At 47.6% G+C, this 60,948-nt stretch overlaps 8 protein-coding genes across 15 annotated transcripts in view; 7 read left to right on the forward strand and 1 right to left on the reverse strand.

Moving 5' to 3' along the window:
- The window catches only part of LOC119195470 (E3 ubiquitin-protein ligase TRIM21-like), a 4,102-nt gene extending 1,504 nt beyond the window's left edge, over positions 1-2,598 (reverse strand). The window contains exons 1-3 of one of the 2 annotated variants that reach the window (XM_062562795.1): positions 2,497-2,598; positions 1,084-1,142; positions 1-375 (exon numbers count right to left, since the gene is read on the reverse strand). The exon at positions 1-375 is cut by the window's left edge and continues 1,504 nt beyond it. In XM_062562795.1, coding sequence (XP_062418779.1) covers positions 1-366 — 366 coding nt within the window. In that variant the 5' untranslated portion in view covers positions 367-375; positions 1,084-1,142; positions 2,497-2,598. Of the gene's footprint in view, positions 376-1,083; positions 1,245-2,496 lie in introns of both variants that reach the window. The other variant, XM_062562794.1, reaches the window with a different exon arrangement.
- Positions 2,599-2,625: 27 nt separating this feature from the next.
- On the forward strand, positions 2,626-14,589 carry ankrd27 (ankyrin repeat domain 27 (VPS9 domain)). 5 transcript variants are annotated; one of them, XM_062562791.1, is made up of 27 exons: positions 2,626-2,755; positions 4,333-4,472; positions 4,797-4,907; positions 5,251-5,559; positions 5,642-5,701; positions 5,893-5,946; positions 6,197-6,262; positions 6,436-6,512; positions 7,627-7,748; positions 8,136-8,214; positions 8,502-8,634; positions 8,711-8,803; positions 8,999-9,120; positions 9,334-9,416; positions 9,503-9,618; positions 9,776-9,868; positions 10,326-10,523; positions 10,960-11,013; positions 11,233-11,349; positions 11,424-11,468; positions 11,547-11,690; positions 11,769-11,963; positions 12,348-12,641; positions 13,026-13,119; positions 13,228-13,303; positions 13,377-13,440; positions 13,824-14,589. In XM_062562791.1, the coding sequence occupies exons 2-27, from the start codon at positions 4,371-4,373 to the stop codon at positions 14,214-14,216; spliced, it is 3,294 nt and encodes a 1,097-aa protein (XP_062418775.1). In that variant the 5' UTR covers positions 2,626-2,755; positions 4,333-4,370; the 3' UTR covers positions 14,217-14,589. The 5 variants fall into 5 exon arrangements, with proteins under 5 accessions (XP_062418775.1, XP_062418776.1, XP_037306293.2 ...); XM_062562792.1 differs by having other exon boundaries at positions 4,351-4,472; XM_037450396.2 differs by having other exon boundaries at positions 2,633-2,755; positions 4,340-4,472.
- A 1,828-nt stretch (positions 14,590-16,417) lies between these two features.
- Positions 16,418-21,248, forward strand: LOC119195479 (palmitoyltransferase ZDHHC7-like). Its single transcript, XM_037450423.2, has 8 exons — positions 16,418-16,535; positions 17,387-17,496; positions 17,920-18,229; positions 18,317-18,441; positions 18,918-19,014; positions 19,334-19,415; positions 19,506-19,636; positions 19,756-21,248. The coding sequence occupies exons 2-8, from the start codon at positions 17,459-17,461 to the stop codon at positions 19,933-19,935; spliced, it is 963 nt and encodes a 320-aa protein (XP_037306320.2). The 5' UTR covers positions 16,418-16,535; positions 17,387-17,458; the 3' UTR covers positions 19,936-21,248.
- Positions 21,249-23,177: 1,929 nt separating this feature from the next.
- Positions 23,178-25,095, forward strand: LOC119196698 (transmembrane emp24 domain-containing protein 6-like). The gene is made up of 4 exons (XM_037452635.2): positions 23,178-23,491; positions 23,612-23,738; positions 23,935-24,089; positions 24,859-25,095. Exons 1-4 carry the CDS (start codon positions 23,276-23,278, stop codon positions 25,093-25,095), a joined length of 735 nt encoding a protein of 244 aa, XP_037308532.2. The 5' UTR covers positions 23,178-23,275.
- Positions 25,096-25,653: 558 nt separating this feature from the next.
- Positions 25,654-27,272, forward strand: LOC119196699 (transmembrane emp24 domain-containing protein 6-like). The gene is made up of 4 exons (XM_037452636.2): positions 25,654-25,854; positions 26,270-26,396; positions 26,489-26,643; positions 26,864-27,272. The coding sequence occupies exons 1-4, from the start codon at positions 25,654-25,656 to the stop codon at positions 27,083-27,085; spliced, it is 705 nt and encodes a 234-aa protein (XP_037308533.2). The 3' UTR covers positions 27,086-27,272.
- A 5,361-nt stretch (positions 27,273-32,633) lies between these two features.
- LOC119196612 (mixed lineage kinase domain-like protein) lies at positions 32,634-36,884 on the forward strand. 2 transcript variants are annotated; one of them, XM_037452431.2, is made up of 11 exons: positions 32,634-32,705; positions 33,289-33,733; positions 34,255-34,332; positions 34,434-34,611; positions 34,694-34,791; positions 34,871-35,009; positions 35,088-35,172; positions 35,266-35,408; positions 35,778-35,827; positions 36,110-36,250; positions 36,379-36,884. In XM_037452431.2, exons 2-11 carry the CDS (start codon positions 33,295-33,297, stop codon positions 36,426-36,428), a joined length of 1,401 nt encoding a protein of 466 aa, XP_037308328.2. In that variant the 5' UTR covers positions 32,634-32,705; positions 33,289-33,294; the 3' UTR covers positions 36,429-36,884. The 2 variants fall into 2 exon arrangements, with proteins under 2 accessions (XP_037308328.2, XP_037308327.2); XM_037452430.2 differs by having other exon boundaries at positions 32,659-32,922.
- A 727-nt stretch (positions 36,885-37,611) lies between these two features.
- Positions 37,612-44,502, forward strand: rfwd3 (ring finger and WD repeat domain 3). The gene is made up of 13 exons (XM_037452420.2): positions 37,612-37,868; positions 38,770-39,035; positions 39,410-39,672; positions 39,752-39,807; positions 40,200-40,379; positions 40,483-40,574; positions 40,797-40,911; positions 41,088-41,283; positions 41,385-41,535; positions 41,765-41,941; positions 42,209-42,423; positions 42,512-42,726; positions 43,151-44,502. Exons 1-13 carry the CDS (start codon positions 37,863-37,865, stop codon positions 43,292-43,294), a joined length of 2,076 nt encoding a protein of 691 aa, XP_037308317.2. The 5' UTR covers positions 37,612-37,862; the 3' UTR covers positions 43,295-44,502.
- Positions 44,503-45,485: 983 nt separating this feature from the next.
- On the forward strand, positions 45,486-59,779 carry glg1a (golgi glycoprotein 1a). 2 transcript variants are annotated; one of them, XM_037450826.2, is made up of 26 exons: positions 45,486-45,859; positions 50,208-50,237; positions 50,410-50,496; positions 50,599-50,814; positions 50,907-51,110; positions 51,387-51,458; positions 51,573-51,759; positions 51,870-52,084; positions 52,173-52,294; positions 52,565-52,666; positions 52,984-53,137; positions 53,519-53,560; positions 54,163-54,387; positions 54,638-54,700; positions 54,780-54,893; positions 54,968-55,056; positions 55,309-55,426; positions 55,527-55,619; positions 55,863-56,000; positions 56,088-56,211; positions 56,350-56,492; positions 56,855-56,956; positions 57,372-57,479; positions 57,658-57,778; positions 57,923-58,029; positions 58,434-59,779. In XM_037450826.2, exons 1-26 carry the CDS (start codon positions 45,530-45,532, stop codon positions 58,599-58,601), a joined length of 3,474 nt encoding a protein of 1,157 aa, XP_037306723.1. In that variant the 5' UTR covers positions 45,486-45,529; the 3' UTR covers positions 58,602-59,779. The 2 variants fall into 2 exon arrangements, with proteins under 2 accessions (XP_037306723.1, XP_037306724.1); XM_037450827.2 differs by lacking the exon at positions 53,519-53,560.
- Positions 59,780-60,948: the final 1,169 nt, after the last annotated feature.

Here is a 60,948-nt window from a genome sequence, read left to right on the forward strand (position 1 = left end):
GGAGACCAGACACACCAGGCAGGACTTGAGGGCCTTCTCTTTGGTTCCAGTGCAGACGTCACAGGGAACTTCTCCTGGTTGGGCAGCTTGTTGCTCTGAGCTGCTGCTGCTGGCTTTCTGTTGAGCTGACAGTCTGAACTGAGCAGCCATCTCAGAGATGAACGTGTTGACCCGAAGTTCAGGTCTGGTGGAGAAGAGCTTTTTACAGTTGGGACAGTTAGGCGGGACATTAACGTCCCAGTGGTCAGTGATGCAGGCTTTACAGAAGTTGTGTCCACATGGTGTGGTGACTGGATGAGTGAAGACATCCAGACAGATGGAGCACAGGAACTGATCTTCAGTCAGCAGACAGCTGGCAGCAGACATATCGATGCTCTGAGGACAACAAGTGAGACCAATACAACATTAAAATACAGGTAGATGAAATCCAGCCTTCTGATTGGTTCAGAGTGAGTCACGCGGTGCATTATTCAGTTTGTGTGACAGTTAGTTGACATTTTAGCTTTTAGCTCGGTGGAAATTGCCGCAAAAAAAACAGAAACACCACAAATCATTTTGAGGCAATGTGATCTTTTGAAACAGGACATCAAGGTGAAGTCATGATGTGAATGAATGAGATGGTGAGGGATATCACCTCTTGATATCACATGTTACTCTCGGACAGCCTTCAGAGCTGATGTGCTTGGTATTTACAGGTGTTGGCTGAATGTGGGCGTGTACAGGCTCAAAGACGAGGCTCCACCAGTCCGACTTGTATTTCTTACTTTGGCTGTTCTCCGTCTTTAGTTCTCACAAACAATCTTTATAAATGAAGTGTTTTAACACATATAAACACACTCTCTCAGCTACACATTGATTGAGTGGAACTTCCTTTCCGAGTAGTTCTGAGGTTTCATGTTAATCCCTGATGTTTGACCACAGTCGATGTAATTGAGAAAAAAGAGTGGAGTTCAAGTGTAATAACCAGACGATATAACACCTTGTATTACGCCTTGTTAGTCCCTGTTACTTATTTGATATTATCATTTAAAGTGTATGTCTTTCTGAAATCACATTTTAATTACATCGAGTCTTTGTACTCACCAGAGTTTGTCACAGATTCTGTTGTGTTGTTGATGAGAAGCTGCTGGATTCAGTTGTTTCTTTGGAGAGAAACAGAGAGACTCGTCTGGACTAAAGCTCTGCTTCACTCACAACTACTTTACTTCAGGAAATGACTCGTCTCTTCTTCTGTCTCCTCCTCTCTGCGATCAAACCACACTTTTACTTTCATTATCATTTCTTCTTCTTTTTTTTTAGACGTTAAAAATATTAAACACGGTAAGTTTTACGTCTTTTAGTGTTTTTAATGTATCTCGTTGGAAAGTTTTTTAGTCTCAATGAGAATGACCTAAATAAAGGTTTTGTTGCTTAACTGTGAATGTACTGGTTTGTTTTCTGTGTCCTCCAGTAACACCTAATGGCTGCTCTGAAGAGGAAGGGAAGAACTAGTGAATACTCACAGTAACAGGAAGAGATAGAACTGCGTTCATGTTTTGTTAGTTTTCTCCGCAGAACAACAATGAATTATTTTTCTGAGTGGTGATTGGCGTGATGCTATGCTAACGGTGTAGCAGTTCCATCCTCACTCAAATTAACTATTTAGACTAAATCCACTCTGCATTGAATTTTTCTGTCCAATTGGACATTCTTGTTTTGTATGAACACTGCGTCAGAATAAAGGTGATATCTTTACGCAGCTCATTTACAGCTAGCGGGCTAGCCTAGCTTATCTTAGTAGCAAACTTCACTTATTCACATTTGATTTGTAGCGTTCAAATCATATTATCCAGCATCCTCAGTCATTCTCCAAGTTAAGTTAGCCAAATAAAATATATATTCCCTTGTTATTTTCCAGCAATATGGTTAACGAGCAAAATCTCATCCACACTTCATTGTTATCTGGCCATTGGGTGCTTCAATATATTTGTGGATTTATCAAACAAAAAAGTTATTTGTTGGGTTAAGTTTTTTTCTCGTTATTGTCCTTGATTTTCTGTACTTCATTGAAGTAAAAGTACTGCAGTGTAAAAGTACATTTGTGTAAGAAAAAGTTCTGCAGTCACACTGTTAACGTAATAAACGCAATAAAATTCTCATTATGCAGCAAAATTGCATCGTTCAGTGTTGTATTATCATCACTGAGGCATTAAAGCGAAAGTAACGTAAAGTTGCAGTGGGTCAAGATTAAGATTATTTAACAATTCAACAAACTTTTGATTTGTTTTTTCTACAGCACATTATATCAGGAAATCAGGAAATATTGCACTTCATATGCAATATAAATCATAATATAATAATAGACATACAGGTATACATATAGATATAGTGTGGTCACAATTAGCTCCACTTTTAGCAGCAACATTTTTAAATACTACGTTTATTTTTTAGAGGGTTCTTATATCACAACACTAATTATTTAAAAACTTGAGTTTTCACCACATCATAAAGACTCACATGACATTTCTTTCTCCGTGACATCGGCCCTTTTTTCCCCGCTGGCTTCACGTGTTTCCTGCCCGATGTCTGGCAACCCGGGAGCCCCTTTCTCACCGCTGGTTTTACGCGTTTTTTCTCGATCTGGCAACCCGGACCAACGGCCGAGGTCTCGCGGCTGGGTAGCCAGCTGATCGCCGTAGACGGCTCCTGGCAGTCCGCTGTGGGTGTTTCTTCACCGCCATGCTGAAGCCTGGATGACCCGAGGAGCTATTAACAGGTACATTTGTACTTCTGTCAGATGGAACGCTAGCTGCTCATGCTAACACGCTAATAAGCTAACGTCACATGGGCTGTCTTAAGGCTACGCGTTACGTTCCCCGCTGCCTGCTATTGTTTTGTTGTTAGCTAGCGGGCTAATTGGGAAACTTCCGGTTCTGGTGGCGAGTCACGTTAGAAGCCGAATGGGTCCATTTTCCGTACGGAAGGTGCTGAAGGGTTCGTACTATCTAAATGTCACCGGCGACGTGCGTTTTGTGAACCGTTTGTTCAAAGACGACCGCGGACTCCAGTCAGAAAACGTAAATATTTAACGTGTAGCTGGCTCTCACTGTCAGAACTGCATGTGGTGCCATTAAAGTACGTTTTGACTCGACTATACCTGCATTCGTTTCAATTTCACTTCACCAACGTAAACAATGAATAATAATAAGTCTATTTCAGTTAGAATCATTTATTTTGGCCAATGAATCTGAAATAAATGTGTGCAGTTCGTCTGTGGCAAACAAAGAAACATTAAAATGCCAGAAAGGGGTTCGGTTCGACAAAGTAAAGCTTTTTGCTGAAATAGAAAAGGAGTTTCACCCTGGACGCTTACTGGCGTTTTTTTAATCATATCTAACATGGATTTAGTGGCACTGGATCATGTTTCAAAGTCAATAAGGGTTTTATTTCTCCACACACACACACACACACACACACACACACCCACACACACACACACACACACACACACTGTGTCAGTGATGAAGTGAGTTGATCACATGAAGAGTTTTGAAGATCAGATATTTTTCCTTTAGACTAATACTGCCAATAACAATACTACTATTGTTTCAGCACTAGTTTTTATGTTAATGTTGCCGTGTGTTTATTCATGATCACTTATGTTGGATTTCTGCACCTCGATGGACGAGTACATTTTTCATTTATTTTTTTCTGGCCTTTTGGAATTTGTTGTTTGTGGCAAAAACAGCTGATTGTGTTAAGTGTTAAATGTGTGTTCTTGACTGAATTATTTCAACACCCATTGGATTTGTTGCCATGACATTTTATTCTGACGTTCATGGTCCCCAGAGGATGAACCCTGATGACACCATGAGGTTCGGATCTGTAGTTGTCAGTGAAACATCTCTGTTCTCCAGCAGCTGCCCCAAATAAATCCAATTGTTAGTATTCGTTGCATTATTGATGCATTTGTTTATGCAGACAGTGTGAAACATTGATCTGTTTCAGAGACAACCGTGAAGCAAATGAAGTAGTTTGACTTTTGGATGCAAAGTCCAACTCGACAACATAACATGCAAATACCGATATGGCCGAACAAAAAAAGATAAATGTGTGGATCCGTTCAAGGCAAAGCTTTGTGAGGCCGACGCATCCCAAGAATTCTACTGTTGCATTATTATTCAAATGGGAATCAGGCTCTAAGGAATCGTGAGTCTGGCTTGGTTTGAATCTTCTGATTCCTGAGAGTTTTTGATCTGACGCTCTCTGTGTAGATAGTTTCCAACCTTTTCATGTAAGATGTCTTCTCACAGTGATTTGTCTCCATGTCACATGACGGTCGTGACGTGATAGTTGGAAGTTCCTCTCCAGGACCGGACCTGAGGCTCCTTATGGCTCTGTACGACGAGAACATCCTCAAGAACCCGTTCTACTCGGCGCTGGAGAAGCAGAGACCGGACCTCTGCAGCCGCGTGGCAGAGCTCCACGGCATCGTGAGTCCGTCCTTCCTGTTCTTTACCGTGTTGTCACATGCCGTCACAAGTCTATGAACAAAAGGCAAGTGTTTACTGACCATAACTGAAAGGAATCAGGCTTTGTCTGAATGCTGAGTTTATGATTGATTCATCCATCTTTTACTACATTTAATGAATGCGCTCATGAGGATATCAGGAGGAAAGTTGGGGGTCAAAAGGGCCGCAAGAAGCCTGAAGCTCTACCGCCACTGATTCTAAACCAGTGAAGACGTTCCCAGTTAAACCAGTCACTGCTAAATATGACCTGATATATAAAAGAATCTGTCTCCACGCCGCCTGCAGGTCCTGGTCCCTCGTTGTGGGAGTTTGACCGCCAGCAGCTTCTCAGACTCCCGGTTCGACAGCTACGTCCTGCAGCCGGCGGGGGACGGGTACCGGACTGCGGACGGAAAGGTTTGTCCATGAGACTGATGTGAGGGATCATCACCAGGACACGGCGCCGTGGGGGGGGGTTGAAGGCACAGTCGAGCATAACTTATTATGCTCGAGGGTTCCTGAAGGCAACGTGGTGGGGTTGTCAGTCCTCTTCCTTAAGCTGTCACTCTTGAGTCCACGCCCCTCTCTGCTGATGCCCCGCCCCCTAAGCCACGGCAAGGTCAACCATCTGAAACAGAAAAACGTTTGAAGATTTATTTTGTGGTTTGTTGGGATCTTTCAAGGTATTTTGTTGAAAAAATGCGAACGATAAACTGCAGAAACGTGGCGTTAACTACCGGAGGTGTTGTTGTGGTTCCAGGAGGTCAGGATCCAGGACCGGCTGGTCCTGCTGGGCTCCGGCTTCCCGGCTCCCTCTTCGGTCCCCATCCTGTTCGAGGAGACCTTCTACAACGACCGGGAGCAGAGCTACAGCATCCTGTGCATCTCCAGGCCTGTGGAGGCGGAGCCGAGCGAGGACCAGCTCAGGCCGCCGCCCCCTTACTGCCTGCGGAGCCTGGAGGACGTCCGGGAGTTCCTGGGACGCCACGGACAGAAGCTGGACAGATTCATCCAGAGCTTCTGTCAGGCCTTCAGGGAGCAGGAGAGGAAGGGACTCCGACACCACATCGTAGGAACTGTCCTTCCTCTTCTGCTGGTTTTCACATGTTGAGGAGGGTGTAACTAAAGCCTCCGGTCCTCTCTCCTCTCAGGACTCTGTCCACGGTCTGTACACTAAATGTCTCCAGTGTCTTCTGAGGGACTCTCGTCTGGTGAGTACTGACGCTGATCACAGGAAGTGAATCTAATGCAGCATTAAAAGATGAAATATTCAGAGCAGAACTACATCAGCTCTGTGAACACGAGACCAGGAGACGAACTAAACGTATGAATGAAGCCATTAACCCGTCAACGTCGAGGACGTTAAGAGATCCAATCAACCGGGTTTTTGTTCCTCCCACAGAAACTTCTGGCGAAGCAGGAAGTCCAGATGAGTCTTCTCAAGCAGGCGGTGGAGGTAAGGTTTCCCTCAGTTTCTCCTCTTCTTCCACGGAGCTCTCAAGTTAAAGCCGAGCCCACGGACAAAACACCGTTCCTATGGCAACCCTGTAGGAAAATGAAGCGCTTGTCCCATTTTAAATGAGTCGAATGTGCCTCCGATCTCTCGTTCCTCGTCACCACGGTTACGGCTCGTTGATCAATCAATCCGATGTTTTGACTCTTTCTCACAGCTGCTCACTGAAATGTTTTATTTCTCCTCGTTCCAGATGTATGTTCATCATGGTATCCATGATTTAATTTTTAACTTTGTGGGAACGCTGGAAGCCAATCAGGTGGGTCCGAATGCAGCATTTATTTAAACTGAAATGATCGATCCGCCTACAGAAAGCACTTACACATCAAAATAACTCCTGCAATGTTGCTCCCCGAGGACACTGAGGTGAAGCCAAACTGGATTGTTGACCTAGTTTTGACGCATGTGAAATGTGTCCCGTCATGTCAACAGGACGCCGCCTTCAACAAAACCAACAGGAGTCTGCAGGAGCTGCAGCAGAACGAGCTGGGAGTGAAGCCCGAGTTCAGGTCAGTTCAGCTGCATTCTGTGTAGTGACCAGCAGGGGGCGACTCCTCTGCTCCCATAGACGTCTATGAGGACATGACTCTACTTCTGTGTAGTGACCAGCAGGGGGCGACTCCTCTGCTCCCATAGACGTCTATGAGGAAATGACTCTACTTCTGTGTAGTGACCAGCAGGGGGCGACTCCTCTGCTCCCATTGACGTCTATGAGGAAATGACTCTACTTCTGTGTAGTGACCAGCAGGGGGCGACTCCTCTGCTCCCATTGACGTCTATGAGGAAATGACTCTACTTCTGTGTAGTGACCAGCAGGGGGCGACTCCTCTGCTCCCATAGACGTCTATGAGGAAATGACTCTACTTCTGTGTAGTGACCAGCAGGGGGCGACTCCTCTGCTCACATAGACGTCTATGAGGAAATGACTCTACTTCTGTGTAGTGACCAGCAGGGGGCGACTCCTCTGCTCCCATTGACGTCTATGAGGAAATGACTCTACTTCTGTGTAGTGACCAGCAGGGGGCGACTCCTCTGCTCCCATAGACGTCTATGAGGAAATGACTCTACTTCTGTGTAGTGACCAGCAGGGGGCGACTCCTCTGCTCCCATAGACGTCTATGAGGAAATGACTCTACTTCTGTGTAGTGACCAGCAGGGGGCGACTCCTCTGCTCCCATTGACGTCTATGAGGAAATGACTCTACTTCTGTGTAGTGACCAGCAGGGGGCGACTCCTGCTCCCATAGACGTCTATGAGGAAATGACTCTACTTCTGTGTAGTGACCAGCAGGGGGCGACTCCTCTGCTCCCATAGACGTCTATGAGGAAATGACTCTACTTCTGTGTAGTGACCAGCAGGGGGCGACTCCTCTGCTCCCATAGACGTCTATGAGGAAATGACTCTACTTCTGTGTAGTGACCAGCAGGGGGCGACTCCTCTGCTCCCATAGACGTCTATGAGGAAATGACTCTACTTCTGTGTAGTGACCAGCAGGGGGCGACTCCTCTGCTCCCATAGACGTCTATGAGGAAATGACTCTACTTCTGTGTAGTGACCAGCAGGGGGCGACTCCTCTGCTCCCATAGAAGTTTACTTTTATAACTCTTTGCTGTGTTTGTTCAGTTTAAACTTGTCTCGGGCAAAGAGAGAGCTGAGTCGGCTCAACCAGCAGACCTCCCCCCTCCTCAAGCTGCTCTGCCTGCGCAGAGTCGCCCTGACGGCCACCCAGACCCCCCGGGGCACAGGTACTGCCTGTCTGTCTCTCTGTGTCTGTCTGTTTTGTTATCTCGAGATAATCGATCCGTTCTCACAAGAGACGGTTGTTTCCTTTTTGAGCTGATAATGTTCATCAGACTTAAGGACATAGAGTCCGGAATCACAAATGATTTAAGCTGAAAAACACTAAATTCTTGGTGTAGTCCAGAGGCCTGAGAGGGTCGACTGAACTCTCTGTGACCGGAGCGTCCTCCAACCATCTGTAATCCAGTCAGCAGGCGGGACAATAACTGCTCTCAAAGGCCTTAAGTGGGTTAGTCCAGTTTGCTTTGGAAATCTACACCCAACGTGTGTGTGTGTGTGTGTGTGTGTGTGTGTGTGTGTGTGTGCGTGTGTGTGTGTGTGTGTGCGTGCAGTCAGCATAGAGGCTGTGTGTGCAGACGACCTGCTCTCCGTCATCCTGTATCTGCTGGTGAAGACGGAAATCCCCAACTGGTGAGCGAGAAGAAGGTGGTTCACTGTGACCTTGTTCCTTGTGTGGAGGAAACCAAGCCCCTCCCCTCTGTATGTAATGTAATATTAACGAATCTGAGTTGAACTTAAATCATTGAATCCTTATTCATGTTAAGCAGAGCTCTGTTGCACAATTTTTAAAATTTGCTAAAAGTTGCTCACAGTCCATCACACCTGTGCAAAGAAGCTTTTCCTTCACCAAAGCCTCAAGGAGGACAGGTTTTATCTGGCCATGGACGTGTTCATGTGAATGTGTCCCGTTACTTCAGGATGGCCAACCTGAGCTACATCAGGAACTTCTGCTTCAGCCTCTCCAGCAAAGACGAGCTCAGCTACTGCCTGAGCACCTTCGAGGCCGCGCTGGAGTACATCAGCCTGGGGAAGCTGCAGGACACGCGCTCCGTGAGTCATTGGCCTTTAACAGACCCCTGCCCCCCGCCTCCATTAACCTAGCGTGTGTCCCCCCCCTCCCCCCCAGGGCTCCGGGGAGCTGAACGACAAGGCGCTGTTCAAAGAGAGGATGAGTCTGCTGTCTCAGAGCGCCGCCACGCCCATCCACCGCCTGTTTGAGGTGAGCTCAGGGACAGGACTGGGGGACAGAGGACAGGACTGGGGGATCAAGTATAGTTTTTTAAAAAGGTTGTTTTTTCAGAAACGTGAGTCACCATGTTTACAATGCAGTGGAGCAACGTGCAGACCTGTCAATCAGGGAAGCCCCGCCCTAAAGCTTTATTTGACTCTGAATGATTGGCTGTGTGTGTTGTAGCAAATTGCCAATGGAAACGAGGCGGAAGTGCAAAGTCTGCTGAGTGAAGGAAAGCGCGTCGAGGACGTCCCCATGTGTCATCCCCTCTGCTCATGTGACCTCTGTGACCTCCAGCTGTCAGGGTCAGTGTCCACTCACATACACACACATTTTACTGGAAGCCCCTCCCCCCACCCCCCTGGCTGCAAACCTTTCAGTCAGATCGGCATCAAAATACTTCAGTGACTCTTTTCATTTATTCCTTTCCCTCGTCACGAGTTCCCCTCTAAGCCAACGTTCTGATTGACCCGTTGACCCCACCTGTTAGTGTGCGTAACCTCACTTCCTGTCGGCAGGCGGTTGAACGACCCGTCCATCGTGACGCCGTTCTCCCGAGACGACCGCGGTTACACCCCGCTGCACGCCGCCGCCATCTGTGGTGAGCGCCGACACACACACACACACACACGGTGGTCACAGTGAATGCTTATTGTGTGTGTGTGTGTGTGTGTGTGTGTGTGTCAGGTCAGGCCCAGCTGATCGACTTGCTGGTGAGTAAAGGAGCGCAGGTCAACGCCACGGACTACCACGCCCTCACGCCGCTGCACCTGGCCTGCCAGAGGGGATACCAGGGAGTCACGGTGAAAACACACGCACATTTACCTGTGATAATAATGCAAAAGAGATTTAAAGCGGTTTAATTATTATGTTAAACCTGTATTGGTTAAATGATGGATGCTGGTTATCGCTATTTAAAGAGCGATACCTGGCGGTCCTTAAGCTTCCTTTGTCCCGTAGCTGCTGCTGCTGCACTACAAGGCCGACACGGACGCTCAGGACAACAGCGGGAACACGCCGCTGCACCTGGCCTGCATGCACGGCCACGAGGACGTGAGTGTCGCGCTCATTACAGCTCCTCCGGATGCTTTGAGTGTTACTGATCGGTGATCACTGATCCCCACATGTGTGACTCGTCATTATCGTCTTTGTCTTTCTGGAGTGCTGCTGTGGATGTAATTCACACACCTAAAGAATCAGTGTTTACGATATGTTCCTCTCTTCAAGACGTTAAGGATGTTAATCATGAGACACTAGCTCTCAAACATCATTTAATGTAAGCGCTGTGCTCTACAAAAAGAGCAGTAAATGTAACCTCACTTCAGCTCGTGTTGATTTTGTTAGGTGTCCCAAACCGCAGCGTTGCTCCATCTCTTGTACTCTGAAGGAAACCTCATTCATGTCTCCTCAAAACATCCCTCCTATGATGTGTCTATTAGAGCAAAGTAATCACCGCCTGGCGGCAGCAGCTCGTGATCCGTTCGGCACTCTTTTCTTTTGTTTGTGTCAGTGCGTGAAGGCGCTGGTTTACTACAACGTCCAAACGTGCTGCCTGGACCTGCAGAACGACAAAGGCGACGCGGCGCTGCACATGGCGTCCCGCTGGGGCTACGAGGGGATCATCCAGGTTCTGCTGGAGAACGGGGCGAGCACCCACGTCCTCAACAAGAGCAAGGACTCCCCGCTGCGCTGCGCGCTCAACTCCAAGGTCAGCGGCGCACGCAGGGACCCTTCATGGTGGCTTTGAGACCTGTCAATCAGCGCTTAACCCCGCCCTAAAGCATCCCCCGCTCCATGGTCTGTGTGACTCTAAATGGACCATCATCCACTAAATGAACATCATGCTGCATTGAAGACTTTAAACTATAAGCCAGTTTCTTTGGTCACCACAAACAGTTTGGTGATATATTTTGTATCTATATTTCAGTACTGGTTCTGAAGCAATTTACACTATTTCTGTTCTATTCGTTGAAGCTGGCCTCATGTTGAGAGTGAAGTTTGGTGGAGCTTTTTAATACAAGCTGCTGGTCACAGATCATTGAAGCAAACGGACATGAACTTGTTTCAGCTGGTGGGATTAGTGTGAGAACCTGACCTCAGATCAGCACAAACATTCTGAAACCTCCTCTTCCTTCTCGCTGCAGATCCTCGGCCTGCTGCAGTCGGCTCAGAACGGCCACCAGCGCCGAGGAGTCGATGTGAGTCTGAGTAAACCCACGAGGTCAGAGGTCACGAGCCGCACCATGTGACCTTTTGAAAACCACGAGTAGATGCTAGAAATAAAAAAGTCAAAACCTCAGACTGTATTTTCAAGAAGTGAGGGTGGTCTCGTTGGTTTGTGGAACATTGGAGATTTGGCCATCTTGCATTGTTACACACACCTGTCACACCTGTTTGTGTGTCCTCGTCCTCCTCAGTCCCCCAGCCGATCCCCTCTGGCCTCCGACTGCAGCAGCCGCCGCTCCTCCGTCTCCAGCAGCTCCTCCCGGGATGCCGAGGTCAAACCGGAGGCCGGACGGGTCCGACACAGAGAGGTAGGAACGCTGATGTCAGTGCTGTTCCCTGAGGGGCCGTTTCCACGGTGACTGACCGCGCGTGTCATTGGCAGGTGGAGAAGCTGCTGCGGGCCGTTGCCGACGGCGACGTGGAGATGGTGAGGACAACGTGTCTGCGGCCTCGTCCGGCTTGTGGATCCATTAACGAGTGCCGTCTCCCCGCGTGTGTGTTTCAGGTGCGGTACCTCTTGGAGTGGATGGAGGAAGAGGAGGAAGATGAGGAGGAGGAGGAGCAGCGGGGAGGGGAGGGAGCGCTTCGGGCCGAGGCCCCGCTGTGCCACCCGCTGTGTCAGTGCCCGACCTGCGCCCCCACCCAGAAGGTGACTTGGCAGAGGCCGTCTTTGGAGGCGTCGGCGGGAGGCGGGGCTCTAACCCGCGGTGTCCTCTGTGTCCCCCAGCTGTCCGTCCTGCAGGCCGGGGCCCTCGGGGTCAACAGCTGCAACGGCGGCGGCTTCACGCCGCTGCACGTGGCCGCGCTGCACGGCCACTGCGCGCTCGCCGCCCTGCTGATCCGCCACGGAGCCAACGTCAACGCCCGCACCAACCAGAGCGCCACGCCGCTGCACCTGGCCAGCCAGAACAGCCACGTCCAGGTAGGAGTAACACTTGTTTATCTGCACAGATTATCTTCTAGATCATTGAGTTTAAAACACAAGAAAGAAAGAAATTAAAGCTGTTTTGAATGAAAACAAAGGTTCAGGAGAGCTTCCTCATGAAGATTATTTTCTAATATTTTAGTTCCAGTTATTTGTTTTTGTCGAAAAAGACTTAAAGCGGGGAAAAAAGAAGCATTTTTCTGCTTTTTTCTGAAACTCAATATAAACCTGAGTTAGCGTTATACATAAAAGGTTCACACTACGAGAGCAGCAAGCGTGGATCAATCCGCCGCTGAAAATAGTCCCCATCAAACGCAATATTAGCTCGTGTGTGTGTGCACTTGTTGCATGTGATCACTGTTGTGACTGTTGTTTCTTTAGGTGGTGAGATTTCTGCTGGAGTGCAACGCCAAACTGAACAAGAAGGATCACTATGGCAACACGGCGCTGATACACGCCTGCCTGTGCGGGAGCCCCGAGGCGGCCGGCACGCTGCTGCAGAGCGACGCGCTGGTGAACGCGGCGAATCACCAGGGCAACACGGCTCTGCACGAGGCGGTGCGCGGCGGCCACCAGCAGCTGGTGGAGCTGCTGCTGAGGGGCGGAGCCTCGGCCGGCCTCAGGAACAAGAGGCAGAGGACGCCGCTGGACTGCGCCTACGAGCTGGGCGGCAAGGTGGAGCTTACACTCACGCACACTGTCCACTCGGTCTGTCCTCGGGGACAACAGGGTTTTAGACGGGATCATATAGATTATATTGATATTTCTCTTTTAAGCAGCCTGTTTAATTTTTTTGTCGATGTTGAAAACCGGTCGCTGCGGAGTCTGAACCAAACTTTGTTACTGCTGTGAACCTCGAGCAAAGCAGCGCTGACCCGACCCACTGCCTTGTGTTCCTTTCACAATAAAAGCCCTCGACATTTGGTGTTCACAGGCTTTTGTGCCTTAAACATCGACAACGAGCTCTTATCACGCCGCAGGAGACGATCAGATCAAAACGTGATGCAGCTTTGGTGCTTGATGATGATCACAGGAACTCTTTGACGTTTTGCTCCTCAGAACACGGAGATCCTGAGAGCTCTGCAGAAAGCGTCGGGACTTTCCCCCGATGCCGAACCGATCAAACTCCTGTCGGTGCCCAAAGGAGCTCTGGGTAATTTGGAAACCATTCATTGAGTTTCTGACCGCGACTCAATCTCCTTTTGTGCGTTGTCAGATGCTTCGTCACTCATTATTTTGTCGCATTTTGTTGTCGCTGCAGCTCATTCGTTCGTGCAGCGTCTGAAGCTGCAAGATCACAACCACGGCCGCAGGCAGAAGCTGGCCCCGCCCCTCAGGTAGCGCCCTCGCCGAGCTCCGCCTCCCTCACAGGCCCTCCGTGGAGGTAACCGCTGTTTGTTTGTGATTCAGGGTCCAGCAGACGAAGAAGGGCTCCCCCGGTCCTCCCTCCAGGTGTTCAACCAACACCAGCCAGGTAAGTGCCTGCACATCTGGCCACACAAAAATAACGCAAACGTTTGCTATCCCCAGAGGATGAACCCATCGGAGCGGGCTGTTGTCCTAGATGTTCCATTGGTTGCATTGTGGGAATTGTAGGAATGTTCCTGAAGTCTTCATAGAGTACTTCTTCTTAGATCACATCTTTTCAATGTGAATCACAAGAAACGGACCCGTTGTTAGAATAAACGGTAACGAGCGTTTTAATCCTGAGTTCTGAGGACCGTTCTCCTCTCGGCCTCCGAAGCTTCGTGTAGAAGCTGCTTTGCCTCTGATGACCAGCGGGGGGCGACTTGCTGTCAAATATTCTCTTGATAACCCTTGAAGTTGTCGGCCCTCGTCTTCTACTTTCCCCCCCAGGGGGACCCCGACAGGCGGCGGTTGAGGCGGGGGGAGACGGTGGAGGTCAGCAGCCCCTCGGCGAGCGTGGAGGCGGGGCCCCGGCTGAGAGAGCGGCCTCTGGGACGCTGCCACACCCTGGACCCGGGAGGATGGACCCCGGAGGCCGCACCCACTGGACACGCTCAGGCGTACAGCGACTCACAGACCACCTCGGCCCCTTCGCCGGAGTCACCGGGCAACCGCACCCACGGCGGGGTCGAGGCCCAGCGGGAGGAGAGCGGCGAGGACGTGGGCTCGCATCCCGCTGACCTCGACCCCGCCGAGGGAAGCCATCGGAGAGACGGCGATCGGAGAGACGGCGACCAAGTGGCGGAGAGACGAGGGGGGAGTCCGGTCGTAGAAGCGTCATGAGGGGGGAGTCGGGTGGGGGGTCAGAACTTCTTGGGTCCCCTCAATGAGGAGGAAGGAAAGCTCACAGTTAGAGGTCAGATGAGACGACTCTTCATGTCTCCCTGCTGAATATGGACGAAACGAGAGGAAAAGAGTCTGTTCACAACAAAACACTCTCACCCCCCCCTATCACCGTGACGAGATGGGATTGATGGTATCAGAAAGGCCTCTGATGCTGGATCCAGTAACCACCACATCGTGTTATCGCAAGATTGATCAACGGGTGACTTTACAACATGATCAACAACTCCTCTTTGACTAGGTAGCTAGGTAGTGCTGGCTAGGTATCCTTGGCTAGGTAGCTGTGGCTAGGTAGCTGTGGCTAGGTAGCCGTGGCTAGGTAGCTGTGGCTAGGTAGCCGTGGCTAGGTAGCTGTGGCTAGGTAGCTGTGGCTAGGTAGCTGTGGCTAGGTAGCTGTGGCTAGGTAGCCGTGGCTAGGTAGCTGTGGCTAGGTAGCTGTGGCTAGGTAGCTGTGGCTAGGTAGCTGTGGCTAGTTAGCCGTGGCTAGGTAGCTGTGGCTAGGTAGCAGCTCAGTCCGGAGGTTGTGATTAGTTTAAATTGACTTTATTTTGGTGAAGGAGTTGTGACCTTTAACTTCCAAACACTAGGTCTAAGCAGGTTCATCTGTTTCATAATAATAATCATTAATAGATAAAACAGACCGATTGGATTGATAACGCTTAAATTCATGAGACGAATTAAACCGTTGAGGAGGAGGTTTTGTAGTTTTTGGCTGTACTCAGTTTGTCAACTTATACCATTTCAAAAAGACATTTCAGGAGTAGAGGGAGGTGTCAGCTTTTTAAGACAATGTGGAAAAGACATAAATACAAAATCTTAATTTAAGGTCTGACTTGATTTCGTAAGAGTGTCATTGTATATTTTATTTTGATTTTTTTTTTTACTTCCCATAAAGCAATATCTCATTCATTTAATTCTTACTGTAACGTTGAATCAAACCAACTGGCTTTTATTTAATGACCATCAGTGCAAATGTAAAGTGTTGATTCTCTCCTCAAGCCACCAGATTCCAGCTCACAGCAGACCGGATTAGTTTGAGTCATTCGGCCACAAAGTCACCGTTTTAAAACCAAAGTCACACAACAACACAAATACACAATCACACAAACAGCAGCCCCTCTGTTCTGAGACGTTCAATTACTGCTTCAAAGGACTCTGGTACATATCCCTTTTTATTTAAGTATTTTGTGCTAGTTTTAGCAACAAATGTATGAAATTGTGTCAAATATAATTTCACTGGGACTTTGGGATCGGTGGTTTTGTTTTAAGGGATCTGGTCTCCATGGACTTTTATTTCACTTTGTTTCAGTTCTGCTCCGTAATGTTTTTTATCCTCTTGATGACAAACCTTACGTTTCACATCTGTGCCAAAGGTTTACGTTCAGGAGCAGGTTTATTAAACATTTCTTTTTTCATTTAATCAGCAACTAGGTTAAATGAGATCAAAAATCTATTTGACACCTAGGAAAAAAATAGTACAAAAAGGCAGTTTATTGTCATTATAAATTGCTATTTTCTGACACTCCAACCAAATAATTAGTTTATAAAACAATATGAATGAAGATTCTTGTTATGTTTTCACAGCAGTGCACTGGTCTTGATGAATATTATGCCACAGGGTTTTTCCCTCATAAATTGAACAATATTAAATGACTATTCTCTATCGGAATGAAGCAAGTTTCACGTCTGCGAGTTCGTTTTTCACAACAAACTGAAGATTTTAAACATAGGAGTTATACAATATGCAAAACCAACAGTTTGGTTCCTTTAAACATGGTGAGATATTCATTTAGCGTTTCTGTTCCCACTTCATGTCACATGTTCACTTGTTTACTGCGAATGTTCGAATCGCTGCTCACTGCGTCACGTTAAACTTTGGTTTGGTCTTTTTGGTTCATCAAGGAAACAAGTTGCAATTTCTCAGCTTTTTCTTTCCAGTGTTACATTTGAAGATGCAAAGATGTCAAACTTAATCTGAAGTCGTCTTATTTTTGTAGCACTGATTTTACTTTTTAGGTTTTGATGTCTTATAATGTAAATTGTGCCTTATTTAATAACCAGTAATAAACTTATTGAGATTCGATAATTGAGAGTCGAATTATTTCCTTCTGTGTTTATTTGATTCCAGTAATGGAATATTTGCTTTGGATAAAAGCGTCAGTAACGTAAAGAATATTTTAGTGTGTTTGTCCTCCCGCGGCCACCAGGGGGCAACATGCGCCCCGAGTCACAAGAACAAACGCAACAGGCAACGCCAAGGTGAGATTTAATATTCTTCGAAAGCGGTTTCAAACGTTATTTCTTTGGTTTACCAGATTAAACACTTTTAACCAGTTGGTTAAAAAACATTTTAACCAACTGGTCTCTTGGACAAATGTCCAGTCGGGATAAAGCACCAACTTCCGGTTGAACAGCAGCTCACAGCTGCCTTCCTCTGCTTTTCTATGCTAACGTGAAACCCTCTGAAGATGCTGCAGCTCATGTTTAGCAGGTTAAAGCTTCCGCCCACTGAATGTTCCGTCTGGCAGAGTTAAACCACGTGTGTCTGTTCACCTGCTTGATTGCTGCAAGAGAACCATCGGCTGTTAAAACACATGACAGCTGGGTAAGCTAGCCGTTACCTAGCTTGTGTTAGCCCCTGTGGCTAGCCGGGTAGCCATGCTGCTCTGCCTGTCTCGTCACGATTTAAGTTAAAAGATTTATCGTAAGGCTAGAACGGAACCTGGCTAACGCACACTAACTTAGCGCCTGCTAGGTTCGTTATGCTAACGTTGTATGCTAATGCTAGGTTAAGTGTCTGCTAGGTTTGTTATGCTAACGTTATATGCTAATGCTAGTTATAGGTGAATGTTTTGGTGTTTTAAAAATAGTGACGTACTCACTTTATGGTCAGGTGACTGTCATTCCATACCAAGCTGAGGTAACTTCAATGTACTTCATCTCTTACATCAACCAACGCACATCTGTCTCAGCTTTAGTTTCTCCTTCCAGGGAGAACTCCGATGCTGTGAAGAAGCACTTGGGTTCTACTTGTAGTGGTGTCTCTTCAGTGTGGTGTTTGCACTTAAAGAATCTGAGTACTTGTTGAACTTTGACCTCTGCGCCCACAGCGATGTGACTCCACGGAGCATCTGGAGGACACGAGATGATGCTGTAACGTGGAGACACTGTTAAGTAGGTAAATGTCCCCCTGCCTTCGTCTTCTAAGTTCTACTCACACGTAAGTCGTTACTGAAAATCAGGACAGAAATAAGGTCCCAGGAACAGGATATAAATCATTATAGAAGTACACATTTAGAGTAACAGTATTAGATATCAGCTAAAACTGCGTAAAATATAATAGTTATATTTATGTTTACTATCATAAAGCACATCACAGAAGAAATATGAGAGAGTTCAACATTTGACATAATAGTTATATAAATAAATGAGTGTATGCGGCATAAATTTGCTATAAGTTGCTACAGCAGTAAAACGTATGAGAACAAAAACAATGAAATGCATATCAGATTTAAGAAGAATACAAATGAATGTTAAAGCTTTAGGTGTGCAGACAACAACAACAACAACAACAACAATAACCAGTGACTGACAAAGATGGACACATGGCGTTGAAGACTCTGTTGTCCCGCTGTCAGGGCAGAATGTCCTCGGGCCGCAGGCAGCGGGACGTGGAGCAGCAGCGCCCCCTGCTGGACGAGGAAGAGGAGGAGGAGGAGGAGGAGGAGAGGAGCCCCGAGGCCGAGCGGCGCCTCTGGTTCATCCCGGACTGCTGCGGCATGGTGTGCGCCTTCATCACCTGGTTCCTGGTCTTCTTCGCCGACTTTGTGGTGACCTTCGTCATGCTGCTGCCCTCCCGGAGCTTCTGGTACGCCGTGGTCAACGGCGTGCTGTTCAACAGCCTGGCGGTGCTGGCGCTGGCCTCCCACCTCCGCACCATGCTGACCGACCCGGTGAGGGGCGCAGCTTCGGGGTCCGATGGACCATGACGGGTACAGTAATGGAAAGGCTTCAATGTCTCCTCCCCTTCCCCCCCGCAGGGAGCCGTCCCCAAAGGAAACGCCACCAAGAAGTACATGGAGAGTCTGCAGCTGAAGCCCGGCGAGGTCATCTACAAGTGCCCCAAATGCTGCAGCATCAAACCAGAGAGAGCTCATCACTGCAGGTCGGCCTCCTGCGACGAGTCCGCTTCTTCAAAGGATCCAACGTCACACAGTTTACTTTCCGTGGATGACATGAAGTCCTTTAACAAACTCAGGGCTCCACTTACTCTTTGGATCCGTGGCTTTCAGCCATTTATCCATTTAGTTTTTACCACCAAAGGTCATTAGAAATGTCACAAACATTCAAGTCAATGCTTCCTTTCGTATTTTATTTTATGATCCCGATAAGGATTCTTGATTTAAGTATTTTTTTAAACGTTAAACGTTGTTGTGAATATAAGAAATGTTTAGATTTTTAAGGATATGGAGCAAGAAAAACGGGTGACTCGCTTTATTTAGAATCAGAGCTTTTTCATGATTTGGAACTAAAGTCATGACTCTGTAGTCTTCAGCTCTTGCTTCATCATCTCTTAAATACCAAAACCAGCCTGCTGAGTTTCTCAAACTGAACAGTTTGTCTTCCTCTCTTCTCCTGCAGCATCTGCAAGCGCTGCATCCGCAAGATGGACCACCACTGCCCCTGGGTCAACAACTGTGTGGGGGAGAAGAACCAGCGCTTCTTCGTCCTCTTCACCGTGAGTTCACTCCCACCTGTACCACGCGTACCTGGTAACATCTGGCTGGACTAAACGTGTTCTTACTCTGTTATTACAAGAAGGTCTCATACCTCAAATTTACCTAAAGTAACCACGGCAACCTGTTTACTAGCCCAGCGGTCCTGTTCCCTGTGTACAGAAAAATAAACGTAAAGAAAAGGGTCTTTTGTTGTTTTTTGTCCATGTGAAGACGACGTTGTGTTAATCGACAACTACTTCCTGTTAGAAGTGTCTACCTCCTGTTAGAAGGTTGAACTTTAGAAGTGTCTAGCATGGAGGTCCTCTTCTCTGGCCACAGATGTACGTGGCGTTGATCTCCAGTCACGCGCTGGCTCTCTGTGGATACCAGTTCATCTCCTGCGTCAGAGTCCAGTGGAGAGGTGAGATGATTGATCTCCTCGTTCTCCCTGACGGTGGAGGACTTTCCTGTCTTTAAGTGTGTGTGTGTGTGTGTGTGTGTGTGTGTCCAGAGTGCAGTGACTTCTCCCCCCCGGTGACGATGATGCTGATGATCTTCCTCTGCATGGAGTCCCTCCTCTTCTTCACCTTCACAGCTGTGATGTTCACCACTCAGCTTCACTCCATCTGCAGCGACGAGACGGTGAGGAAGCAAACTCTTCCTCCTCCTCTTCCTCCTCTTCCCTGTTGTGTAAGAGAGTGAGAGATGTGACGAGGTCGTGTGTGTCTCTGTGTAACGACGCCGTGCGTGTTGTGCGTCAGGAGATCGAGCGGCTGAAGAACCAGAAGCCCACGTGGGAGCGTCAGACCCGCTGGGCGGGGCTGAGGTCGGTGTTCGGGGGTCAGCCTTCGCTGCTGTGGGTCAGCCCCTTCGCCGGACTCAAACTGCCAACCCTGCTGCCCCGCCGCAGCTGGAGGGGCGGGGCCGAGTTCTCTGTTTGACCTGCTGTCAATCAAACCCACCACAACGTGTGCACGGCGCTGGGGCCCGACCCAGGCCCGAGGTGTTTGGTCCTCCTTCCTGTCAGGTTGGGGGGGCACTAAGGACACTGAAGGTCGAACTGAGTTTAAAGCCGCAGGATGAATAAATAAATCTTCATCCTTCAAACTGTTTTTATGTTGCTCATTGAGATGCTGCGGCTTTAATCAGGTGACTTTAAAGGATTTTATGACTACATCTTCTTTTGTTTTTATCAGCATAAAACCACCATGAAATGTCAACAATTACAATTGTGTTTGGTCCTTCCTCTTGATCTTTACTAAGAGTACAGAGTGTACCCACATGTCCTCCAAACCAACACAAAGTGACTCACTGGGCCTTAAATAATCCCCCAAATTCCTCTTTCAGTTGAACTGTCTGTAAATGTATTGTGAGACAATCCGGATACGTCATTGAAACAAAGATTTACAGTGTTGACATCTGCTGCTGCTAGCAGGCTAACCGGCTAGCATGCTAACCGGCTAGCATGCTAACCCGTCCTGCCGGTTCACCCCCACTGTGGAGTCTCTGCAGCCGAAGCTAAAGCACCACTTTGTTGGTTTAAAAGTCACAACGTTAAAGTTTCTCCATGAAGAATCAGACAAAAGCATTTTCAAAAGCTTTTAAATCCCGTGTTTAACACATAACCACTTTTATTTTAAGAAGAGCCACTTTGGATGTTTTGTTTTATTCTCCCAAAACTTTTTTGTGTTTTCTTCGGGGGTTTTGTGCACAAATTGTTGTCTTGTTTTACCCAAATGATCTTAAATCACCTGTTGGTGCCACTTAAGAACAAACAAAATGTTCATTTCTTGAGGATTTTGAGGTTTAACTATTGTCACCTTGCTGTTTGTGGATGACAGGAAGTGCTTCGTGGTGAATGTGTTGTTCAGGAAGGAAAAACTGATCAAAATGTTTTTTTCATGCTCCAGCATCATCATTTAATTATTTCTCACTAGATTATATTCCACGAGCTATTACAAAGTATTTAACTCCAGTCCTAAAAGTTTTGAATTGATATTGAAATGACAATTTAATATAATGTAAAATAATTTTCCTCTCTGTGGGGATTCAAATCAGCTTTTAACTGGTCAAATCATGAAAGGACCTAAAGTCTTAAATTCAAACCTGAAAAAACTGCTGGAAAAGAAAATTGAGAGAATCTTATTTTACCGAATGTTTTTGAGTTAAGGGTCAATACTACATTTGTTGTGTGATTTCTGAGCCTTTTAAAGTTGATCCAAATAAACTGTGTTCCTTTCTACCTCTTTAAGAATCTTCGCTCTTGACGGCTCTTTATTTGTCTTATTTTTATTTATTCTATAAGGTTGACACAGAGATTTCCATAAGCCATCGGCCCGATGGAAGCTTCTGTGGATCCCAGGGGGAGACCAGACGGGTGTACGAGTAGTTTAAAAAAAACTACTGAAGCACAGAGAAAAACATGTCAGTCGTGTATTTGAATATTTCTGCAGCAGACCAACAAGAGCAGCTCTCTGGCTGTGAGAAAAGACTTGAGTCCACTCGGGTAAAAATGTTTATCAAACCAGATGTTTGAAGCATTTCGGTCTCATTCAGACGCTCGGCCGCATTCCAGTTATTACACCATATTACAGTTATTATACAATATTACAGTTATTACACCATATTACAGTTATTATACAATATTACAGTTATTACACCATATTACAGTTATTTTACGATATTACAGTTATTACACCATATTACAGTTATTTTACGATATTACAGTTATTACACCATGTTACAGTTATTTTACGATATTAGTTATTACACCATATTAGTTATTTTACGATATTACAGTTATTACACCATATTACAGTTATTATACAATATTCCACTTATTATACAATATTCCAGTTATTACACTATATTCCACTTATTATACAATATTCCAGTTATTACACCATATTCCAGTTATCATATCACAACTCACCATCCCTTCTCTGGTGCTCTGTGACGTTTCTGTGGATTTTTTTTTTAACCAGTTTTGATGTGAGGGTCAGAGGGTAAGTACACATTGTGAAGCCTTCAGAGGCACATTTCGGATTTTTCGGCTGTACAAAATGAATTGTATTGAGTAGTTCCACTCTTCTTTCATACCTCAAACTAAAGTGTTTTTGTTGCCTGTACTTAAGACGGAAGTTGATAAAGTTTTCTGTTAAATTATTAAAGCAAGGAAATAAAAATGAAAAAAATGAGGTTGGAAAATATTTTGAAAAAAAAGTTAAATGTGTCTAGTGTCCAGTCACCGTACATATTTAGATTTATTTTTCAAAACATTGTTTTACTTTTTTCCCCACGATATGGGGGCTAGAGACAACGTATTTTGACTGTAATTTAAAACATTTTCGAAAAATGTTTGGAAGAAAAAATGATTAAATAAACATATTGGGTCGAAATATTTTTTTCAAAAAAACGGAAAAATATTAGATTGAATTTTTTTTAACCTTTTTAAAAAAAAACATTTTTTGACCTTACATATTTTGACACTTCTCAACCTACAAAGTTTGACTTTTTTCTTAAAAAAATGTTGACTTAGTATTTTTAGACATTTTTTCACATCACATGTCTAGACACAATGTATTTTTCTCATAAATATTAGATTGATTCTTTTTGACATTTTTTTTTTAAAAACATTTTTTGACATTTTTTTTTTAAAAACATTTTTTGACATTTTTTTCCATCACAAATTTCAACTGTACATATTTTGATTTTTTTTTCAAAACATTGTTTTACTTTTTCCCCCACGATATGGGGGCTAGAGACAACATATTTTGACTGTAATTTAAAACATTTTCGAAAAGTTTTTGGAAAAAAAGTGATTAGGTCAAAAACATGTAATTGAAAGATAAAATAAAAATGTTTGAGTCAAAAACCATTCTCTCTAAAACGTAAAATTATATTGGTTTGAAAAAAAATTTGAAAAAAATATTAGGTCAAAAAATGTTTTTTGAAAAATGTCAAAATATATTGGGTCGAAATATTTTTTTCCAAAAAAAGGAAAAATATTAGATTTAATTTTTTTTACCTTTTTTTTTTCACCGGTCAAAATATGAATAACTGAATTCCAAAGATCTTAAATTTAAAATAACAGCTTCTTCTTCTTCTTCTTCATTTGTCCCTCTTGCCCCCCCCCCCCCCCCAACCCCCTCAGTTTGGGTGACTCCATCTGTTGCCGCAGACCACTTTTCCCACAACACGTGGGAGCCAGTTAATGATTCCACGCCTCTCCTCGCAGGTCAGAAACCCGTTTTTCTCCCTGCACAGCTCACGTTTCCAGACATGTTTCCCGGGATCTCCTCCTCGTTCCTCCTCCTCGCGGCGGTTCTGGGTCCAGTCGCCGGCGGGCCGCAGACGGGCCTCCGCCCCGACATGACGGACCAGGAGCTGTTCTGGGGCACCGACCAATACGACTTCTCCGTGGTGCTTCCTGCCGCCGGGCTCGAGTGCTTCTGGCACTTTGCTCACCGCGGGGAGAGATTCTACCTGAGCTTCATGGTGAGAGGAACCCTGAGCTCCTTCTGTCACACATCCTTCACCACTTGAACATGTCTCCTACCTTTAAGCCAGCCAGCCAGTAGGGAGCAACAAAATGCCCGCCTGCCTGTCTGTCTGTAGGTCCAGTGGGTGACGGGAGTCGGCCATGACAGACACCTGTCTGTCACCATCAACGCTCCCAGCAGCGAGCTCCTGTCGACTGTCAATGACGCAAAGGGTCAAATCAACTTTGAGGCCCAAGAAACAGGTATCAGTCTGTCTGCCTGTCATCTGCATATATATGTATATATACAGTATATATATATATATGTCCATTTACTTCTGGTACTCTATGTTCACCTCTAGGTCAACACTTGGCTTAAGTCTATGTTGTCAGATGGGTGTGTTTGAATTTGTGTACACACACACAGACAAACACTTGTGTGCACATTGTGTCTCTCCAGGTTTTTATCAGATGTGTTTCAGCAACTTCCACAACCGCTTCGCCACCATGCAGGTGTTCCTCAGCTTCGGCGTTTACTACGAGGGCTACCAGGAGGAGAAGAAGAAGGAGGAGGAAGCCAGCAAAGACCTGAACAACACGCTGAGCTTCATCGAGGTGCACACACACAGTGTATTCATGTTATACATTTCATTCATGTCTACAACAACTGACACAAACTACAAAGAACATTTAGCTGATGCTTTTATCCAAAAGCGACTTTCAACAAGTCCATTTAACCCCTGCGCCTCCTTCTGAGAGAGAAGGAGTCGTGTTCTCCTGATGTTGTGGAGCGTGGACCTTCAGGATGGTGTGGTCGCTGTGATGTAGGAACCTCAGGTGTCACACCGAGGTTCCTACAGTCAGGTCCTGGGTGGGAATAGAAGTCGTTCAGTCTGGTCTGGGTTGATCTTCATCCTGTGAGCAGACATCCACTGAGAGATGTCAGATGTTTCTGGGGTTAGAAAATGAAGACTTGGTTCTCGATTGATAGAAAGAGCTTTTGGAAGCAGAGCGAGACGCAGGAAAAGAGGAGAGAAGATACTGAAACGCATGCAGGTCATCAGGTATTTTATGAATAAACATAAAACCTCTTTACTGATCTCCATCTGTCCCACATTTTGGTACAGAATGTTAAAACCCCCAATTTACAACAATTATATTATTAATATAACATGAAGCACGATGGAAAACAATAAAACCAAAAAAGAAAAAAAGGACGAGAATGAAAACCACTAAATATTGTGTTAAATAACTATAGTTTGTATTATCAGTAGAAGGTTGGCAACAGTTCTGATAGTAGTATCAGTAGTATCAGTAGTACCAGTAGTACCAGTAGTATCAGTAGGACCAGTAGTAGTAGTAGTAATATACTCGTTTGTTGCAGGACGCGACTCACAAAGTGGAGAAGCACGTCTTCCACATCTTCCGCTACTACAACTTCGGCCGCATGAGGAAGAGCGCCGACTACTTCCTGCTGCTGTCCAACTCGCGGTACGTGACCCGCTGGTCGGTCGCCCTCAGCCTCCTCGTGGTCACCTCCGGGTACCTGCAGCTCCTCTTCCTCCGGAGGCTCTTCGTCACGCGGGGCGGCGGCGCCGAGGAGGAGAAACCCCGCTGCTGAGGAGGAGAAACCCTGCGGATGTCTGTGTCTTTGTGCTTTTGTGATTTTCTTCAATAAAAAGGCGTGAGTGACGCGGCATGTGAGTTTCTTTCCTTTGGGCCAATCAGAGGACGGGTGAGGGCGGGGCTTAATGTTCCTGCTCGGCTGAGCTGTCGTCAGTGGAAAAGAAGGTGCTTTGATGTTATTTCTATCTGAGTTCACTTTGTATTAATGGGGTTTTTTAATTTGTGGTTAATTGAGACATCGGGTCACCTTCTGCCTCTAGAATGCCTTTAAATCACATTCCATGTGGCTTTTAAATAATTACACTGAAGATTTTTGGACTTCAGTCCACATCTAACTATTGATTTTTTGGTTGTAATTAAAATGTTGCATTTTGCTCATTGACTAAACTATAGGAGATAAAGATGAATGTTGCTAATAGAATGAAGGATCAGAGTGACGTGTGTTTTCACGCCGTCAGGCTCGTGGTTAATCATTATTTTCCAGCTGCTATCTCAGAATCAACAGAGCGGTGGGGGGCCGCCGGGCGTCCTCCCGCTCAGAGGACCTGCCGTCATGTTGCTGAAGGCTCTGCTCCTCGCGCTGAGCTCCCACTGCGTCTGCGGCAGGAAGTCCGAGCCCCAGCTGGACGAGTCCCACTCGGGACTCTTCAGGGGCTCCGACAGGTACGACTTCGCCCTGGTGGTCGGCGCCGCCGAGACGGAGTGCTTCTGGCACTTCGCCCACCAGAGTGGGAGCTTCTACCTGACGTACATGGTGAGTTCCAACCGGGGGGGGGGCTCCCCCGGGTTAGAGGGTTGTTTTTGGGGGGGGGCTCCACTGGGTTTTGGGGGATTAATGTTGCTGATGCACCGATGTGCGATGATTGCGCAACGAGGCCCGTTCCTGTGGGCCATTCGGCTTATCACGCCGACCTTCAGGGTCAGAGCGACTTTGAAGCGTGTGATCGCTATCGCTGTGAACAAACCCAAAGAACAGGTCTGTAACCTCAGATGAATGCTGATGACCATGGAAGCATCACTAGATAAGTCATTCAGGTCGACTCTTGCTTAATGGTGAAGATAACGTTTGTTTTGATGTGTAAAAAGGAACTTAAAACAGGAACCAGAATGTCAGACGGCCGGCTCCTTCCTGAACCCTCTCTCAACGTTTCTCGCTGTGTGACCTTCAGGTGCAGTGGGTCACGGGGATGGCCAACGATCAGCGGATGTTTGTGACGGTGAGCTCGCCGCAGGGCGCCCTCGTGGCGTCAGAGAACAAGGCCTTTGGTCGGGTGGGTTTTCAGACCGAGGTGACAGGTGGGTCCCTCATAAACCCACATCATGAGTCCAGGTCCACATCTAGATCTCTACATCTCATCTCTGAGGTCACACCACTGTCCCTCTGGCAGGTTTTTACAAGCTTTGTCTCGGGAACCACAACAACCAGTTTGGAGGCATCAGGGTCTTCGTGAACTTCGGCGTCATCTACGACGGCTCTGAGGAGTTGAGGAGAGAGAAGGAGGAAGGAGAGAGGGTCCTGAACAGCACTCTGGTCGGCATTGAGGTATTTGTCCTCGTTGGAGTCTCAGGTTGGACAGTTGTGTTGTGCACAGTGAGGAGCTCCTGTGCATTCCACCGAAAGTGGTGCACATTTATGTGCAGAAGTGAAGCTCTTCTTTTATCATCCAGATGCCATCAGAGTTTGACTTCTTGTTATATTTTTATAGCATCACCTCCTTTTTGCATGTTGGCATTGAACTAAACCACCTTCCGTTCTGATTTAGGAGAGCGTGCAGAGGCTCCAGAATCACATCCTCCACACATGGAGACACTACATCTTCGCCCGCATGAGGAAAGGGAAGGACCACTACCTCCTCCAGTCCAACCTCAACTACGTCACCTGGTGGTCGGCCACCCAAAGCCTCCTCATCCTCCTGTCCGGGTACCTGCAGCTCTTCGTCCTCAAGAGACTCTTCCGAACGGACGCCAGCAGGCCGCGATGCTGAAGGGAAGGACGTCCCCAAAAAGATCCTCACAATCACTGCTGGTGTCAGGCCACATCTTCAAGTCACGTCTTTTGATACAGCATCCTGCACGAGCCGTAGTTCCAAGCTTATGTTCCCCTGACTGACCATGTGACCAAATTGTCAAGGAAAAATGTGTTAAAAATATTAGGACGGAAAATATTTTGAAAAATAAGTCAAATGTTTCTATTGTCCAGTCAATACTTAGTCTATTGGATTATTGTGGTCGAGATTAATGCAACAATATTTCAACACAGTTAACAAAACTTTCTTTCTTCTGGTGTGCATTGACACCTGAAAACATGTACCTGTCCCTAAAAGACCATGTATTTATATGTCTAAAATACACGCTTTCAAAAGTGATTACTTGTTCATTAAAAAGATCTAGTCTTCATTTTATCTTAAATAATTTTGTATATGGAATTTCAAATCGGGGGTTTAATCAGTTAAATTCCACCTTACATAGTTTGACTTTTTTCTTTAAAAACTTAGTATTTTTAGACCTTTTTTCCCATCAAATTTCTACACACAATGTATTTTTTTCGTAAAGCATTTTTTGACACAATATTCTTTTTTTTCATTTCAAACTTTAACTGTCATATTTTTATTTATTTTTCAAAACATTGTTTTACTTTTTCCCCCACAATATGAGGGCTAGAGACAATGTATTTTGACTGTAATTTAAAACACTTTCGAAAAATGTTTGGAAATAAAAAATATTAAGTTAAAAACATGTCCTTGAAAAATAAAAGAATTTTTTTGGGGTCAAAAACCATTCTCTCTAAAACGTAGAAATACATTGGTTCAAAAAATATTTAAAAAAATAAGTCAAAATATATTGGGTCGAAAAAATTTTTTTTCAAAAAAAGGAAAAAATATTCGATATAGTTTTTTTTACTTTGGTTTTTTAAAACATTTTTTGACCTTACAAATTTTGACTTTTTTCCATGACGTTTTTCCACCTTAATATTTTGACTTTTGTCTAAAATTCTTTTCAACATCATTTTTATTTATAGTTTCCATGATTTCTAGGAACATCGTACTTTGTCTAATTTCTAAACATTTTTCCACCTTACATAGTTTGACTTTTTTCTTTAAAAAATTTTGATAAAATTTTTTTTGTAAAGAATTTTTGGACTCATGATGTCAAAATGCCGATCATAAAATAAACTTCTCTCCCACCCCCCGTGTATCTGCTAATATCGCCAGTGAATCCAAACATCTGTAAAAGATCACAAAGGATCTCCAGTTTGCAGACGATGGCGTCCTGCTCCCGGCTGCTTTACACACTTTATAAGACTGACGTCTGATTACCAACAAACCGGGAATGCTTCTTTTCTGATGTGAAGTTTCATAGCTGAAGAACGTCGACCTAATGAAGGTGCATAGAGATGAAGGTGCAGAGATATGAAGGTGCATATAGATGAAGGTGCAGAGATATGAAGGTGCAGAGATATGAAGGTTCATATAGATGAAGGTGCAGAGATATGAAGGTGCAGAGATATGAAGGTTCATATAGATGAAGGTGCAGAGATATGAAGGTGCAGAGATATGAAGGTTCATATAGATGAAGGTGCAGAGATATGAAGGTGCAGAGATATGAAGGTCCATATAGATGAAGGTGCAGAGATATGAAGGTGCAGAGATATGAAGGTTCATATAGATGAAGGTGCATAGAGATGAAGGTGCATAGAGATGAAGGTGCATAGAGATGAAGGTGCATAGAGATGAAGGTGCAGAGAGATGAAGGTGCAGAGATATGAAGGTTCATAGAGGTGAAGGTGCATAGAGATGAAGGTGCATAGAGATGAAGGTGCAGAGATATGAAGGTTCATATAGATGAAGGTGCAGAGATATGAAGGTTCATATAGATGAAGGTGCATAGAGATGAAGGTGCAGAGATATGAAGGTTCATATAGATGAAGGTGCAGAGATATGAAGGTGCATAGAGATGAAGGTGCATAGAGATGAAGGTGCAGAGATATGAAGGTGCAGAGATATGAAGGTGCATAGAGATGAAGGTGCATAGAGATGAAGGTGCATAGAGATGAAGGTGCAGAGAGATGAAGGTGCAGAGATATGAAGGTTCATATAGATGAAGGTGCAGAGATATGAAGGTGCAGAGAGATGAAGGTGCAGAGAGATGAAGGTGCATAGAGATGAAGGTGCAGAGATATGAAGGTGCAGAGATATGAAGGTGCATAGAGGTGAAGGTGCATAGAGATGAAGGTGCATAGAGATGAAGGTGCAGAGATATGAAGGTTCATATAGATGAAGGTGCAGAGATATGAAGGTTCATATAGATGAAGGTGCATAGAGATGAAGGTGCAGAGATATGAAGGTTCATATAGATGAAGGTGCAGAGATATGAAGGTGCATAGAGATGAAGGTGCATAGAGATGAAGGTGCAGAGATATGAAGGTGCAGAGATATGAAGGTGCATAGAGATGAAGGTGCATAGAGGTGAAGGTGCATAGAGATGAAGGTGCATAGAGATGAAGGTGCATAGAGATTAAGGTGCAGAGATATGAAGGTGCAGAGATATGAAGGTGCATAGAGATGAAGGTGCATAGAGGTGAAGGTGCATAGAGATGAAGGTGCATAGAGATGAAGGTGCATAGAGATTAAGGTGCAGAGATATGAAGGTGCATAGAGGTGAAGGTGCATAGAGATGAAGGTGCTTATAGATGAAGGTGCATAGAGATGAAGGTGCATAGAGATGAAGGTGCAGAGATATGAAGGTGCATAGAGATGAAGGTGCATAGAGATGAAGGTGCAGAGATATGAAGGTGCAGAGATATGAAGGTGCATAGAGGTGAAGGTGCATAGAGATGAAGGTGCATAGAGATGAAGGTGCATAGAGATGAAGGTTCATATAGATGAAGGTGCAGAGATATGAAGGTGCAGAGATATGAAGGTGCAGAGATATGAAGGTGCATAGAGATGAAGGTGCATAGAGATGAAGGTTCATATAGATGAAGGTGCAGAGATATGAAGGTGCAGAGATATGAAGGTGCAGAGATATGAAGGTGCATAGAGATGAAGGTGCATAGAGATGAAGGTGCATAGAGATGAAGGTGCATAGAGATGAAGGTGCATAGAGATGAAGGTGCAGAGATATGAAGGTTCATATAGATGAAGGTGCAGAGATATGAAGGTGCATAGAGATGAAGGTGCATAGAGATGAAGGTGCAGAGATATGAAGGTGCAGAGATATGAAGGTGCATAGAGATGAAGGTGCATAGAGATGAAGGTGCATAGAGATGAAGGTGCAGAGAGATGAAGGTGCAGAGATATGAAGGTTCATATAGATGAAGGTGCAGAGATATGAAGGTGCAGAGAGATGAAGGTGCAGAGAGATGAAGGTGCATAGAGATGAAGGTGCAGAGATATGAAGGTGCAGAGATATGAAGGTGCATAGAGGTGAAGGTGCATAGAGATGAAGGTGCATAGAGATGAAGGTGCAGAGATATGAAGGTTCATATAGATGAAGGTGCAGAGATATGAAGGTTCATATAGATGAAGGTGCATAGAGATGAAGGTGCAGAGATATGAAGGTTCATATAGATGAAGGTGCAGAGATATGAAGGTGCATAGAGATGAAGGTGCATAGAGATGAAGGTGCAGAGATATGAAGGTGCAGAGATATGAAGGTGCATAGAGATGAAGGTGCATAGAGGTGAAGGTGCATAGAGATGAAGGTGCATAGAGATGAAGGTGCATAGAGATTAAGGTGCAGAGATATGAAGGTGCAGAGATATGAAGGTGCATAGAGATGAAGGTGCATAGAGGTGAAGGTGCATAGAGATGAAGGTGCATAGAGATGAAGGTGCATAGAGATTAAGGTGCAGAGATATGAAGGTGCATAGAGGTGAAGGTGCATAGAGATGAAGGTGCTTATAGATGAAGGTGCATAGAGATGAAGGTGCATAGAGATGAAGGTGCAGAGATATGAAGGTGCATAGAGATGAAGGTGCATAGAGATGAAGGTGCAGAGATATGAAGGTGCAGAGATATGAAGGTGCATAGAGGTGAAGGTGCATAGAGATGAAGGTGCATAGAGATGAAGGTGCATAGAGATGAAGGTTCATATAGATGAAGGTGCAGAGATATGAAGGTGCAGAGATATGAAGGTGCAGAGATATGAAGGTGCATAGAGATGAAGGTGCATAGAGATGAAGGTTCATATAGATGAAGGTGCAGAGATATGAAGGTGCAGAGATATGAAGGTGCAGAGATATGAAGGTGCATAGAGATGAAGGTGCATAGAGATGAAGGTGCATAGAGATGAAGGTGCATAGAGATGAAGGTGCATAGAGATGAAGGTGCAGAGATATGAAGGTTCATATAGATGAAGGTGCATAGAGATGAAGGTGCATAGAGATGAAGGTGCATAGAGATGAAGGTGCAGAGATATGAAGGTGCATAGAGATGAAGGTGCATAGAGATGAAGGTGCATAGAGATGAAGGTGCAGAGATATGAAGGTGCATAGAAATGAAGGTGCATAGAGATGAAGGTGCATAGAGATGAAGGTGCATAGAGATGAAGGTGCATAGAGATGAAGGTGCATAGAGATGAAGGTGCAGAGATATGAAGGTGCATAGAGATGAAGGTGCATAGAGATGAAGGTGCATAGAGATGAAGGTGCATAGGGATGAAGGTGCAGAGATATGAAGGTGCATAGAGATGAAGGTGCATAGAGATGAAGGTGCATAGAGATGAAGGTGCAGAGATATGAAGGTGCATAGAAATGAAGGTGCATAGAGATGAAGGTGCATAGAGATGAAGGTGCATAGAGATGAAGGTGCATAGAGATGTTGCGTAGACAGAGCTGTGATATTTTAATGCCAATTTACCCCAAACATTCTCTACTTTGTTCATTCTCAGTTCTTTCACATCTGTACTCAATCACAAAACCGTTTTCAGGTTCAAAGGTTTATTGGCTCTATAAAACATTATCTTTTAATGAGGTGTGTCCACATCAACCATCCGAAAACAGACTTTAACCTTCTGGTGGGCAGGAAACATCTGAACAGGCTTGGGGCATAATGGAGACACTGTTATAATAAATGTGTTATTTTTATTGCCCTGTACTAATAAATAAACCGTGTGTTACATATACATGTTATATATATATAGCATTACATTATGTCTGAATACTGTACTTTCACTGTGGTATCAGAACTTTCCCAGCAGTGACCATGTGACCTCTTAAACATGAACATGAAGTGAAAGTCTTTTTCTTTGTGACAATTAGTAGCATTGAATTGTATTTATCATCTAACTTGAAGGTTAGATGATAAATACTGAATAATAATCATTTTTCTTATAATTATTAATAAGTTATTAGCTGCGGCTCAACTCACCTCTCCAGTTGTCTCACGCATGCTTTCAACGGTCTCTTCCATTTTTGCTCTTGTCTTCTTCAGAGCTGAAGCAAACCAGACGTGGGTGTGTGGTGAATGGGAGGGAGCGGGGGAGGGGGGCCTGCAAGTCTCTCAGAGGAACAGGAAGTGCTGAGCAGCAAAGGGAGGAGCTGAAGTCTCCGGTTTCATTTTCAACAGCACAAGATAAAGTTGAGAGAAGAACTTTCCAGCGAAGGTAAAGCTCTTTTTACTTGTTGAGTTGCTCCGTTTCTCTACACGGCTTTCAGTCGCTGCTTCGTCTACGGGTTCAAAGTGTTGAGCCACGACTCAGAGGTCTGAGGACAAGAATTCATTCGCTGAACAGATCACTCCCATCTCCAAGAAATGAGGACGAGATCCCTCTAAAGCCGAGTTATTCCAAGGGGTCACATTTACTGCACTGCCCCCCTGAGGTAAATATGAAGAAAGAAGTGTTTTTTCTTTATCATCGTCCCCACCTTTATCTCCTCAAAGCGGGACAACTGTAACTCCGGCTTCACTGGCAAGAACATCCAGAACCTTTTCTAGATTAATGCTACAACACGACATAAAGGAGTTCACATTCAACAAACACATTGATGAGGCTGTAAAATGAAACTTTCTTTACGTTAACTTGTAAAAAACTGTCATTTGTGTGTGATGTGAGCTCAGCTCGATACGGAGCTGGATGCTGAGACAAGTGAACTTTGAGAGATGAACCAATGAAAACAGCTCACAGTGAGCTTTGTACATATCCATTTGCTTTCAGCTATGCTGTTTTCCATTTCCTCTCTTTGCAGTTGGACATGGAGATCGCCAAGGAGATCCTGGAAGTTGCCTGCAAGATCTACTCCCTGGTGGGGAATGTGAAGGCCAATAAAAAGCGCTGCCAGCGCGTTTGTCAGCGCGTCGAAGCCCTGGACGAGCTGGTGAGGTCCATCAAACGAGAACAAACCAGCATCGATGTGGAAAGGGCCCTGAAGGAACTCTCCGGAACCCTGAACACGGCCCTGGATCTCATCAAGAGGCACACTGAGGCCAGCTGGGTGAAGCGCCTGCTGAAGGCCGGCAGCCTCGAGGACGAGTTCAACTGTGTGAACGAACGCCTCAACGACGCCTCCCAGGTCCTGTCTGGAGCTCAGGACCAGGAGCAGAACAACAAGCAGCGCCAGGTGTTCGACCTGGTCTCCAGAATGAAGGAGGACATGGAGGACACGAAGGAGGACGAAGCCGAGTTGAAGAAACGTGAGTCCAAACTGACAAAGACGTTTGGCCCTTTATTTATTATTAAGCCTGGATTTGATCTTTCCATCTTTGCCTTATTCTATGAATTCATGACTCAATTGGTGCGATGGTTAAAAACGCAAAAGTACGCCTAAAGCTGCCTTTCGAATGCGAGACCTTTTTGAAGGACTCAAGTCTCAAAGCAGTTGAGTGATGCAAGGATGTCTGATGGTTAGAAATACTGTGGACTGGTGATGCACCTAAATGTGGGTTTGTATCAGCTTGAACAACAGCTGAGGTTAACTGACAAGTGTTCAGGTACAAAGAGCCTGATTCAAAGATGGAGAGCGATTCCACTCATAGGCCGAACTGTGAGAGACGGCCACATGTGGGGTTCCAGTAGAGTGAGTTATTGTACATATTGAAACAGACCACCAATCGTGTCTCTGAAGCGATAGAACATGACCTCCCAGGTGGGATGAGAGCAGAGATGTTGCACAGGATGTTCTGTTGGCTTCGGTTCATCAGTATCTCCTCCTCAGAGCTCCTGGACTTCATGCAGGAGCAGCAGAGAGCCATGGAAACCCTCAAAGCCGACGTGGACAAAATACTTCAAAGCTGTGAGTACACCAAACCCACTCATCATCAGGAATCATTGGGTTTATTGCACATAGTCAGCAACATGGGGAGCATCTACTGTATGAAACTTGTGTTTTCACAGTGACGAAGCCCAACATCACGGATCAACACATCCGGATGATCCAACCTCACGAGCTGCAATACGACGATGTCAAAAAGCCCTTCCTGAGCACAGAGAACACGGAGGTGTACAAAGGAAAGTACAGCGGGTTTCCGGTGGCCATCAAGAGATACGTCGACCCGCTGAACACCAGCGTGAGGTGAGATGTGAATCCAGGGGACTCCTCAGACAGCCTTACTGGTTTGATATGGTCATATGTTCATCCTCAACGTTGTCTCCAGCGCGCTGAAAAAGGTCTTCGACAAGGAGGTGGAAACCATGCGGCGCTTTGAGTCGCCCAACATCTTGCGAATGTTTGGCATCTGTGTTCAGGAGTCCGGTAAATGCAGAGCATCGCAGGGTATCGGGCCACATCGGACCTTCTTCAACACTAAAGTGCTTTTATCACGTCGTCTCAGGCACCAACCCCCGGTTCCTCATCATCATGGAGTACTGTGAGAAGGGAAGTCTGCGCGAGGTCCTGGACTCGGAGGGGGCCGCTCTGTCCTGGCCCACCAAGGCTCGGATGAGTCTGGACGCAGCGCGAGGGCTCTACCGGTCAGTCATCATTGTGGGGGGGGGTATGAAGTGCTTCAAACCGGCAGCATCATGTCCCTAAACTCTCTTTTCTCTCAGACTGCACCAGACTGAGGAGAAATCAAAGGTTCACGGATGCCTCAACAGCAGCAAGTTCCTGGTGGCTGAAGGCTACACGGTCAAGGTGCTGAAGCCAGTGCATGCTGGGATGGCCGTGGGGGGGGGGGGGGGGGGGGGGTTGAAGGAAGTCTTGATGGGTTGTTGTGGTTGTTTTTAGCTGGGGGGCTTCGAGCTGTCGAAGACAGAGACGTCCCTGAGGAAGACGACGAGGAAGGAAAGCATCAGTTCGCTGTGCTACTCGTCTCCAGAGATGCTCAACGACATCAACCTCAACTTCAGCAAAGAGTCCGAGATCTACAGGTCTACACCTACTTTATGGTTGCCGTAGTGACGGCCAGAAAAACGACGTAATCACTTGCCGACGCCTCGTCGTGATCCTCAGAATACTTGACAGAATACTTCTTTCTTTTATAATAAAAGTAGACTTCTTTATTAAAGGAGTTTGTATAAGAGTAAAAAAATAATGCGTGAGTATGGGATAGGGCTGTTTATGGCTTTTTAAACCTTCAGGCTTTATTAAGGCTTCCAGAGTTGTTACTAACAACTTCATTAAACTCTTTATTAATGTTATACGAATTATTAAGCGTTCAAACATAAGAAAAGGAGAAGTTAGAGTGGAGCTGGAACAGAATGAATGTTCTTGCTGACTCAGAGATGTTTGTCTTTCAGCTTTGGAATCGTCTTGTGGGAAGTTGCTAGTGGCAAGAGACCCTTTGTTGGTGCGTACTCTTTATTTAACAAAGTCTTCAACGTCAACACCATACAGCCTGCACTCACACATCTATTAATATGTTACATATCAGATGAGCCAACTTGATTTTCTGCTGACATTCATTCAGATTCATTCGCATTGAGCAAAGTGCAGCAGCACCTGATACGAATGTCGTTGGTTCTGCAGGGACTTTTTTACATTACATGTCATTTAGCTGACGCTTTCACCCGAAGCCACTTACAACTGCCTTCTAGTTCTGTTCTTAATGCTCTCTCGCCCTTTTTGTCAGGTTGTGTAAACAAGGACATCTCTAACAAAGTGTGCAAGGAGCAATTCAAAGAGGAGCTCCCCAAAGATTGTCCCCCAGCACTCGCTGGTCTGATCGACGACTGCCGAGCCTACGAGGCCTTCCACAGGCCGACCGCTGGAGGTAACGCTTTAGTGCTGATCCTCTACTAGACCAGTAGCTAACTTTAATGTGGGAAAAGAAACGCACACAAAACGCGCATTAATGAATAAGTAGAATGTTCTTTGTAACTCTGTGTTTGTCCTCTGCAGCTCTGGTGGATAAACTGCCCGGCGTGGTGGCCCAGATAGATCAGCCCTGAGCCTTCTGGTCATGGACATCCTCAGAAGAACAAGAACATCCACACGGAAAATGTACACTGAAAGCCACACTTCTCTATTCCGCTTCTCTTGGCTGAGCATCCCATAACGTTCAAACCTTGCTTTGTGTTTTCAGCAAATGCTGTTTTTCTAACGATGGTTGTTGGGGGGCCACAGCTTCTGCTGAGGTTTTGAAAAGTTACTTCAGGGAAACATAGATGATACAGTATCTTCTATCAGGGGTCCAGAGTCCAGGTCCTTCAGAAATATAAATGCTCCCATAGACGTCTATGAGGAAATGACTCTACTTCTCTCTTGATTTATTCCCTCAGTAAACATTGTAAACATGAGTTTATGGTCTCAGTCTCTAGTTGTAAGTCTTCAATACATCATGATGTTAATTTGATAATTTTCCCTCATTTGATCAAGAATCAGTCATAAAGCCTCTTGTGAATCAATGTTGTCTTTTTCATTTATTTCTTGCAAGGTAAAAGAAATCTGCAGCAGCTCCTCACGGCGAGCTGAGGCAAACCTCTTCTCCACGTGAGAGAGCATCACACGCGGGTTCATACGTTCACAGACGTGACACCTCGGTTTTGTTATGGTAAAGAAACGGGAATGTAGTTACAATACTTGTCTGAGGAGCGGCCTGTGGACACCTGTGGACACCTGTGGAGACCTGTGGAGACCCAGGGTCCTTCGTCTCACGGTCGAGGACCGGAGACATTCACGTGCTCTGCTCTGCAGAGACACATCCGATGGAAGGGGACAGGTGTTCAGAGTCTCTGCTCCCACACACCCGGTGCTGTGGAACTTTCACACCATCATGATCAGCTTTAGACATTTAATCTAATAAAACATGTATTAGGCATCGTTATGTTTTGCCATAGGTCCTGTTCAGTGATCCTTCCATGACCACAAATCCTCTCTTCGTTTGATTCAACACGGCTGCTGTGAAATATCCTGAATTAAACCAGTAAAAAAATGTTGACCAATGATCCAACTAATTAATGTTAGTTTGATGGCAGAAGGACCTCTGATGCATCGTCTGCTGATGGAGACCATAACCAGGATAAGAAGATAGGGAAACGTGACGTTGATTTGAGCAACGTGAACCTCTCATGTGTGTGACGTGTTCCACATTGCCTCTTCAAACCGTTCCTAATGGTCGAGGATGCGATTCATCTGCTCAACACAAGCTCTTCGGCGGTGACGTCACGGCAGGATGGGGCGGGGCAGAGCGGGCTGTGGCGCCGGGAGATTCGATCCCTGACCGCGGGGTCCTCACCGCATCTCCTCTCCTGCAAAGTAACCCCGCTAACCCCTTTAACGGTTCACCATAGGACCCGTTTGATTCGTGTCTTTGCCCCGGGGCCATGTTGTTACTCTTCGGGCTCCTCTGGAGTGGGATCGGTAGCCGGTAACCCGTCTCTTCCATGCAGGTAACAAGGGGCTTCTCACGGCGCTGCTACTGCTGCTTCAGCCCGAGGATCGTTAGCTAAACAGCTAGCCAACGACAACACGCTAGCGAGCTACAGCACTCGTTACCACCCGTTTTAGTTTTCACATTTTAAGTAAAACCAACAGGAAGGATATATGTTTTTATTTTAATGAATGTATATTTCGAGGTATCAAACAGCAACAACATCAAGTGCACAAATGGTAGCTTAGCTTAAGCGTCCGTGGTTACCAGGGGATGAGAACGGAGGATTGGATTATTGTCATTACATTACTCTTATTTATTTTTTCTCATAACGCTGCTTACAAAACGGAATAAAAACAGCATCGTTTAGATTAGAAAGCAACTCAATAAGCTGCTATCGGCTTCTGTTTTTACGCGGAGGCCCCGTAGTCCTCGGTCTCCAGTTCGCCGCTCAGCCGCAAAAGGCATCACATTCTCCCGGTACTATTCCGGTCAGAAGGCGAATGAGCCGGCAGTTGACCGCCACAAGCTTCCGTATGTCGCGGGGCCGTACACCATTTGGTTAGCTGCTAGTTAGCACGACTTACTGGTTGGGAAGCTTGGTTTTCGTGCAGCTAGTTGGATCACAGGTTCCCTCCACTTAATCAAAAGGACTGAAACCACTCCATGAAAGTAAAGTGTCATTTAAATCTTACATCAATAAAGTATTATGCAAGTATTAACTTTGCATCGAGATGCTCTTTGTCACTGTCTGACTGTTGGATACATGATGTTTCTTGATTAACATTCACACTTCATTAAGCAGGTGGAAGAAGCTCTATCAGGAGTCATGTGTTCATCTCTTTGGAGTCTTTATACTTAGAAGTTACAATCGACACAAGTGCTTCAGCTCCCGACCCGTGTTCCCCCCTGACGTGCAGATGGAGGCCATGGAGGTGGACTCCCCAGGGGAGGTGCAGGCAGGAGGAGGCCCAAGGCAGCGCGCAGTTAATGCGGCATCGGACGCCGACGCGCCGCACGTCATCTCGGACTCCGGCAGCAGCAGCACCGAGGTGGATGATGACGAGGAAGGGGGGCGGCAGACGGCGGCGCCCCCCCGGCTTCCTGCCACCTGGGCCTTCAGTCAGCGAGCGGCGAGCAGCTCGGCGGCCCCGTCGACAGCGCGGCGCATACGGAGGAGACTCAGGTACCCCGAGATTCATTTGTTGTCATAATGATACACAGGGATGAACAAAGATGGTGGACACGGAAATGAGCTGTGAATGAGTTTTTAAAATTTGCATCTTAAGGAGTGTAAAGAACTGCAAAAAAAGGCACACAGACACAAAACATGAGGCACGTATCGGTCCGGTCCAATCAGAGTCCTGCTCTCGGTCGTGATGGTGGTTCTGGACCACGATGGATCCAGGTCTCTGAAGACCTCGGCTTTGCCAGGTGCATGCTGGGTCGCTGAGAAGCCTGTGGCTTTGGGTCCGGCTGGTTAGTCGCTCATGCATGGTCCGAAAGGTGTGATACCATTCTGAATATGTGAAGAGGCGTTGAACGTGTGTGCTGCTGCAGGCAGGGCCTCAGGGTGCACTACCCCAGCCAGACCGCCGCGTCCTCCCGCGGCTTCCCGGACTTCCTGCTGCGGGCGCCAGCCGCCGGCGCGGCCGAGCCGGAGTCCGGCAGCACCACCGAGCTCAGCGAGTCCGAAGGCGAGGAGGGCGGACCTGGTGGAGGCCTGCCCGCTGCGCCGGGGGCCATCGACCCGCCGCCCGCCGCCGGTCCTGCTGTCAGCGCCGCCGTCCAACCGCCCCGGCTGCAGGAAGTCGCTCCGACCGGTGAGTCTGACCGCCGCCCGCGTTGTGTCGAGTACTGGGTCACTCTGTTCCCTCTAAGAGCCCGGCTCTCTGTGTGCAGACTCCAGGTCAGCTGCAGGTGGCCACGGGACAGAAGCTTCAAACCAGAACGTCCAGGTGACCATCGCACCTCTCAGCACCCGTCTCTCCTGAAGCAGTTCTAGATGTAGACCCTAGAGTAGTCTCCCGCCCTCATAATGCCCCTATGCAATGGTACGGGACCACACATCATGCTTATTCTACTAATGAGCTGACAGCAGCAGTCTGTGTAGTGACCAGCAGGGGGCGACTCCTCTGCTCCCATAAAAGTGACTCTACTTCTCTTGATTTATTCCCTCAGTAAACATTGTAAACATCAAGCAGTGGATGGTTTAGGGCGGGGCTACACACTGATTGACAGGTCTCTATATGGCATCTCTATGTCCTCCTCAGTCCAGATAGGGTCGCTTCCTGTTAACTGGTAGCAAACTAAACCTCACAGCCCCCCCCCCCCCCCTCCCCCCTTGCAGGCGGTTCCCTCACAGGTCACCCAGACTTCGGAGGAAGGCGACGTCTGCTCCATCTGCTTCGAGGCGTGGACCACGGCGGGCGAGCACCGGCTGTCCGCCCTGCACTGCGGTCACCTCTTCGGCTCCACCTGCATCCAGCGCTGGTTGGTGGCTCAGGGTTCGTCCGCCAAATGCCCACAGGTCAGTGACCCCCCCCCCCCCCCCCCCAGCCCACTCACCCACAAACACACACACTCTGCTGTCCTCTGGCGGCTCATCTGCATTTGTCCTGTTTCCTCTTTAGTGCAACAAGAAGGCGAAGCGTTCGGACATCGTGCTGCTCTACGCTTCCAAGCTGAGGGCGCTCGACAACTCTGAGCAGGAGACCTTGAAGAGGTGAGCGACCCGGACGCTACGTGGTTTAATGAACTCTGCATCGGCTCCTTGTTACCGGTGACGTGTCCCAGGACACTTAGATGTTGTTTTTTGTCTCCAGGGAATAACTGAAGAATGCTGTTTTGTGTGTGTGTGTGTGTGTGTGTGTGTGTGTGTGTGTGTGTGTGTGTGTGTGTGTGTGTGTGTGTGTGTGTGTGTGTGTGTGTGTGTGTGTGTGTGCAGGTCTCTGGAGCAGGAGCAGTCTCTGCGGAGGAAGGCTGAACTGGAATCAGCGGAGTACAAACTGAAGCTGCAGGTCGTCAACAATAAATACGGACAAGCACAACAAGAGCTGCAGGTACGGAGGACGAGTGTCTTTCAGTTTGTAATTAGAGAGAAGTTTAATAATCCTGTGCTGATAAATGTCCTTTAAAGACGATACATCCCTGAATTTAAACTTGATATACTAATAGTTAAACCGCTGGACTGTCGTGTAGTGGATTTCATTGGAAAGGCCTGGTGTCCTGTCTGTAGGAGCTCAGGTCTCTGATGGCCGGCCGCAGCTCGCTCTCCTCCGGCTCCTCGGGCCCCGGCTGCAGGGCGTCCCAGTACGGCTTCTCCAAGGCGGTGCTGGTGTCCCAGACCGGAGGCTCCAGGGTCCTGTCCTACTGCGGAGCGCTGGGCTGCCTGCTGGCCTCGCAGCCGTCGCCGCACGCCACCCTGGTACCAGGTGAGGAGACGCCTTCCTTCTACTTGGCTTTCACTTCAACTGATTCTCTGTCGGAGTCTAAAATACATCCCGTGCTGTAGTCATTTGTTCTCCCTCGTCAGGTTGTGGCGTGAAGAAGGTGAGCGTGGCCAACATGAAGACGAGTCAGTACGTCCCCATCCACGCCAAACAGATCCGAGGTCTGTGCTTCAACCGGCAGAACGACAGCCTGCTGCTGTCGGCCGCTCTGGACAACACCCTCAAGCTGACCAGGTACCCCGATGATGTCATCACCCTGTAGGCACTGGCCTCCATGGTGTCAATATTCAGTGACATCGTTGTTGAGAGGAGAGTGAGTGACGTTAGCAGCTAACCGCTAACAGCAGTGACCAACTTGAATAAACCCAGATGTTTTGACATCATTATTACTGTACATTACAGAGGAATTAAGCTCTAAGCACATCGTAATACATCAAACGTACTTGTGTGTGTCTGCCCTCAGTCTGCTGACCAACACGGTGGTCCAGACCTACAACGCCGGGAAGCCCGTGTGGAGCTGCTGCTGGTGTCTGGACAACAGCAACTACGTGTACGCGGGTCTGAGCAGCGGCTCCGTGTTGGTGTACGACACCCGAGACACCAGCACGCACGTGCAGGAGCTGCAGCCGCTGCGCTCCAAGTACGCGCGCAGACACGCACGCACGCACACACACATGCATATATACACACACGCGCACACACACACCATATGAACTCAAATGAAAGCATCTAACGATGTTAGCGGTGCTTCTACCGGTGCATTCTTTGTTCTTCTGATAAACGTAGCCCCTCCCCTTGCTCTGATTGGCCGACCCCCTCATTTGTCGGCTTTGTTTGCACGTCGTCTTGAACTGTTGAGCACTTAAAGGCTGATAGCATCCCGCCTTCTTTGCGTCCCCCCCCCCAGGTGTCCCGTGGCGTCGCTGTGCTACGTCCCGCGGGCGACGTCCAGCGCGTTCCCCTGCGGCGGGCTGATCGCCGGCTCCCTGGAGGCCGCCTGCTTCTGGGAGCAGGTCAACGAGGCCACGTACCGGCCGCACGCGCTGCCGCTGGAGACCACGGGCTGCACCGACATCCAGGTGGAGACGGAGAGCCGCCACTGCCTGGTCACCTACAGGCCAGGTGAGAGGCGCCGCCATGCTCGCTGCGCGTCCTGACCCTCCTCCCAGGTCAAAGGTTAAAGTGTGTCCCCCCCCCCCCCACCCCGCAGGGCGCTCCCACCCGACCCTGCGCTGCGTCCTGATGGCGCTGACCCGGACCCCCCAGCAGGACTCCGCCCAGCTGCCCAGCTGCTCCTACTCGCCCGTCCAGACGTTCGGCGCCGGCTCGTCCTGCAAACTGCTCACCAAGAACGCCGTGTTCAAGAGCCCCCAAGGGGGCGGGACCCTGGTCGCCGCCGGCGACGAGGCGTCCAACTCCACCATGGTGGGTCCTGTTTGTGTGGCCCGGGGGGGCTGCATGGTACTAATGGAAGTACTGATGCAAGGGATGCATTTAGAGCGTCCTTTGGATTAGTCATTAATATAGTGTGTGTGTGTGTGTGTGTGTGTGTGTGTGTGTGTGTGTGTGTGTGTGTGTGTGTGTGTGTGTGTGTGTGTGTGTGTGTGTGTGTGTGTGTGTGTGTGTGTGTGTGTGTGTGTGTGTGTGTGTGTGTGTGTGTGTGTGTGTGTGTGTGTTTTCTATTGAAATGTATTGAGTTCATTTTATTTCCTTTTCTAAAGGGGACCAAAGCTTATTTTTTTTAAGTCAAGAATTTCATTTTAGTTTTCTTTTTTGATTTGTCTCGTAAAGTAATGGATTAAGTTGTCATTTTTATTCAAAATACATTTAAATATGCCCCCCCCCCCAGGTGTGGGACGCGGCCAGCGGCTCTTTGCTCCAGAAGCTCCCGGCCGACCTGCCGGTGTTGGACATCAGCCCGTTCTCTGTGAACGGCGAGCACTTCCTGGCCTCGCTGACGGAGAAGATGCTGAAGCTCTACAGGTGGGAGTGAAGGAGGACGACGCCGATAGAGACGCACACACACACGCACACACACACAGAGTCGATGCGGGAGGAAACAAACATTTCGTCTCGTCCGGCGACCTTTGACCTGCACAGAAAGTTGGACGCGGCCTGGATTGCGTTCACACAGGTCAAAGGTCAAACTGTGTGTTTGGATCTTCATCTCGGCCGTCGTGAAGCGCTGAGACGTTTTAACTCGACTGCACATCTTCGTTTGGTACTGACTGAAGATCCTGCGTCACAGGGGAGCCGCTCGTTTTCTTCTAGAACGAAGCGTGAAAAATGCGCAACATTTTTCATCATCCTCTTTCTTCTGGATGGACCTTCTGGTCTAAAGAATGAAGATCTTCAGTCACATCAGAAGACGACAAAACGTCGGCAGGTATTTAAACCAAAGTCACTGGTTTGCTTTGTGCGTTTAAACAACTTAAACAACATAAAAGGACGCTAACGATGAAATGCCAAATCAGCCTCCTGGTGTCATTGAAGCAAAGGTTTGTTCTAATGAAACCAGTCAAGATGGAAATAGATGCGATAGACTTTCAAACTATGAGAAGTTGCTGCTATTGAAAGTCAATAAAACGAATCCTTCGAGTGCAGCGAAAAACTCACTAAACAATAAACAAAGAGAAAATCTTTCACTTTGCACAAAAACAAGTGAAGCTACTTTGAAGATTTTATCCAAGAAAACCTTTTTCCCAGCTGTCACCTTCCTTTTCTCACCTGTTTTTTCTCTCAGGGTTTCTGTTTATTCCTTTTTTATTTCTTTTTAATTATATACAAAGACACTTTGGGATGAACTCCCCACCAACACTCGCTTTGACCGACTGTCTAAAGGAAGTTGGAAATGTCGGCCGTTTGCGAAGTTTCGCACGCCGCTACGAGCGGGACCCGGTGAGGTTTAGAAGGTCAAAGGTCAATGAGGTAAAACATTCAACTCATCTGGTGGATTCATTTTGATTTGAATTCAGATTAAAGTTTCTCTGAGTTATTCAAACATTCTTCTGTTACATCAAGCTTGTCGTGTTTTCTTCACGGTTCATTGAAAGACTTTAAACTCTGAACCGAACATTAAGTGCCAAACGACTGCGGTTTGCTCTACAGTTTCACTTTCTAAAGGAAGTTGTATATATGTATATTTGCTACCAGTTCTTTGTGTACGAAATTAATAAAGATTATGGGTTATTTTTAATGAAAGTATTCAGAGTCAAGTCTTTAGTGTTGGAAAAGTACTTTTTGATAAGATGAGGCGAAATGTTCAAAGGTTTGATGCCATATTATGGCCAATGTTTTGGGAAATAAAGAATTGAGTTCAAAAGCTCTATTTTAAAATAATTTCATTTTAAGGGACAGTGAAGGACTTGGACCTCTGGTGGTGAGTTAGACTGCATCCTTCATTCATGGCTTCTGAAGAAACAACAATCCCATGGAAAAAGTCAACCTTCATATTATCCACACTAGTTTTAAAACGTCCCAGCGTCAATGAATCCATTTCATCTTTAGTAGAACTATTGTTTCAGAAGCGTGCAGCCGACCTATGGTGCCTTCAGGGACCGTGTAAAAAAACCACTTTGTCCTTTGTGGGCCTCCGTAGCAACATGGTGGACTTGAGCCGTGAAAGACTCATTTCTAATTAAAGAACAGATCGTTATAATGTACATTTATCCTACTCATTTAACATATAGTCATATTTTTGTTGGTGTAACTTGTTTAAACCCTTTGAAGTATGTTGTGCCGTTTCATTTAAGTCTTTAAAAGCTAAAACTGGAGTAGCATTGTAAAGAGTATTTTTGAATGTATCCGTAGTATTTTAATGAGGATTTTAGTGGTGCTACACTTGTTTTTATGACATTAAAGAAACCCTGCGACTAAATGAATGTCTTTTGAAATATTCAGCCTTTTTTTTACTGCAAACTTTGGGATTCTTATAAAACGGCATGAAAACAAAATAAAAATGTAGAATATTTTGACATTGTCTTTATTATTTTTAATTCTGACATTTTGGATAAATAATCGAATGGTGACTTTTTATATACGGATATCCAAAGTATATAACTGATCTAGTACAGTTCATCACATTTCACGCTTATCTTAAACGCTTATCTCATTATTTATGAGCTGTCCGTGACCATCCTCCGAAGAAGGAAAAAAAACAACTTTGCTCCTAGTGCTCGTTTCTCCCACGGCCCCTGAACGCAGCAGCAGGCTGACTGGCTCCGTGAAGATGGCGGACTGTATACGTGTTCCTCTTCTCCTGCTTACGATCTGCAGCTTCTCTTTGCACCCGATTCGAGGAGAAAACAACGTTATCGCTAAACTCGCAGCTAATGTTGATATTCCGCAAAAACCTGCCGGAGGTCCGGGGCCGGCGGCGGGGATCCCTGGAGCCGCAGAGAGGATCCCGGGAGCCGCGGCCTCGCTGCCTCGGAGGCGCTCCACCGGGTGGAAGTTGGCCGATGAGGGGGTGTGCAGGGAGGACCTGACCCGGCTTTGCCCCAAACACTCGTGGAACAACAACCTGGCGGTGCTGGAGTGTCTGCAGGACAGGAAAGAGGTAGGTTAGCGGGACGGGAGGACGTGTCCTCCGGGGAAAACGGGCAGGGTGTGCCTGCCTAACGGAACCCGGCTAACGGTAGCACTGCTAGCATCCCGCTAGCAGAGGACGTCACGCCAATCGCCTGCAACATATGGAGCAATTAATACACTTTTGCCGTATGCTTCATAAGTTGCGAGCTGGAGGAAAATATTAAATCTATATCCAGAGTCCTCTGAAGCCACAGTTCACTTCGGCGCAGTGCCACGGATGGTGGTTAGCTTCTTTACACACGGCTCCTTTCCGAATCGTGTCTCGTCTTCAGCGGGTCCGTTAACTGCAGCAGCGTTTCATGGATTGGCAGCAAATATAAACCATTAATGGTGTTTTCGTCCAATACATTTCAGCCGAACTGGTCCGAGGACACAGCTGTCTCACGCTATCGCAGCATCTGGCCGAGCTTGTTGTCTGTGATTAACAGTGTGTTATAACACCCTGAAACCCGCAGTTTATTAACGAGGTTCTGCGATACTATGAAACGACGTGCTTCTGGACTAGCTACCTGCTAACTTAATACACGTAGGCCGCAGCAACAACAGTTGGCAGCCAGTGAAGCTTGGATACGCATCAGACAGCTCGGTAACCCGGCGACTTTGTCAGAAACCTGGATATCTGGTGTTGAGCTAATGTTGAGCTAACATGGGGATGCTAACATGGGGATGCTAACATGGGGATGCTAGCAGGGGGACGTGAGCCCGGCTGCTCGTTACCAAGCGGCGCGTATGACCGAAGAACTCTTTTTTTTTTTTTTTTTAAAAGAAAAGGAAAGTTTAAAGCTGCTTTCTTTGCATGGACTCTCGTTTCTTTTCTTCTTGGGGATCAGGAGTCACTGCGGGTTTATGGGGTGGTGACGGATGTCCGGACATGTTGATGCAACACGTGACCACAAGATGATCATACGGATAAAGGAGATAACCTCCTGGTGTCAATGATCGGTGCAAACCGCTTCCTGCTGCAAGCCTCTAACCCTGTAAACTATCTTACTGGCTTTAGCAAGATACGGTTTAAAAGGCAAAGGACTTCTTCTGTTTGCAGAACAAACGATGACTAATCTTTTAACAGTCAAGTCCCAAAACGAGCACAAATAGTGACATGTCCACCAAAGAGACGTTTTAAAGATGAGTAACTTTTAACATGTCCATTGACGAACCATTTAATCGAGTCACCATCTCCCAGCCGAGCTGCACGCGTGCATGAGGAGATGCATGAGGAGATGCCTCCTGAGGAGATGCCTCCTGAGGAGAAACCCGGCCTCCGGATGTACGACTAGAACTTCCCCAGCAGAGGCTGCCGGATTTATTTGTCTTTCTCTGACTCGGCTGTTTGGGAAAGGTGGAGGCCGCTCACTATTTACTCCTCTCAGTGTTTGGAAGCGGCTCTTTAACACCAGACGACACCAGCTGCCCGTCATCAGAAGGTGTTTCTGGTGTTGCTCCTTTATTTTATTATCTGCTGATCTGTGAAGAGGTGAAGAAACACACCCACGTGTGACCAGCTGGACCCTTAAAAAGCACCAAGGACTCCCACCTTCAAAGTGGCCCGTGGGATTGTAGTAGTTTCTCCAAAGTGAGGATCTGTTGCTTTTCTGTTTTTGCGTTGTTGTAAATGGACAAAACGTTAAATGGATTAATTATGTCATTATTTCAACAGTTTGTTCCTGATATATTGAGCAACACTGTGGTGCATGGAGCAGAGAGGGTGTGCCGGGATCCTGCTCCATGTCCCATGAGGAGGACACGCACCCCCCCCCCCCCCGCTCCCCGGGCCCTTAGTGTGTGGGGCGGTTAAACCTGTAAAACCACAGGATGAAAACGCAGGCGTCAGCTAACTGACGTGTGATGTATTAACTTGTTTGTAGTTGTCAGGAGAAACGATTCCTGCACGAAGCCACGTGTTTTATTTGGGCCGAGCTCCTCCTTCTGGTCGAGGCCTCGAGAGCCTCTTTTAGACTCTCAGCACACTGGTGTTCTGCTGTGGTTTAGTGTGCTGGGAGTCCGGATGGGGGGGGGGGGGGTCTGAGGTCCTCCCCCTGGGCTGCTTAGCGCATTAATGCTGCGGGACGTCGGCTCGGTGTGAATGAAAACCCTCAAGCCTGGTGTAAACCTCCTGGTTCCTGGTCTGAGGAACCAACGGGCCGGATGGGGTCCGAGCCCGGTTCCCGGGGGGGCGGGATGTTGTTGTCCTGTTGAAACAGGAAACGCAAAACTGGTGCCAAAACCTTTTGAAAAAGCTCATTGTCTCCGACGCAGCGTCCCTCTTTCTGCCCGGAACTCTGCAGTCCTCTGTGTCTTCCACTGTTACATGGAGTACTGCATGGAGTACTGCATGGAGTACTGCATGGAGTACTGCATGGAGTACTGCTACTTGAACTGCAGAAGGCTCCTGGTCCGGATCCTTATTAACGGCTCTTCTTGTGTGACGGGCGTTTTCCGGTTGCTAAGCAGCATCCGTTGTGGGTCCGGCGTCTGAGGCTGGTTGACGTGGGGGGCCGGGGGCTGGGAACACATCTGTCACACACCTGACCCAGATGTTTGGAGGCCATGTGCCCAGCTGACCTCCATCAGCTGATCAAACACCTCCTGTGTGCTGCCTGCTTTCGTTCTTCTCGTCTCATCTGTGGCTCTTTTCCGTTTTCATGACTCGATTTAAGACGTGAACTCGAGGACCTGCGGCTCTGATATCTGCCCACATTGAGAAATGAAATGGTTTGTTGAATGCTTTGGTCCTCTAGTAATATCTTTTTAACCAAAGCAGCAAATATTCACATTAGAGAAGCTTTTACCAGCCGGTCAAAGCCTCTTAAATATCCACATTACATGAAAATGCTCTAAATGGTTGTCAACAAATACGGTCACTGTCATGCAGAGAAATATACCTCAAGACATCAGCCTCTGCTTTTTGTAGATGAATGAATGAATGTGTGGATTCATCAGCTCAGTGAAGCTCAACAGAAGTGAGACCATGAAGTCCTGATGGATTCATGCGAGACCAACAGTCACTTTACTCAAATTCCAAATCTGACTGAACGCAGAGAGGAAGGCTCTTAATGTGTGGATGGCTCAACAGTTACGTAACCACGGTAACACTTGACACTCTTAGAAATGTGAGTCCTCTCCACCTTTACGCTTTGTTCTGTTTCCATGGAGGAGCAGGACTTTACATGTGTTCTGATCTAATGTTCTGGAGAAGGTGCTCCGAGGGTTATGGTTTGAATCTCTCCGCTGCTTTGGTATTCCTGCTTCTGTTCCACCATTATAAAGTCACCAATGCTCTCCGGTGCTCCTCCACATCACGGTGTCTTAATTCCTTTTACACTCCCAGTTCATTCTTTCAATGAAGTAAAAACCCATTTGACGCAGTGAGACGTTATTGGACACTTTTGGAACCCGTGAAGATGATCAGCTGAAGACTCTAAAGGAGGCTCTGGAATGGTCTAAACTAAGGCAGCTCGTTAGTGAACAGGAGCTGCTGTCACGTCGAGCTCTTCCTGCGATAACAAAGCGCCGCGTGTACGACCTGACTGACCTCGTGTTGCTCACATTCCCAGCTTTCTATTGATTTCATTTCCTCAGTGAGTCATGAGTTAGGACTTCTGACGTCCTCCCCCTCGGTGGGAGCTGGCCCAGATGCATTCGCTGTCTGTGGGACACCGGTGTGTCAAGTACACTGCAAATAGAACACATGAATATTAAAACACAGACACAAACAGCCTGTTTCTGGCCCGTAGTGCAGCTACTGTGTGGTAAACCACACACACACACACACACACACTGTTCCAGTCACGCCTCCATCAGGGGACACAGCGGTGATTTGTTTGCTTTGGTTGAAGAGGAGGAGACACTGTGCCGTTTGGACATGTCTCAACCACACGGTTTACTTCAGGTCTACAACGCACAGACGAAGAAGAACCTCTGCTTTAAATTGTCAGAGCTTCATGAGTTAAAGCTGCATTCTGTGTAGTGACCAGCAGGGGGCAGCTCCTCTGCTCCCATAGACGTCTATGAGGAAATGTAAAACATTGTAAACATGAGTTTATGGTCTCAGTCTCTAGTTTCAAGTCTTCTTCAATGCAGCATGATGTTCATTTAGTGAATGATGGTCCATTTAGAGTCAAACATGCTTTAAGGAGGGGCCTAACGCTGGTGTTTGGCCCTCGAGTCAACAGGCGCCTGAACGCACCACTACAGACCAGCTGGCAGTGGTCACATGTGATGCGCTTGCCTCCATCTTTACGAGTCGCGCTAGTCGTCCTCTTAAAGAACATCTGGAGGAATGATCTCTAATGTCTCCTCTGCTTCTTTTTTTCCAGGAAACTGAAATTGCAGCCGAATGCAACCATGTAAGTGTTTTCCTTCCTCAAACACCACTTCCCAGCATGCACCTTGTTTTCCCTACATTTGAGTGTGAAAGCTGCTAGATCCACTCAAACCACCAGAGATGCCCTGCACACCAGCCTCTTCTGGAGCTTTCAGCCTCATGACGTCCATCCTCGTGTTGTTTGTACCCTCCAGCTGCTGTGGAACTACAAGCTGAACCTGACCACCGACCCCAAGTTTGAGTCCGTAGCCGTGGAGGTCTGCAAGACCACCATCTCTGAGGTGAGTGCTGACGCCTTCTTCAAACTCTCTGCTGTGAAAAGATGGTGAAATATCCCCACGGTTTCTTCTCCCACCGTCTGACCACCTCGCCTCCTCGCTCAGATCAAAGAATGCGCGGCGGAGGAGCTGGGGAAGGGCTACCTGGTGTCCTGCCTGGTGGATCACCGCGGCAACATCAGCGACTACCAGTGCAACCAGTACATCACCAAGATGACCACCATCGTGTTCAGCGACTACCGGTTCATCTGCGGCTTCATGGACAAGTGCCGCGAGGACATCAACGCGCTGCGCTGCGGCAGCATCAGCACCGGGGAGAAGGTGCGTTGTTGTTTCATGGGGGGGGCTGACTGTGAGACCCCATCGTCTCCCTCTCTGACCCCTGACCCCCCCCCCTTTTGCTCCCTGCGCAGGACGTCCACTCTCAGGGCGAGGTCATCGCCTGTCTGGAGAAGGCTTTGGTGCGGGAGGCCGAGGAGCAGCAGGGGGCGCATCCCATCAAGGACGAGTGCAAGAAGTCCATCATGAGGGTGGCCGAGCTCTCCTCGGACGACTTCCACCTGGACCGCTACCTGTACTTCTCCTGCCGGGAGGACCGCGAGCGCTTCTGTGACAAGGTGAGGGACGGCCTTCAGCTTCACGCTTCCTCTCAGCGGCAGGGAGGCGTTTTGAATCTAAGAGAGACGCGTCTGTGTCACCAGCTTTGCTTCTTTTACATTGGACATAAGTGCCTTTTTTTTAACCATCGGGTCTCCATGGCAACGCGCCTGTAAACGCGTCACACCAATGTTGGCTACGGAGGATGTGGCTCTTAATTACCAACACTTAGAAATGTAGAATTCTGCCCCCCTGTAACACGATATCAGAGCAATAAATCTGTCTCTGTCCTCCAGACGCTGGCCGGAGAGGGACGAGTTTACAAATGTCTCTTCAATCACAAGTTCGAGGAGGCGATGTCGGAGAGGGTGAGTGTGAAGGTCGATAAACATTCCCCAAGGCCACTGCTACAAAATAAAAGCCTCTGGACAACCGTTTTCCCTCCACTGACTTGATTGATGAAGTGACTCTGCGCTCCTCAGTGCCGCGAGGCGTTGACCACCAGGCAGAAGCTGATCGCCCAGGACTACAAGGTGAGCTACTCGCTGGCCAAGGCCTGCAAGTCGGACCTGAGGAAGTACCACTGCAGCGGCGACAGCAACATGCCGCGGGCCCGCGAGGCCCGCCTCTCCTACCTGCTGCTGTGCCTGGAGTCAGCTGTGCACCGAGGTACGAGCCCCCCCCCCCCATCTGCACGGCTTTTGATTTTCATGATGGTGGCAGAGTGGGGAACTCATTCATCTTCATACGATAAGTTTTGAACAATAACTTCTCCCCAGGCCGCGTGGTCATGGGCGAGTGTCAGGGCGAGATGATGGACTACAGGCGGATGCTGATGGAGGACTTCTCCCTGAGTCCGGAGATCGTGCTGCACTGCCGGGCGGAGATCGAGGGCCACTGCTCGGGCCTCCACCGCAAGGGCCGCACGCTGCACTGCCTCATGAGGGTCGGCCGGGGCGACGCCGGCGCCATCGACGCCAACTGCCAGAGGGCGGTGAGTCGGGTGGATGCCCTTTGTCTCACAGCATCACCACGGCAACCGCCTCCTCAGCGCCTCACCGCTTGTCGTTGTTTGTCTTCAGCTCCAGACTCTGATCCAGGAGGCCGACCCCGGCTCCGACTACCGCATCGACCGGGCCCTCAACGAGGCCTGTGAGTCGGTGATCCAGACGGCCTGCAAGCACATCCGCAGCGGGGACCCCATGTGAGTGAAGGGCTTCCTCCACCCGCTACACCTCCTCCTCCACCATCACACACACACACACACAGCCTCCAGCTACACAATGTTCTTCTCCTGAGTTTCTGCGTTTAGTTTTTATTCACTGCTGACCAGTACTACAACCAATTTCATTTCATCCGATTCAAAGAGGCGTCTCTCATGGGTTTAAACTGAATTGTCCTCTTCTCATTGGATCTTATTTGCTCACGAAAGAAGAGAGTATTTAAAATAAAAGGACTGCGTGTGTTGCTGCAGGATCCTGTCGTGTCTGATGGAGCACCTGTACACAGAGAAGATGGTGGAGGACTGTGAGCACCGGCTGCTGGAGCTGCAGTACTTTATCGCCCGGGACTGGAAGTGAGTCGGCCTCCTCCTCTTCTTCCTCTTCCTCTTCCTCCTCCTCAGCTCACAAGCTTTGTGGAAGCATGAAAGAGAAAATCCAGAAGCGTCTGTTTCAGCCAAGCCGTGTTCTTTAAATGTTTGTTCATGGATTCTTCTTCACCAAACCAATGATTCCAGTTCTTCATCACTGCGTTAAGAGCAGCATTTATTGAAATAAAGAGTAGAAATGATACATTTAACACTGTATTTCATGTTTTATGTTCGGTCTGATTCAATTAACACCCATATTGCCCAATGATGTAAGTGTGAATCCCTGAATCTGACCCCCCCAGGCTGGATCCCATCCTGTACAGGAAGTGTCAGGGCGACGCCGCCCGGCTCTGCCACGCCCACCGCTGGAACGAGACCAGCGAGGTGATGCCGCCCGGCGCCATCTTCTCCTGCCTGTACCGCCACGCCTACCGCTCGGTGGAGCAGGGCCGCCGGGTGAGTCTTCCTGCCAGTGGGGGGGGGGGGGATCTCTGTAAATACTGTAGCACTCTCAAAGGTCAGCTCCATCACACCTGACCGGAGGCCCACATTTCAAATTACTAGATCATTTTAAAAGAGGCCCTTTAATGTTCTAATGTTTCTTTAAAATTGGTCTAGTATTAAACGAGACATTACGACATTTACGTCCACTAAAAATTATTATTAGTACAAGTGTCCCACGGAGACAATAAGCAGCCTGTTATCTTCTGCTTGACCCCCACCCCCCTGTATCAGGGGTTTAACATGTTTTCAGTGGATGTAAATGAGTTTTAGAGAAGAGATTTCAGTATGCAAAATAAAAAATGAAGTCTCATTGACCAGAGAATGTTGTCGTAGCTCCTCGATGGGGGGTCTGAAGCAGGGAACCAGGGTTTGACTGTGAGTACGTCGAGCCGCTGAACTGATGATGATGATGATGATGATGATCTCAGGGAGCTGGACTTCCTGTCATGATGTCCGTGGTGTGCAGGAGAAGTGATTGCACTCTGTAATTCCTATCTGGTGTCTGCATGTGGGAGCTGGTAGTAATCGTGATGTGGAGCCTCGATGCACATCTCAAATCATGGAACGCACACTTGTGATGATTAATGAGGAGCCCACGTGACGTGATGCTCCACTCCGATTTGTTCTTCTGCTCTCAGAGCCTTCTGGTGTGTGATCAGACTGCGTTTCCTCCATCACAAGAACAACAAGCTTCCTTTGACTAGTGGTCCCGTTAGCGTCCGAGCTACCTAGCACGCTAATTATTATCATACGCAATTATTCCTAATCTTAATGGCTTGCATCCTGACATCAACATGTGGCTCAGACGGCTACATGAGAAGCTGAAGTTAAACCCTGCAGGTAGTTTGTTCATTTGATCCGAGCAAAGAGACCTAAAAGATCCCCTTACGATGCATCTCAGAGTGGAGTATCACGCCGAGGCCTCTTCCCACAACACAAGCTACTGTTCTCTAAGCCGACGTGCCCCCCCCCCCCAGCTCTCCAGGGACTGTAAGGTGGAGGTGCACAGGATCCTCCACCAGAGGGCGCTGGACGTGAAGCTGGACCCTGAGCTCCAGAAGCAGTGCATGACCGACCTGGGGAAGTGGTGCAGCGAGAAGACGGAGCCCGGCCAGGAGCTGGAGTGCCTGCAGGACCACCTGGAGGACCTGGGGCCCGGCTGCAGGGACGTGGTGGGCAACCTGACGGAGCTGGAGTCCGAGGTAACGGCTGCCGCTACCCACAATGCAACACCAGAGGCCTGGGGTTCCCCTCGTTTTAGATCACAGGGAAATCACATCGTCTTATTTAGTTTGTGTCTTTGTCACATAACGGACCTCGTGTTTTAGACGTTTCTTCCCCTCTGGACGCAGTAACTTTATTTCTCCGTCTGCTAATCTCTTTGAAGTCCACGTTGTTCGGGTCCTAATGGGTTTAACGGATAGAGGTAAAATGTCTCTGGTCTGTCCTCAGGACATCCAGATCGAGGCGCTGCTGATGCAGGCGTGTGAACCCGTCATCCAGACCTTCTGCCACGTGAGTCTGAGCCACCAGAACATGAAGCGGATCTGATGAAGCACACAGTGAAGCCATGTTTGTTGTATCTGTCTCTCAGGAGGTGGCCGATAACCAGATCAACACGGGGGACCTGATGGAGTGTCTGGTGCAGAACAAACACCAGAAGGAGATGAACGAGAAGTGTTCTGTGGGAGTGACTCACTTCCAGCTGGTGAGGATCAGAACCTTTCACAGAACCACAGCAGACAAACGGGCCGACGCGCTAACCAGCTGCTCTCCCTCCAGATCCAGATCAAAGACTTCCGTTTCTCCTACAAGTTCAAGACGGCCTGCAAGGAGGACGTCCTCAAGCTGTGTCCCAACATCAAGAAGAAGTAAGACACTTTATACCAGCGCGTTCGTCCCAACAGGAAGGTCCACTTACTGGCTCCTGGGGGGGGGGAAGAGCTGCTCTTCTTCTTCACCTGTTTTGTAAACGTTGACTTCTCTGAAATCGCCGCTTTTCTACTGAAGAAGGGTTACAGCTGTCCTCCTCTGACCTCGCTGTCCTCTGCGTCTCAGTGGAGCGACTCGCTGCTTCGTCCCCGGCGGTGTTTAAAAAGTAACCTCACCGTGTTGCACTGTAGGGTGGACGTGGTGATCTGCCTCAGCACCACGGTGAGGAACGACACGCTGCAGGACGCCAAGGAGCAGCGGGTGTCCATCAAGTGTCGCAAACAGCTGCGGGTGGAGGAGGTGGAGATGGTAGGTTCACTCGCCTTCACACATCTGTAAAGGCAGTAAACACATCTGGGTTCTTCAATGTTTCCATGAACCCGTCTGAGCTTCGTCTTTCTCTCTCCAGTCAGAGGACATCCGCTTGGAACCAGAGTTGTACGACTCCTGTAAGCAGGACATCAACCGGCTGTGTCAGAACGTGGCCTTTGGAAACGCACAGGTACACGCACACACACACGCACACAGGTACACACACACACACACACACAGGTACACACACACATTTCAGAGTACGGAGTTGATTAAAAACAGGAAGTGGACTTTGAGAATGTGGGCGGGCCCTCGGGTCATCGGGTAGTTGAGGCTGTTCTTCGGGTCCCTGTAATGATTCTGGTGTATTATTCACTGTGAGAAGGACTCTGTGCTCCAGGTGGTTCTGACCCGTGGCTCCGTGTCTCTGTAGGTCATCGAGTGTCTGAAGGAGAACAAGCGTCAGCTGACTCAGCGCTGCCACCAGCGCATCTTCAAGCTGCAGGAGGTGGAGATGGTGGATCCTGAGCTGGACTACCAGCTGATGAGGGTCTGCAAGCACATGATCAGGGTAGGCCAGTAGAACCAGCACCACAGGGTCACTGTAGACCAGTAGAACCAGCACCACGGGTTCTGATCTGAAGTCTGTGTGTTTCAGAGGTTCTGTTCGGAGTCGGAGGGGAAGAACGTTCTTCAGTGTCTGAAGCAGAACAAGAACAGCGAGCTGATGGACCCAAAATGCAAGCAGATGATCACCAAGAGACAGATCACCCAGAACACAGGTACACGCACACACACACACACACACACACAGGTACACACACACACACACACACACACACACACACACAGGTACACACACACACACACACAGGCACACACACACACACCCTCACCACCTCCTCCTGTTGCTCCTGCAGACTACAGGCTGAACCCGGTACTGAGGAAGGCCTGCAAAGCCGACATCCCCAAGTTCTGCCAGCCGGTCCTGAACAAGGCCACGGCCGACAGCGAGCTGGAGGGTCAGGTCATCTCCTGCCTCAAGCTCAAATACGCCGACCAGGTCAGACGCCGTTTAGAGAGTCAGCGTTTGAGGTTCCTTTGGTTTTTGGGCCTTTTAAAGAAACTAAAATCAGGTTGTTGTTGGTGATTTTTTTTGTGTTGTATCGATTTCTTCACCAACGGCCCCCTAAATCCTATAAAACCTGGAGAAACCAGACAAACCTCTTCTACGTGAAATCCCAGTGTGTAAAATGTCACGTTGTAGAACTGAAAACTACTTTAAAGGAGGCTTCTGTTCAGGCCTCACAGTGGACCACCGGTAGGGGTCCGGATCTTTGTCTAAGTCCGGTTCCTGCCGCTGTAAATCCAAGATAAAGCCCTTCATGAGTTGTTCTAAGTGTGTGTTTCTGTGTGTGTTGTCAGCGTTTGTCTCCAGACTGCGAGGCTCAGATCCAGGTCATCCTGCAGGAGTCGGCGCTGGACTACAGGCTGGACCCTCAGCTGCAGATCCAATGCACGCAGGAGGTTCACTTTGCTGCTTTCTCTCTTCCTCTCACATGCCGAGGCCCGTTTGTCAGTCAGTCTGAACAAAAAGCACGAGAACAAACCCATAACCCACCTCACTACTAACTGAAAACCTTCGCTGGGTTCTGACGGTCCCTGAACGCATCATTTCACCAGCACTTCATTCAAACTTCAGCCCACGTTTGATACTCGCAGACTATTTATATTAAGACATTTATTTATTTATTATAGATATTTAGACTTTAGAAAGGACTCCTGTGATGAAACGTTCATTCTAAATGACAAGAACCCTCTTGAGCTTCTGTCCGTCAAACATCAAAGGATGTGGAAGGTGAAGATGTTCAGGCTGCAGCCCCTCGGTGCCTTGCTCAGCGGCCGCGTGGCAGCAGCTGACAGCTGCGTGATGTTTCCTCAGATTTCCCGGCTGTGTTCGGAGGAGGCGGCGGCTCAGGAGCAGACGGGTCAGGTGGAGGAGTGTCTGAAGGTCAACCTGCTGAAGATCAAACAGGAAGGATGTAAGAAGGTAAACGGCCTGTGTGCTGCCTTCACTGACCCTCGTGGAGCAGAATCTATTAATAAATAATAAATGTGGATACTTGATGAAAATGAGTCGTTTCTGTAGAAAAGGAGAAAATGTATCTTATAGAATTTAATCTCCTCATCTCCTCCCTCCGTGTTGCCTCCTCCTCTTGGTCCTGCAGGAGGTGCTGAACATGCTGAAGGAGAGTAAGGCGGACATCTTCGTGGACCCCGTCCTCCACACGGCCTGCGCGCTGGACATCAAACATCAATGTGCAGCCATCCCGCCTGGGAGGGGACGACGTGAGTCCACCTAGAGGAGAAAACACTGCTTTTATTTATTAAATTACAATGAAAGTGATATTTTTGGCTCCTGGTGATCCATTAACATTCAGTCTGGACATTATGTCTTGTGGATAGAAACCGATTAAACCGTTGCCTCCTCAGAGATGTCGTGTCTGATGGAGGCGCTTCAGGACAAACGAGTCCGTCTGCAGCCGGAGTGCAAGAAGAGGCTTCAGGATCGCCTCGAGATGTGGAGCTACGCCGCAAAGGTGAGACACTTCGGAGCTGAGCAGGTTTAAATTATTTAGCTTTTGAATTGAAGAATCTTTTAAATGTTTGTCCTTATTACAAATTGAATTGAATGAGTGAGCTGTATAACATAAATTTAAAGCGGTCCTTTATTTTGAAAAGCACTTTATAAGCTGCTGGAAGTAAAGGATTTTCTTTCATTGTCAAATTGAAGCAAGAAAAATCTGTTTTATTTTGAAAATGCTGACTTTTAAACTGATTTACTAAGCAGTGGAAAATATATTTAAATGGTCTTTTACTTTGAAATGGTTTGAATGCCCTGTATAAATTCACCGGGCTTTTCATTTGAAACCGAGGTGTATCAAATGTGAGGGGGCTTTTATTTTGATGTGAACACATGTGTCCTCTCCTCACTTCCTGTCAGGTGGCTCCTGCTGAGGGCTTCTCGGACCTGGCTATGCAGGTGATGACGTCTCCATCCAAGAACTACATCCTGACGGTGATTGGTGGCGGCGTGGCGGTGCTCTTTGTGATGGGGCTGCTCTGCGGCCGATTCACCAGGCGCGTCACTCAGCAGCTGAAGGACAGGTAGACCCCGCCCCCTTTGGGTTCAGGACACACCCACCAGAGAAACGACCACCGCTAATCATCAACCCCCCCCCCCCCGCCCCCCTCCCCCTCTGAGTCACCACTTGATTTACAACGAACATTTGCCTCTTTGGCCCGAAGAGGAATTACCCACAATCCTGCAGGACAAAGTGACCTCAGCGATCTGCTCTTCCTTCACTCGGCGGGAGGCCACGCCCCCTGCCACGTTTCTTCTTCTCTTCCCAAGCGTCGATAACGAGCGCGGCCTCCTGCTGTGGTTTTGCCCCCCCCCCCCCCCCCCCTCAGCTGATGAAGATGCATTGTTGCTCTGCGGTTTCTTTCTTGCTCCCCATGTTGGTCGTGGGGCAAAGAAAGGGGTGGGAGGGGCTTGTAAGGGTCAGAGGTTAAGATTGGCAAAGGAGGTCAAATCATACGGAGTGTAAATGTGTAGAAAGTGGGTTTAAAAGTGTGTGTGTGTGTGTGTGTGTGTGTGAGAGAGAAACTGTCCTACCACCAAATTGTTCTAGTTTGTTGTCTTACTAAAGGTTTTTTGGGGGGGGGTTGGATATATCTTTTTTTTTTCTTTTTGCTGATGTGTTAGTTAGATTTTCCCGCCATGGGACTGCCGGGCGGGCGGTGCCAAGCAGTCAGCTCTCCAGGTGGACGGATCAAACGCTCCCAACCAGCTCACTCACGTCTCTCCTCACAGCCGCAGCTACGTGTGGATGCTTGATTTTTACTCTCTGAAGCAGCGGATCTGACGACTTCAGTACTTTTCTGTTTTTTCCCGGCCTTAAAGCCCTCGTCCACCTGCTACTTTTCACAGTTCCGGCGGCCGGTTGGGACGCTTGTTTCCGGTGAGGGGTCCTCCCGGTCCAACCGGGTGGGAGTTTATTGCGCTGGCTGCTGACACAGAAAAAAAAAACAACGGAATAAAATAAAAAGATTCTAGATTATTATAGAGATGTGAACATTTTTGTGTGAAGATGATACTGGAATCACTGCACATTTGTCATTCTTTTTTTATGTTTATATATATCTATCAATACATGGATATATATAAATGTATATACGGTTTTGTCATAGCCTTATTTATTTTACTAATCTTTTTTTTAATTTTTTTTTATATGATTTGAATGTTCTCTGGTTGCCTTTTCTCCAGCCTCTGAGGGGGGGGGGGGGTCCTGCAGGCATCAACCTGTTCCCCAGTGTGACAGTGAAGGCCTCTCTGGTGGGCTTTAATGTGGAGATACTTTGGGGATGACCACTCGCAGCGTCAGAGCCGATCAGCGATGCAGATACGAGGAGGGGGGGGGGCGGGGGATTAGCTCACTAGGAAGCCTTTTAAAACGTTATGATATTTGCGGGGGGGGGATTTGGCGGCCTCCAGTGGCGAGGAGGACTTTGTGTGAAAGCAGAAAACCAAACTTCAGCTTCAGCTTTCAACCGTTTCTCCTGATGTGAGGAACAACAAAGAGCAGCAGATAAAAACTGGAAAACTAGCAGAGAAATAAAAGTACACGATTTAAGCTCAAAGGTCCAGTTGGTAGCTTTATTTTCTTGGTGGAAAGGGGGCGGGACTTGGCCCCCTCCAGTAGAGTCAAGCTGGGTTCTGAGGATCCAGTCTGGTCCGTTCCAGTGTTCTTCTGCTTGTGGTTTGATGCTGGAAGAAGGAGGAGAACCAGGAAGGGCCGTGTTTCGGGGGGGTGGGTTCCATACTGCTGACAGACGGTGAAGCTCCGCCCTCCTCGCGTCTGAATGAGTCGTGATGACGTCGAAATGCCTTTTACTTTTTTTAAATTCATTTCTTCATCGTGGGGGGTTCATCAAAGCGTGCCTACTTGTTGTGTGTACAGAACCTACCCAGAACCCCCTGGGGCGGGGGGGGCAGTGCACACTGAATCCGGCCCGTTGGTTCCATCTCTGTGACCTCGAACGAACGATGGCGACTGGGACGTTTTTACATTTTTAAGTTTGTGATGGTTACGTTTTTTGCTTTGTCTTATTTCATTGAATTCCTGATCATCTGATTACTTGTTCCCCCCCCCCCCCCCCCCCCCCGTCCACTTTTCTTTCCTCTTGTTTGTGGGGGACTTTTTTGTTCTGTACAGTTGAAAAATGAACAGTTTGTTAATAATAATAAAGTCTGCAAGGTTTCTATTCTATAGTCTGTGTTGATTTGTGTCTTTGGCTAAATAGTTTAGTTTAATCATCTACATCTGTTTACATGTCATTCAGCTGACTTTTATCCAATAGAAACACTTCAAACCTCTAATCTCCATCAGCATGTGGAAACATGACCTTAAATGGTTCTATTCAAAAGCTGGTTTTAGCAGCTGCTCCACAGATGA

Source organism: Pungitius pungitius, chromosome 6 (genome assembly GCF_949316345.1).
Source record: "Pungitius pungitius chromosome 6, fPunPun2.1, whole genome shotgun sequence".
Lineage (NCBI taxonomy): Eukaryota > Metazoa > Chordata > Actinopteri > Perciformes > Gasterosteidae > Pungitius > Pungitius pungitius.

Bases quoted from the DNA above. Each gene is read 5' to 3' on its own strand.
- LOC119195479 (XM_037450423.2), top strand. From the start codon at position 17,459: ATGTCCCCCTGCCTTCGTCTTCTAAGTTCTACTCACAC. The intron at 17,497-17,919 runs GTAAGTCGTTAC...CTGTCAGGGCAG, and splicing joins CTTCTAAGTTCTACTCACAC to AATGTCCTCGGGCCGCAGGC. The intron at 18,230-18,316 runs GTGAGGGGCGCA...TCCCCCCCGCAG, and splicing joins GCACCATGCTGACCGACCCG to GGAGCCGTCCCCAAAGGAAA.
- glg1a (XM_037450826.2), top strand. From the start codon at position 45,530: ATGGCGGACTGTATACGTGTTCCTCTTCTCCTGCTTACGATCTGCAGC. The intron at 52,667-52,983 runs GTGAGTCGGCCT...TGACCCCCCCAG, and splicing joins TTTATCGCCCGGGACTGGAA to GCTGGATCCCATCCTGTACA. The intron at 56,957-57,371 runs GTTCACTTTGCT...ATGTTTCCTCAG, and splicing joins AGATCCAATGCACGCAGGAG to ATTTCCCGGCTGTGTTCGGA.
- rfwd3 (XM_037452420.2), top strand. The intron at 41,284-41,384 runs GTGAGGAGACGC...CTCCCTCGTCAG, and splicing joins GCACGCCACCCTGGTACCAG to GTTGTGGCGTGAAGAAGGTG. The intron at 41,942-42,208 runs GTACGCGCGCAG...CCCCCCCCCCAG, and splicing joins CTGCAGCCGCTGCGCTCCAA to GTGTCCCGTGGCGTCGCTGT.
- LOC119196698 (XM_037452635.2), top strand. From the start codon at position 23,276: ATGTTTCCCGGGATCTCCTCCTCGTTCCTCCTCCTCGCGGCGGTTCTG. The intron at 23,492-23,611 runs GTGAGAGGAACC...GTCTGTCTGTAG, and splicing joins GATTCTACCTGAGCTTCATG to GTCCAGTGGGTGACGGGAGT. The intron at 24,090-24,858 runs GTGCACACACAC...CGTTTGTTGCAG, and splicing joins ACACGCTGAGCTTCATCGAG to GACGCGACTCACAAAGTGGA.
- ankrd27 (XM_062562790.1), top strand. From the start codon at position 4,305: ATGTCACATGACGGTCGTGACGTGATAGTTGGAAGTTCCTCTCCAGGA. The intron at 6,513-7,626 runs GTCAGTTCAGCT...GTGTTTGTTCAG, and splicing joins GGAGTGAAGCCCGAGTTCAG to TTTAAACTTGTCTCGGGCAA. The intron at 11,469-11,546 runs GTGAGGACAACG...TGTGTGTTTCAG, and splicing joins CCGACGGCGACGTGGAGATG to GTGCGGTACCTCTTGGAGTG.
- LOC119196699 (XM_037452636.2), top strand. From the start codon at position 25,654: ATGTTGCTGAAGGCTCTGCTCCTCGCGCTGAGCTCCCACTGCGTCTGC. The intron at 25,855-26,269 runs GTGAGTTCCAAC...TGTGACCTTCAG, and splicing joins GCTTCTACCTGACGTACATG to GTGCAGTGGGTCACGGGGAT. The intron at 26,397-26,488 runs GTGGGTCCCTCA...TCCCTCTGGCAG, and splicing joins TTTTCAGACCGAGGTGACAG to GTTTTTACAAGCTTTGTCTC.
- LOC119196612 (XM_037452431.2), top strand. From the start codon at position 33,295: ATGGAGATCGCCAAGGAGATCCTGGAAGTTGCCTGCAAGATCTACTCC. The intron at 34,612-34,693 runs GTGAGATGTGAA...CGTTGTCTCCAG, and splicing joins CCGCTGAACACCAGCGTGAG to CGCGCTGAAAAAGGTCTTCG. The intron at 35,409-35,777 runs GTCTACACCTAC...TTTGTCTTTCAG, and splicing joins AAAGAGTCCGAGATCTACAG to CTTTGGAATCGTCTTGTGGG.